The sequence below is a fragment of the Tachyglossus aculeatus genome, chromosome X1 (genome assembly GCF_015852505.1).
Source record: "Tachyglossus aculeatus isolate mTacAcu1 chromosome X1, mTacAcu1.pri, whole genome shotgun sequence".
Classification (NCBI taxonomy): Eukaryota; Metazoa; Chordata; class Mammalia; order Monotremata; family Tachyglossidae; genus Tachyglossus; species Tachyglossus aculeatus.
In genome coordinates this window covers 18,859,624-18,931,712 of record NC_052101.1, presented here as the reverse complement: position 1 = coordinate 18,931,712, position 72,089 = coordinate 18,859,624, and the positions used below count along the sequence as shown (strand labels likewise).

Genomic DNA, 72,089 nt, shown 5'->3' with positions numbered 1-72,089 from the left:
TTCTCTGGCTCGTTGTAGTAGTCGGTACCCCGGCCTCTCTCTGGGCCTCAACCCCGAGGGCCGGGCCTCCCTCCCTTTGAGTGACAGCAGGAAGAAGACGGAGGCGAAACCAGCTAAATCCCTCTGGAAGGCGGGGCGGCTCCGGACGAAGCCGGGGAGGAGCGGGTCTGGGGCAAAGCCGAGGCCGGACGTGAGTGATGTGGGAGGATAAAAACACCTCCTTCTCGCAAGGGACAGAGGGGTGGGGCTCTTACTGACACAGGAGGCTCCCCACCTGAGTTTCCAACTGGGAAGCCAGCCCGTCTGCCCGCACGCCTCTTTAAAAGGCTTCCTTGGTTTTGTTGGGGTTTTTTTAATGGCATTCCATGACTCATTCATTCAGTCGTATTTATTGAGCGCTTCCTGTGCGCAGAGCGCTGTGCTAAGCACTTGGAAAGTACGATTCGGCAACAGAGACCACCCCTACCCAACAACGGGCTCTCAGACAAGAAGGGGGAGACAGACGACAAAGCAAAACAAGTAGACAGGCATCAAAATAGACAAATAGAATTATAGATCTATACGCATCATTAATAAAGTAAGTAGAGTAATAAATATGTACAAATAGGCACAAATGCTCTGGGGAGGGGAGAGAGGTAGAGCAGAGGGAGGGAGTCAGGGTGATGGGGAAGGGAGGAGGAGCCAGGCACTGTCCTAAGAACCAGGGGTAGATACGCGCTCATTCACTCATTCATTCATTCAATCATATTTATTGAGCGCTTACTGTGTGCAGAGCACTGGACTAAGCGCTTGGGAAGTACAAGCCGGCAACCTACAGAGACGGTCCCTACCCAACAACGGGCTCACCGTTTAGAAGGGGGAGACAGACGACCAAACATGTAGACAGGTGTCAAAACTGTCAGAACAAATAGAATTATACCTGTATGCACATCATTACCAAAATAAATAGAATAGTAAATATGTACAAGTAAAATAAATAGAGTAATAAATCTGTACAAATATATACAAGTGCTGTAGGGAGGGGAAGGAGGTAGGGCAGAGGGGGGGATGAGGAGGAGGAGAGGAAAAAGGGGGCTCAGTGTGGGAAGGCCTCCTGGAGGAGGTGAGCTCTCAGTAGGGCTTTGAAGGGAGGAAGAGAGCCATCAGGTTGAATCCGGTCCATGTCCCACCTGGGGCTCTCGGGCTTAATCCCCATTTCACACATGAGGGAGCTGAGGCCCGGAGAAGTGAAGTGACTTGCTCAAGGTCACACAGCAAGCAAGTGGCAGAGCCGGGATTAGAACCCATGACTTTCTCACTCCCATGCCCGGGCTTTATCCGCTAGGCCACGTTGCTTCTCTGTCTCCTCTCAGAGGGAACTTGCGCCCATTCTGCAGGGCAGAAAGTCAGGGCAACCACCCGTGACAGCTGGGAGTGGGGAAGGGGAGGCACACCGGGCTGATGGTTCGGGTTCAGGTCAGCAGGGGATGGGCAGGTGAGTCCCGGTTGCAGATCTCCGGGCTCCCCCTTTGTTTTGACTCGGGGATCAGGCAGGGTCACCTGGAACGGGCTAGAAGTTAGAGAAACCGCGTGGCTTAGTGGAAAGAGCCCGGGCTTGGGAGTCAGAGATCATGGGTTCCAATCCTGGCTCCGCCACTTAGCTGTGTGACTTTGGGCAGTTCACTTAACATCTCTGCACCTGTTACCTCATCTGTAAAATGGAGATTAAGACTGTGAGCCCCATGTGGGGGAACCTAATTACCTTGTATCTACCCCAGCGCTTAGACCAGCTCTCGGCACATAGTAAGCACTTAACAAATACCATTATTATTATTACTATCTTGCTGCTGGAATGTGGCAAATAGCATCCTCTCAGTGAGCTCTCCCTCAGTCTCTTCTTCATTCTTCTATCCACTCTTTTCTCCCACTACACCCCAGCTCACACTCTCCACTCCTCTTAAGCCAATCCACTCACTGGGCTTCGTTCTCTTCTTCATTCTTTTATCCACTCTTTTCTCCCACTACACCCCAGCTCACACTCTCCACTCCTCTTAAGCCAATCCACTCACTGGGCTTCGTTCACATGTCTCTCAGCTCCAATCCCTTGCTCGAGTCCCTCCTTCCTGGAATTCCCTCCCCCTTCACACAGGACAGATCACTTCCCTCCCCATCTCCAAAGCTTTCTTGAAATCGCATCTCCTTCAGGAGCCCTTCCCTGATTGGGTCCTCATCTCTCTCCCTTATATTCCCCTAAGCACAGCCACCTCCGTACTTCTGTTTCATCTAAGTAAACCCCCTGCCTCTGGTAGATCATCACACTGTATTATTTCCACCTCTCTGTGCCCACTTCCACTACTAGATTATGAACTCCTTGACCGTGGAGCGCAAGATACCTAATTCTATTGTCCCTTCCCAAGGACCTGGGTTCTAGGGAAGCAGCGTGGCTCAATGGAAAGAGCCCGGGCTTTGGAGTTAGAGGTTGTGGGTTCAAATCTCGGATCCGCCACTTGTCTGCTGTGTGACCTTGGGCAAGTCACTTAACTTCTCTAGGCCTCAGTTCCCTCATCTGGAAAATGGGGATGAAGACTGTGAGCCCCACGTGGGACAACCTGATTATCTTGTATCTACCACAGTGCTTAGAACAGTGCTTGGCACATAGTAAGTGCTTAACAAATACCAACATTATTATTATTATTATTATTATCAATCCCAACTCCACCACTTATCTGCTGTGTGACTTTGGGCAAGTCACTTCACTTCTCTGGGCCTCAGTTCCCTCATCTATAAAATGGGGAATAAGACTATGAACCCCATATGGGACACAGGCTGTGTCTAACCTGATTAGCTTGCATCTACCCCAGGGGTTTAGTACGGCATTCTGTACCCGGTAGATACTTAATATATACTATAGATAGATAGACTGATTGATTAATTACCTAATTCCTCTCATCCAGTCTCCTTCTCGCCACCTGCAAAGTATATGCAATACCAATGAGGTACTTTGATTTTTAAGCTTTTGTTATTAGAAGACAGACTTTAAAAAGTGCTGAGTTCCTAGGGATCTCCAGGGGCTGAAATGCAGACTATATCTCCCTTTGTCAGCACTTTAATTGACAAATGTAAATAGTAATTTGATCGAGCCTGCCAGTATTCATTCAACTGTATTATTGAGCGCTTACAGTGTGTAGTAGAAGTACTAATAATAGTAGTAATACTAGTAAGCTAGTAATAGTAGTAATAGTAGAGGTGGTAGTTCATGGGTTCATATCCCGGCTCTGCCAATTGTCAGCTGTGTGACTTTGGGCAAGTCACTTCACTTCTCTGTGCCTCAGTTACCTCATCTGTAAAATGGGGGTTAAGACTGTGAGCCCCATGTGGGACAACCTGATCAGCTTGTAACCTCCCCAGCGCTTAGAACAGTGCTTTGCAAATAGTAAGCGCTTAATAAATGCCATCATTATTAGTGGCATTGATTGAGCATTTATCATCATTACAATAACGATGGTATTTGTTAAGCGCTTACTATATGGGCCAAGCACTGTTCTAAGCACTGGGGTCGATACAAGGTAATCAAGTTGTCCCACTTGGGGCTCACAATCTTAATCCCCATTTTACAGATGAGGTAAGTGGGGCACAGAGAAGTTAAGTGACTTGCCCAAGGTCACACAGCAGGCAAGTGGCAGAGTCGGGATTAGAACCCATGACCTTCTGATTCCCAGGACTGTGCTCTACTGCATCATAAGTACTTGGGAAATTCAGAATTGGGAAATTCGGAATAAGAAAGTGACCCATTCCCTGCCCGCATGGAGCTTACAGAAGCAGCGAAGCCTAGTGGATAGAGCACAGGCCTGGGCATCGGAAGGATCTTAGTTTTAATCCCCGCTCTGCCACCTGTCTCCTGCGTGACCTTGCCCAGGTCACTTCACTTCTCTCTGCCTCAGTTTCCTCATCTGTGAAATGGGGGTTAAGACTGTGAGCCCCCTGTGGGACAGGGACCGTGCCCAACCCGACTTGCTTCTATCCATCCCACAACGTGCCTGGCACGTAGTAAGCACTTAACAGACACCACTGTTACTATGATTACACTCTAACAGAGTATAAAAATTATTTACCCTCTCCCCCTCGTCCCCCTCTCCATCCCCCCCATCTTACCTCCTTCCCTTCCCCACAGCACCTGTATCTATGTATATATGTTTGTACATATTTATTACTCTATTTATTTATTTATTTTATTTGTACATATCTATTCTATTTATTTTATTTTGTTAGTATCCTTGGTTTTGTTCTCTGTCTCCCCCTCTCAGACTGTGAGCCCACTGTTGGGTAGGGACTGTCTCTATGTGTTGCCAACTTGTACTTCCCAAGCGCTTAGTACAGTGCTCTGCACATAGTACGCGCTCAATAAATACGATTGATGATGATGATGTTGATTTACAACTTGAGCAATCGAAACGAGAGTCCACAGATATTCATGTGGCAGAACCAGTTTCATCACGGAGTTACGTATGTCGGCAGGAGCAGAAGGCAGGTAAGAACATGGCAGTACAGTGGGGTTTTGGAGTCAATCAATCAATCAATCAATCGTATTTATTGAGCGCTTACTGTGTGCAGAGCACTGTACTAAGCGCTTGGGAAGTACAAGTTGGCAACATATAGAGACGGTCCCTACCTAATCCCAGGAGATGTCTAAAATTTGGGGGCCATAGAGAGAAAAGCATCTGGATCAGAGCCCGGGCAGACTCTCGTGTCCCAGAGCCCCGAGCTCCCTCACCATTGAGGCTCTGCGTCCATTCCATTCTTCCATTAATAATAATAATAATTGTATTTGTTAAGCACTTACTATGTGCCAGACACTAAACAAAGCGCTGAGGTGGCTTCAAGCAAATCGGTCTGGATCCAGTCTCTGTCCCATATGGGTCTCCCAGTCTCAATCCCCATTTTCCAGATGAGGTAACTGAAGCCCAGAGAAGTGAAGTGACTTGACCAAGGTCACATGGCAGACACGCGGTGGAGCTGGGACTGGAAGTCATGATCTTCCAAATCCCAGGTCCATGCTCTATCCATTACACCCTGCTGCTTCTATCCACTACGCCCTGCTGCTTCTATTCTCTGGGTCTCAGTTTCCTCATCTTTAAAATGGGGATAAACTACCTCTCCTCCCTCCCATTTAGACTGTGAGCCCTGTGTGGGACAGAAACTGTGTCCATCTGATTGTACCATATCTACTCAGTGCCTAACATAGTGCTTGGCAAAGAGTAAGTGCTTATTTATTACTCTATTTATTTGTACATATTTATTCTATTTATTTTATTTTGTTAATATGTTTTGTTTTGTTCTTTGTCTCCCTCTTCTAGACTGTGAGCCCGCTCTTGGGTAGGGACCTTCTCTATATGTTGCCAACTTGTACTTCCCAAGCGCTTAGTACAGTGCTCTGCACACAGTAAGCGCTCAATAAATACGATTGAATGAATGAATGAATGAACAAATACCACATTAATTATTATCATTATTACATTGTAATAATGTACATGGAGAGCAGCATGGTGTAGTGGCTAGAGCACGGGCCCGGGAATCAGAAGGTCATGCGTTCTAATCCAGCTCTGCCACTTGCCTGCTGAGTGACCTTGGGCAAGTCACTTCACTTCTCTGGGCCTCAGTTCCCTCGTCTGTAAAATGGGGATTGATACTGTGGGCCCAAAGTGGGACAGAGACTGTGTCCAACCCAGTTTGCTTGTATCCACCTCAGCGCCTATTACAGTGCCTGGCTCATAGTAAGTGTGAACACGTATTGTTATTATTGTTATTATTATTATTATTATTATTATTATTATTGTAGAGTCCCTTCCCCCCATGGACAGGAGTACAAAGTGGGCACAAGCTTCCTCTGCACCTTAAAACTGTGAGAAAATTTTTTGGTTTTTATAAATGGTATTTTTTAAGAGCTTACTATGTGTCAGGCACTGTACTAAGCTGGGGTACATAAAAGCTAATCGGGTTTGACACAGTCCATGTCCCACATGGGGCTCACTGTCTCAATCCCCATTTTAATAATGATAATGATGGTCTTTGTTAAACGCTTACTTTATGTCAGGCACTGTACTAAGCTGGGGTACATAAAAGCTAATCGGGTTTGACACAGTCCATGTCCCACATGGGGCTCACTGTCTCAATCCCCATTTTAATAATAATAATGATGGTCTTTGTTAAACGCTTACTATGTGTCAGGCACTGTACTGAGAACTGGGATGGATACAAACTAATCAGGTTGGACACATGTCCCACTTGAGGCTTACAGTCTTAATCCCCATTGAGGTAACTGAGGCACAGAGAAGTCAAATGACTTCCCCAAAGCCACAGAGCAGACAAGTGGGAGAGCCGGAGTTCGAACCCAGGTCCCCTGACTCCCAAGCTCGTGCTCTATGCGTTAACGCCACGCTGCTCAAACTTGTGGAGGTTGGGACAAGATGATCCACCTGAGAGCATCAACCTACCCACAGACTCTAGCTGATCCCATCGAAGCGGTAAGGAGCTCATATTTCTATTCTGGTCCCTGAATTTGGAAATACAGACTACTATTTTGTCCCTGAGACCTGCTCTCCCCCTTCCCTCTTCAATCGGGTTCCCACTGCGGTCCAGAAAGGATGTCGGACTCTCTGCCCAGTGCTTTGCATATTGTGGGCACTTAATAATGATATTATTAATAATAATAATGATGATGATGGCATTTGTTAAGCGCTTACTTAGCGGCGTGGCTCAGTGGAAAGAGCATGGGCTTTGGAGTCGGGGTCATGGGTTCGAATCCCAGCTCCGCCAATTGTCAGCTGTGTGACTTTGGGCAAGTCCCACTGTTGGGTAGGGACTGTCTCTATATTTTGCCAACTTGTACTTCCCAAGCGCTTAGTACAGTGCTCTGCACACAGTAAGCGCTCAATAAATACGATTGATTGATTGATTGATTAACTTTTCTGTGCCTCAGTTCCCTCATCTATAAAATGGGGATGAAGACTGTGATCCCCCCACGGGACAACTTGATCACCTTGTAACCTCCCCAGTGCTTTAAACGCTTAATAAATGCCATCATCATTATTATTATTATTACTATGCACCAAGCACTATTCTAAGTGCTGGGGTATACAAGGTAATCAGAATTTCCCACGTGGGGCTCACAGTCTTCATCCCCATTTTCCAGATGAGGTAACCGAGGCCCAGCGAAGTGACTTGCCCAGAGTCACAGAGCTGACAAGTGGCAGAGCCGGGATTAGAACCCACAACCTCCGACTCCCAAACCCAGGCTCTTTCCGCCGAGCTATGCTGCTTCTCTTCTCATTCTCATTATCGACATCGGTGCCTGCAGATCTCTTTGAGCTGCTTTGGTGGAGAAGTAGAGAAGTCTGGAGACTGTAAGCTCCTCGTGGGCAGGTAACGTATCTACCAGCTCTGCTCTACTGTGCTCTCCCAAGTGCTTAGTACAGTGCTCTACACACGGTTAGTGCTCAATAAATACCATTGACTGTTCGACTGATTGGTCTGGATGCGGCTGGAAACAAAGGATCTGAAGTATTTCATTTTTTTTCTTCTATTTTGCAGGGTACGGCCAGAGATCGGACTCTTACCTGTGTCACAGTAAACGCGGGACGTGCGCCTTTTCAAACTGTCCGCTCTTCAGAAAGCCTTACGGCACCTGTTACAATGGGAAGGCCATGTGCTGTCTACGTCAATGAGAGGACGTTGGCAAGCAGGCGGGACTGAGCGGATCAGAAGGGACGGACGTACTTGCGACTTGTTTGAATAAAAGTCCGACGATTTTTGAATTTTATTTGCTCGAGGGTGGCAAAAAAATGGCTTTGGGTGGTGAGGCAAGGTGGGTGGGTGTGGGTGTCGATTGGGGATGGATTTGGGGTGAGAGAATGTGTGTTTGGGTTGAGCATACGTGTGTGTGTTCCAGCAAAAGACAGCGTTTACATGGGTACGATGTCAAAAGATCCCGGGCCTGGGAGAAGAGGAGCTGAGTTCTCCGTCAGCTTGTCTGTTGGGTGACCTCACTTCAATCACTTCACGTCTCTGGGCCTCAGTTCCCTCATCTGTAAAATGGGGATTAAGTCTGTGAGCCCCATGTGGGACAGGGATTGTGTCCAACCTGATTATCTTGTATCTAGCCCAGTGCTTAGAACAGCGCCTGGCACGCAGTAAGCACTTAATAAGCTCATTGTGGTCAGGAGCTGTGTCTGTTTATTGTTATATTGTAATAATAATAATGATGATGGCACTTATTAAGCGCTTACTGTGTGCAAAGCACTGTTCTAAGCCCTGGGGAGGTTGCAAGATGATCAGGTTGTCCCACGGGGGACTCACAGTCTTAATCCCCATTTTCCAGGTGAGGTAACTGAGGCCCAGAGAAGTTAAGTGACTTGCCCAGAGTCACACAGCTGACAACTGGTGGAGCCGGGATTTGAACCCATGACCTCTGACTCCAAAGCCCGGGCTCTTTCCACTGAGCCACGCTGCTTCTCCAAACTCTCCCATGTGCTTAGTGCAGTGCTTGCCCACGGTAAGCTCTCAATAAATATGGTTGAATGAAATACCGTAAAAACAAAACAAGAAAATGAGATAAAAAACATACTCAGGCAAGACCACACTTAGTTATGTCGGACTCCGTGGTAATCCATCAATTAATCGATGGTATTTATTGAGCACTTATTGGGTGCAGAGCACTGTAGTAAGGACTTGGGAAAGTATAATACTATAGAGTCTATAAACATGATCCATGCCCCCCAAAAGGATGGCAAGGATGAGACAGCATGGCCTAATGACTCAGAGGACCTGGGTTCTGATCCTGATTCCACCATTTGCCTGCTCTGTGACCTTGGGCAGTCAATTAACTTGTCTGTCCCTCAGTTTCCTCATCCATGAAATGGGGATTCAATACTTGTTCTCCCTCCTGCTTTCACTGGGAGCCCCATGTGGGACAGGGACTGTTTTAATAATAATAATAATGATGATGATGATGGCATTTGTTAAGCATTTACTATGTGCAAAGCACTGTTCTAAGCTCTGGGGAGGGATCTTCTAGACTGTGAGCCCGCTGTTGGGTAGGGACCGTCTCTATATGTTGCCAACTTGTACTTCCCAAGCGCTTAGTACAGTGCTCTGCACACAGTAAGCGCTCAATAAATACGATTGAATGAATGAATGAATGAATACAAGGTGATCAGGTTGTCCCACGTGGGGCTCACAGGCTTCATCCTCATTTTACAGATGAGGGAACTGAGGCTCAGAGAAGTTAAGTGACTTGTCCAAGGTCACACAGCAGACATGCGGCGGAGCTGGGATTAGAACCCATGACCCCTGACTCCCAAGGCTGGGCTCTTGCCACTGAGCCACGCTGCTTCTCTAAGATAGTTTTCTAAGATAGCTTTCAAGTACTTCCCAAGCGCTTAGTACAGTGCTCTGCACATAGTAAGCGCTCAATAAATACGATTGAATGAATGAATGAACCTAACTGGTATCAACCCTAGGGCTTGACGCATAGTAAACACTTAAATTAAAAAAAACATAAAAACAAAAAGAAAAAGGAGCTTTGAGTTAGGAAGGAGACAGCTAGTAGTAGACGTCATCCCCCGGGCCTGGAATTCCCTCCCTCTGCCCATCTGCCAAGCTAGCTCTCATCCTTCCTTCAAGGCCCTACTGAGAGCTCACCTCCTCCAGGAGGCCTTCCCACACTGAGCCCCTTCCTTCCTCTCCCCCTCATCCCCTCTCCATCCCCCCATCTTACCTCCTTCCCTTCCCCACAGCACCTGTATATATGTATATATGTTTGTACATATTTATTACTCTATTTATTTATTTATTTATTTATTTATTTTACTTGTACATATCTATTCTATTTATTTTATTTTGTTAATATGTTTGGTTTTGTTCTCTGTCTCCCCCTTCTAGACTGTGAGCCCACTGTTGGGTAGGGACTGTCTCTATGTGTTGCCAACATGTACTTCCCAAGCACTTAGTACAGTGCTCTGCACACAGTAAGCACTCAATAAATATGATTGATTGATAGTAAAATGAATTACGGGTTGATGGATTGACGGATTAACGGGGGAAACAGTAGAATACAAGTGCTGTGGGGCTGGGGGAGTGTTTCTGGGGACCCCATTTCGGTGTTTTTCCTCCCATTCTCCCCATACAGCAGTACACATTTATCCCCACCCTTCTCCCCCACCCCATTTTGCAGTTAGTCATGGTCACAAGAAGTGCCAGGGTAGACCAGATTACTGGAGCAGACTCACCCACTGGAAACGTCAGATGGGCTCTCTCTGTTTCTGAGCAGATCATCAAAGCATGAAGACGAGAAGCAGCGAGGCTCGGATGAAAGAGCCCGGGCTTTGGAGTCAGAGGTCAGGGGTTCAAATTTTACAAGTACAATAAATAAGAGTAATAAATCTCTACCCTAGCACTTAGAACAGAGCTTGGCACATAGTAAGCGCTTAACAAATACTGTCGTTATTATTCTAAGCACATAACAAATAGGGCTGAAAAAAAAGGTATGGAATTCCCTTTTTACCCAAGAGGAAAGTGAGGTCCAGAGAAGTGAATCAATCAATCAATCGTATTTATTGAGCGCTTACTGTGTGCAGAGCACTGTACTAAGCGCTTGGGAAGTACAAGTTGGCAACATATAGAGGCAGTCCCTACCCAACAGTGGGCTCACAGTCTAAAAGTTGTCAGCTGTGAGATTTTGGGCAAGTCAATTAACTTCTGTGTGCCTCAGTTACCTCATCTGTGAAATGGAGATTAAGACTGTGAGCCCCCCCGTGGGACAACCTGATCACCTTGTAACCTCCCCAGCACTTAGAACAGTGCTTTGCACATAGTAAGCGCCAAATAAATGCCATCATTTATTATTATTACTACCTTGATCATCAAACGCTTAGCACACACTGAGCGCTCCATAAATACCAGTGATGGTGAAGGTGGGTTGGAGCTTTTTCCAACCCAATAGGGAAAGGATAAAACTTCCTGTTCCCCAAGAGACTGATTTCAGCATCAACTCCATTTCTCAAAGCGGTCCCTTCTCCATGAAAGGCTCCCTGAAATCCCTCAGAGGGATGGATTCGAGGGCCATTCTGGGAGCGTGGCAAGGATGGTAATGGAGCACATCGCTTGAAATGGCTCCGCGCTTTCAGCCCTGACCGTGACCTCGGCAGCTTTGCCATCTTCAGGGGCAAGGAAATGGTTTCCTGAGTGTCTTCAGGAGACTGTAAGCCCGTTGTGGGCGGGAATTGTCTCTCTTTTTTGCTGCATTGTACTTTCCAAGCACTTAGTACAGTGCTCTGCACACAGTTAACACTCAATAAATACAACTGATTTGAATGGAGTGTCACTGACATCCACCCAGCAGGAGCAGGAGCAGGGGTAATACCGCTTAGAACAGTGCTTGGCACATTGCAAGCGCTTAGCAAATGCCATAATTATTATTAATAGCGGGGGCGAGGGGGCAATTCCTCAAAAGCGCTGATTGAGAAATACTCCAAAATAGAGCCGGCAGGGTAGAAAGTTGGAGAGGGTTATTTAGAGCCCCTGGCTTTAACATTCCTTTCGGGAACCTCAAAGAGCAGGGCAGGTGAGAGTTGATGACCTGGAAATTCTTTGAAAATTTGTTCTGCTACAAGTCCGAGGTTGGTGTTTGGCCAGCATTCTTGCTTTTTTCAAGTTGCCTCGGCCTGCCAAGAGCCCTCCAGATCGTCTGAAGGGCAGGGAGGGGGAAGGAAAAGGGAGGAAGGTGAAAAAGGGAGAGAGGAAAAGAGGGAGGGATGGAGGGAGAGAGGAGAGAGAGGCTCCATGTGTGGATGTAGGGTATTGGGTTGGGGGGATAAGGACTGGGGTGGAGTGGGCGTGGGGAGGGTTGGGGGCTGATAATATAGGTCGATGTCTTGGGCTTCCCATTCAAATAAATTGTATTTATTGAGTGTTAACTGTATGCAGAGCACTGCACTAAGTGCTTGGAAAGTACAATGCAGCGATAAAGAGAGACAATTCCTGCCCACAACGGGCTTACAGTCTCCTGAAGACACTCAGGAAACCATTTCCTTGCCCCTGAAGACGGCAAAGCCACCAAGGTCACGGTCGGGGCTGAAAGCGTGGAGCCATTTCAAGCGATGTGCTCCACTACCACCCTTGCCACGCTCCCAGAATGGCCCTCGAATCCATCTCTCTGAGGGATTTCAGGGAGCCTTTCATGGGATTTACTGGAGAAGAGGCGTTCCAGGAGGGAGGAAGCTATTGAAATATAGTCCTGCCACGGGGGCCAAAAACATGCCTTTGCAATGTGAGCATGAATACGCCCACCTGACTTGAACACAGTTCAGGTTAAATACCATGTGGAGTTCTTACTTGTAATTTCACTCTATCAGTTGCGACGCCCAGGACAACTTAGAGAAGCAGCGTGGCTCAGTGGAAAGAGCACGGGCTTAGGAATCAGAGGTCGTGGGTTCTAATTCTGCTCCGCCACGTGTCAGCTGTGTCACTTTGGGCAGGTCACTTCACTTCTCTGTGCCTCAGTGACCTCATCTGTAAAATGGGGATTAAAGACTGTGAGCCCCACATGGGACAACCTGATTACCTGGTATCTCCCTCGTGGTTTAGAACAGTGCTTGACACATAGTAAGCGCTTAACAAATACCATCATTATTATTGTAATTATTAACTCCCCAGAACCCCTGTGAACCCAGGACCTGCCAACCACAGTGCAGTGTCACTGTGTGGTGTTTGGGCCTGGTCAATCACTCAATCGATCGTATTTATTGAGCACTTGCTGTGTGCAGAGCACTGTACTATGCGCTTGGGAGAGTACAATATAACGCTTTAACAGACACATTCCCAAGAGAAGCAGCATGGCTGAGTGGCTAGAAAATGGGCCTGAGAGTCAGAAGTTCAGGGGTTTTAATCCCAGCTCTGCCACTTGTCTGCTGTGTGACCTTGGGCAGGTCACTTCACTTCTCTGGGCCTCAGTTACCTCATCTGGAAAATGGGGACTGAGACTGTGAGCCCCATGTGGGACGGAGACTGTGTCTAACCTGATTTGCTTGTATCCACCCCAGCGTTTAGTACAGTGCCTGGCACATAGTAAGCCCTTAACAAATACCATTATTATTATTCCCTGCCCACAACGAGGTTTCAGTCTAGAGGGGAAGACAGACATTAATATATAATTAATATATATTACTCTATTTATTTATTTATTTACTTTACTTGTACATATCTATTCTATTTATTTTATTTTGTTAGTATGTTTGGTTTTGTTCTCCGTCTCCCCCTTTTAGACTGTGAGCCCACTGTTGGATAGGGACCGTCTCTATATGTTGCCAACTTGTACTTCCCAAGTGCTTAGTCCAGTGCTCTGCACACAGTAAGCGCTCAATAAATACGATTGATGATGATGATGATGATGATGATATTTATTACTCTATTTATTTATTTATTTAGTTTACTTGTACATATCTATTCTATTTATTTTATTTTGTTAGTATGTTTGGTTTTGTTCTCCGTCTTCCCCTTTTAGACTGTGAGCCCACTGTTGGGTAGGGACTGTCTCTATATGTTGCCAACTTGTACTTCCCAAGTGCTTAATACAGTGCTCTGCACACAGTAAGCACTCAATAAATACGATTGATTGATATAATTACAGATATGTACATGAGCGCTGTGGGGCAGCGAGGGGGATGAATAAAGGGAGCGAGTCAGGGTGACATAGAAGGGAGTGGGAGAAACGGAAAGGAGGGCTTAGTCAGGGAAAGCCTCTTGGAAGAGATGTGTCTTCAGTAAGACTGTGTCCAACCTGATTAGCTTGTTTCTACCCCAGCGCTTAGAACAGTGGCTGGCACATAGTAAGCGTTTAACAAGCGCTTTTTCAAGCAAAAACTCCTCACTCTTGGCTTCCAGGCTCTTCACCACCTTGCCCCCTCTTACCTCACCTCCCTTCTCTCCTTCTCCAGCCCAGCCTGCACTTTCCACTCCTCTGCTGCCGCTAACCTCCTCACTGGGCCTCGTTCTCGCCTGTCCCGCCATCGACCCCCGGCCCATGTCATCCCCCTGTCCTGGAATGCCCTCCCTCCACACATCCACCAAACTAGCTCTATTTCTCCCCTCAAAGCCCTACTGAGAGCTCACCTCCTCCAGGAGGCCTTCCCACATTGAGCCCCCTTTTTCCTCTCCTCCTCCCCTCTCCATCACCACTCCCCTCTGCCCTACAGCACTTGTATATATTTGTACATATTTACTACTCTATTTTATAAATGATTTGCCTTTAGCTATAATTCTATTTATTCTGATGGTTTTGACACCTGTCCACATGTTTAGTTTTGTTATCTTTCTCCCCCTTCTAGACTGTGAGCCTGTTGTTGGGTAGGGACCGTCTCTATATGTTGCCGACTTATACTTCCCAAATGCTTAGTCCAGTGCTCTGCACACAGTAAGCGCTCAATAAATACGATTGAATGAATGAATGAACAAATGCCATTATTATTATTATTATTAAGGCTTTGGAGGGTGGGAGAGTAATTGCCTGTTGGATATGAGGAAGGAGGGCGTTTCAGGCCAGAGGTAAGATGTGGACGAGGGGTCGGTGGTTAGATACAAGGTATGGTGAGAAGGCTGGCATTTGAGGAGCCAAATGTGATGATGATGATGGCATTTATTAAGCGCTTACTATGTGCAAAGCACTGTTCTAGGCACTGAGAGTAGAGAGGCCTGATCTCCGGGCCTGATCCCAGCTGCTAGTGGACTGAGTTAAGGCATTCCAGTTCAGGGAAAACCAGGCTTGTATATGTCTATGTCTGCTTTGGGATTTCTTAAACCTCCAGCCCCACATCAGTGGGAGGGACTTCTCCCCTCATTCTTTTGCAGCTGAATCCACCTGTAAATGACCCTGCTGAAAACCGGAGTGAGCAATGAACAGAATGGACAAATGATTCGGATGGCCGAGTTTTGGAAATCCAGCTCATCTGTGCCCCCCGCTCTAGAGTTCAGTGGTGGGGCGATGGGCACCAGAAACAACAGCGATGAGGCATGGAGCTAACTAGAGAAGCTAGCTCTCTTCCTCCCTTCAAGGCCCTACTGAGAGCTCACCTCCTCCAGGAGGCCTTCCCAGACTGAGCCCCCTCCTTCCTCTCCTCCTCGTCCCCCTCTCCATCCCCCCATCTTACCTCCTTCCCTTCCCCACAGCACCTGTATATATGTATATATGTTTGTACATATTTGTTACTCTATTTATTTATTTTACTTGCACATATCTATGCTATTTATTTTATTTTGTTAGTATGTTTGATTTTGTTCTCTGTCTCCCCCTTTTAGACTGTGAGCCCACTGTTGGGTAGGGACTGTCTCTATATGTTGCCAGCTTGTACTTCCCAAGCGCTTAGTACAGTGCTCTGCACACAGTAAGCGCTCAATAAATACGACTGATGATGATGGACCGCACCCTGCAAGAGAAGAGGCTCATTCATTCATTCAGTCGTATTTACTGAGCACTTACTGTGCGCAAATAATAAAAATAATAATAATGCTATTTGTTAAGTGCTTACTAGGTGTCAGGCACTGTAACAATAATAATAATGATGGTATTTGTTAGGCACTTACTATGTGCCAAACACTGTTCTAATAATAGTAATAATAATGATGATGATGGTATTTGTTAAGCGCTTATTATGTGCAAAGCACTGTTCTAAGCACTGGGGGGATACAAGGTGATCAGGTTGTCCCACGTGGGGCTCACAGTCTTAATCCCCAATTTACAGATGAGGTAACTGAGGCTCAGAGAAGTTAAGTGGCTATCCCAAGGTCACACAGCTGACCTTGTGTGGTCACAGTCTGTGAGCCCACTGTTGGGTAGGGACCATCTCTATATGTTGCCAACTTGTACTTCCCAAGCGCTTAGTACAGTGCTCTGCACACAGTAAGCGCTCAATAAATACAATTGAATGAATGAATGAAAGTGGCAGAGCCTGGATTCAAACCCATGACCTCTGACTTCCAAGCCCGTGCTCTTTCCACTGAGCCACGCTTCTAAGCACTGGGGTCGATACAAGGTAATCAGGTTGTCCCACGGGGAGCTCACAGTCTCAATCCCCATTTTATAGATGAGGTAACTGAGGCACAGAGAAGTTAAGTGATTGCCAAAAGTCCCACAGCTAAGGAGGTGGGATTAGGAGGCCTTCCCAGACTGAGCCCCTTCCTTCCTCTCCCCCTCGTCCCCCTCTCCATCCCCCCATCTTACCTCCTTCCCTTCCCCACAGCACCTGTATATATGTATATATGGTTGTACATATTTATTACTCTATTTATTTATTTATTTATTTATTTTACTTGTACATTTCTATCCTATTTATTTTATTGGTATGTTTGGTTCCGTTCTCTGTCTCCCCCTTTTAGACTGTGAGCCCACTGTTGGGTAGGGACTGTCTCTATGTGTTGCCAATTTGTACTTCCCAAGCGCTTAGTACAGTGCTCTGCACATAGTAAGCGCTCAATAAATACGATTGATTGATTGATTGATTGATTGATTAGAACTCACGACCTCTGATTCTCAGGCCCGGCCTCTTTCCACTAAGCCGAGTTGCTTCAGCATACTCACTGTACTAAGCGCTGGGGTGGATACAAGCAAATCGAGTTGGACCCAGTCACTATCCTGTGTGGGGCTCACAGTCTCAACCCCCATTTTACAGCTGAGGTAACTGAGGCACAGAGAAGTGAAGTGACTTGCCCAAGTCACACATGTGGCAGAGATGGGACATGCGGCCAACATGTGGCAAAGCACTGTACTAAGTGCTTAAGAGGTGAGAAGCAGCATGGCCTAGTGGGTAGAGCATTTCCATCTTCACCACTTGTCTGCTGTGTGACCTGGGACAACTCACTTAGCTTCTCTGTGCCTCAGTTTTCCCATCTGTAAAATGGGAATAAGATACCTGTCCTCACTTCCCCTTAGAGCGTGAGTCTATGTGGGACGGGGACTGTGTCTGGCCTGATTATCTTGTATCTGCGCTAATAATAATAATAATAATTTTGGTATTTGTTAAGCGCTTACTATGTGCAAAGCACTGTTCTAAGCGCTGGAATGCTTCGTAGAGAAGCAGCGTGGCTCAGTGGAAAGAGCCCCGGCTTGGGAGTCAGAGGTCATGGGTTCGAATTCAAGCTCCACCACTTGTCAGCTGGGTGACTTTGGGCAAGTCACTTCACTTCTCTGTGCCTCAGTTCCCTCAGCTGTAAAATGGGGATGAAGACTGTGAGCCCCACATGGGACAACCTTGATTACCTTGTGTGTCCCCCAGCGCTTAGAACAGTGCTTGACACATAGTAAGTGCTTAACAAATACCATTAGCCGGTGCTTAGAAAAGTGCTTTGCACGTAGTAAGCACTGAATAAATGACATTATTATCATTATTATTATTATTATTACAGTGTTTGGCACACAGTGAGCAGTTAACGAATACCACAATTATTATTACTGTATGATTGTCCCAAGTTTGGCAGTCCTCTAGACTGTAAGATACAGTCCTTTTTACTTGTTACAGTCCTCCAGACTGTAAACTTGTTGACGGCAGGGAATGTGTCTGCTTATTGTTGTAAGCAGCGTAGCTCAGTGGAAAGAGCGTGGGCTTAGGGGTCAGAGATCATGGGTTCAAATCCCGGCTCCGCCAAGAGTCAGCTGTGTGACTTTGGGCAAGTCACTTTACTTCTCTGTGCCTCAGTTACCTCATCTGTAAAATGGGGATGAAGACTGTGAGCCCCACATGGGACAACCTTGATTACCTTGTGTGTCCCCCAGCGCTTAGAACAGTGCTTGACACATAGTAAGTGCTTAACAAATACCATTAGCCGGTGCTTAGAAAAGTGCTTTGCACGTAGTAAGCACTGAATAAATGACATTATTATCATTATTATTATTATTATTACAGTGTTTGGCACACAGTGAGCAGTTAACGAATACCACAATTATTATTACTGTATGATTGTCCCAAGTTTGGCAGTCCTCTAGACTGTAAGATACAGTCCTTTTTACTTGTTACAGTCCTCCAGACTGTAAACTTGTTGACGGCAGGGAATGTGTCTGCTTATTGTTGTAAGCAGCGTAGCTCAGTGGAAAGAGCGTGGGCTTAGGGGTCAGAGATCATGGGTTCAAATCCCGGCTCCGCCAAGAGTCAGCTGTGTGACTTTGGGCAAGTCACTTTACTTCTCTGTGCCTCAGTTACCTCATCTGTCAAATGGGGATTAAAACTGTGAGCAGCCCGTGGGACAACCTGATCACCCTGTAACCTCCCCAGCGCTTAGAACAGTGCTTTGCACATAGTAAGCGCTTAACAAATGCCATTAGCACCAAAAGCGCTCGATAAATATGATTGAATGAATGAACGAATGAATGATGGGTAGTGTCCCTGAAAACATGACCATCCCTTCCAGTTGGGGACAAGTGGTCACCTCACTGTCCAGAGTTCATCATCATCATCAACAGAGAAGCAGCATGGCCTTGTGGACAGAGTTCAGCCCCGGGAGTCAGAAGGACCTGTGTTCTAATCCCCGCTCCACCCCTTGTCTGCTGTGTGACCTTGGGCAAGTCACTTAGCTTCTCTGACCCTCAGTTACCTTATGGAGATTCACGTTGAGCCCCATGTGGGGCATGGATTGTGTCCAACTGATTTGCTTTTATCTATCTTCTTTTTAGAGAAGCAGCGTGGCTCAGTGGAATGAGCCCGGGCTTTGGAGTCAGAGGTCATGGGTTCAAATCCCGGCTCTGCCACTTGTCAGAGGTGTGACTTTGGGCAAGTCATTTAGCTTCTCTGTGCCTCAATTCCCACATCTGTAAAATGGGGATGAAGACTGTGAGCCCCACGTGGGACAACCTGATCACCTTGTAACCTCCCTAGCGCTTAGAACAGTGCTTTGCATATAGTAAGTGTTTAATAAATGCCATTATTATTATTTATTATTACCCCAGTGCTTTGTACATTGCTGGGCACACAGTAAGTGTTCGACAAACACCAGATTTGCTTTTATCTATCCCAGTGCTTAGTACGGTGTCTGCCGCACCATTTTTAATCAATCAATCAATCAATCAATCAATCGTATTTATTGAATGCTTACTGTGTGCAGAGCACTGTACTAAGCACTTGGGAAGTACAAGTTGGCAACATATAGAGACAGTCCCTACCCAACAGTGGGCTCACAGTCTAAAAGGGGGAGACAGAGAACAAAACCAAACATACTAACAAAATAAAATGAATAGAATAGATATGCACAAATAAAATAAATAGAGTAATAAATATGTGCAGACATATATACATATATACAGGTGCTGTATGTATACATATAATGGTATCTGTGGAGCACTCACTGTGTGTAGAACACAGTACAAGAGAGTTGGCAGACATGTTCCCCGTCTGCAAGGAGCTTACAGTCTAGAGGGTTGGCAGACATTAATAAAAATAAAATATTTGTAAGAGTGGGGATGACCAAGACTTCAAAGACAGATCCAAGCTCCCCATCCCAGTCACCTGCCTTCATTAGCATCTTCTTCTCCAAGTTCTTCCCCAGCTGGTTTTTCTTCTTCAGCTGCCTGTCTCCCTGCCCTGGTAGTGAGTCACGGATCAGGCCGTGGGGACCGACAAGATTCCGGAGACCAAGCGGAGGAGATCTTCTGGGCCGCACGAACAATCAAGACTCTCTCAGTTGGTCTCCGGGCCACTTCCCAGGAGCTGATTTCCAAATGGCATTAGGCCCCTTCGCTCTCTGGGTCCTCAGAGAGGGAAGAACCAGTCAGACCGAGGCTGTGGGACTGGAGTTCTTTGTGGGCAGATGAAGCAGGGCCACTGTGATTGCCAACACCCTTATAAACATTATGATAATCATCATTATTATGCCTGGGTCTCGTGGGTCACTTGGATGACCTCCCATCACCTCAAGCTTAACATGTCAATCAATCAATCAATCGTATTTATTGAGCGCTTACTGTGTGCAGAGCACTGGACTAAGTGCTTGGGAAGTACAAGTTGGCAACATATAAAGACAGTCCCTACCCAACAGTGGGCTCACAGTCCAGAAGGGCTCACAGTCATGTCCAAAACAGAACTCCTTATCTTCCCACCCAAACTCTGTCCTTCCCTCCCTGATTTTCCGATCCCTATAGACGGCACCACCATCCTTCCTGTCTCACAAGCCCGCAACCTTGGCAATTTCTTTGCCTTCTCTCTCGTTCAACCCACATATTCAATCCGTCACTAAATCCTGCCAGTCCCACCTTCAGGACATCGCTAAAATCCCACACTTTCCTCTCCATCCAAACCGGTAGCATGTTAACACAATCACTCATCTTATCGCGCCCGGATCACTGCATCGGCCTCCTTGCTGACCTCCCAGCCTCCTGTCTCTCCCCACTCCAGTCCATACTTCACGCTGCTGCCCGGATCATTTTTCTACAGAAACGTGCAGGACACGTCTCCCCACTCCTCAAAAACCTCCCGTGGTTGCCTAGCCACCTCTGCATCAAACAAAAACTCCTCACCGTTGGTTTTAAAGCACTCAATCACTTTTCCCACTCCTACCTTACCTCGCTACTCTCTTACTACAACCCAACCCTCAAGCTTCGCTCCTCTAATGCTAATCTTCTCACTGGACCTCCATCTCCTCTAGCTCGCCGCCGACCTCTCGTCCACGTCCTGCTTCTGGCCTGAAACTCTTTCCCTCCTCATATCTGACAGATAACGACTCTCCCCCCTTCTAGACTGTGAGCCCACTGTTAGGTAGGGACTGTCTCTATATGTTGCCAGCTTGTACTTCCCAAGCGCTTAGTACAGTGCTCTGCACACAGTAAGCGCTCAATAAATACGATTGATTGATTGATTCAAAGCCTTATTGAAAGCACATCTCTTCCAAGAGGCCTTCCCTGACTAAGCTCCCTTGTCCTCTTCTCCCACTCCCTTCTGCGTCGCCTTTCCTTACTCCCTTTGTTCTTTCCCCCTCCCAGACCCACGGCGCTTACGTACATTTCTGTCACTTATTTACTTATATTAATGTCTGTCTTCCCGACTCTAGACTGTAAGCTTGTGGGCGGGGAATGTGTCTGTTTATTGTTGTATTGTACTCTCCCGAGCACTTAGTTCAGTGCTCTGCACCCAGTGAGCACTCAATAAAAATGATTGAATTAATGAATGGATGGATGGGGTCGGCCATCTTTTCCCAAGAGGGTGTTAATCTGAAATGGGTTCCCTGTTCTGGTTTCTTGTTCAGAACATCGGAGCACTTATTCTTCTAATGATAATTACGGACCTGTTACGTGCTTACTGACCCAGCCCCTCGGCTCCCTCTGACCCTAATTAGCAGGACCTCCCCTCTTAATAATGGGGAAGGTGGACACTGTTGAGGTCCCAAGGCTACTCTATTTATTTATTTATTTATTTATTTTACTTGTACATATCTATTCTATTTATTTTATTTTGTTAGTATGTTTGGTTTTGTTCTCCGTCTCCCTCTTTTAGACTGTGAGCCCACTGGTGGGTAGGGACTGTCTCTACATGTTGCCAACTTGTACTTCCCAAGCGCTTAGTACAGTGCTCTGCACACAGTAAGAGCTCAATAAATACGATTGATGATGATGATGATGATGATGACTTTGGGCTGCCCACCAGAGTCAACAACGGCCAGCCCAGCCGGCCTCCGAATGTTTCCTGCCGACCGATTCCAGCATCCTCTCTTCCCCCATTTGGAACACGAGAGGCCACGGATCTGTAGAGAAGCAGCGTGGCTCAGTGGAAAGAGCCCGGGCTTTGGAGTCAGAGGTCACGGGTTCAATTTCCGGCGCCGCCAATTGTCAGCTGTGTGACTTTGGGCAAGTCGCTTCACTTCTCTGTGCCTCAGTGACCTCATCTGTAAATGGGGATTAAGACTGTGAGCCCCGTGTGGGACAACCTGATCACCTTGTATCCCCCCAGCGCTTAGAACAGTGCTTTGCACATAGTAAGTGCTTAACAAATACCACCATTATTATTATTATCTATAATCCCAGAGCAGTCTCAGTCAATGTCAATTGCATTTATTGAGTGCTTAGTACAGTGCTCTGCACACAGTCAGCGCTCAATAAATACGATTGAATGAATGAGTGCTTCCTGTGTGCAGAGCACTGTACTAAGTGCTTGGGGGAGTATAATACAACAATAAACAGACACATTCCCTGCCCACAAAGAACTGACAGTCTAGAGGTGGAGACAAACGTTAGTATAAATAAATAAAATTACCGATGTGTATGTGACTGCTGTGGGGCTGGGAGGGGGGGATGAATAATAGAGAAGCAGCGTGGCTAGAGAAGCAGCGTGGCTCAGTGGAAAAGAGCATGGGCTTTGGAGTCAGAGGTCATGGGTTCAAATGCCGACTCCGCTAATTGTCAGCTGTGTGACTTTGGGCAAGTCACTTGACTTCTCTGTGCCTCAGTTTCCTCATCGGTAAAATGGGGATGAAGACTGTGAGCCCCCCGTGGGACAACCTGATGACTTTGTATCTATCCCAGCACTTAGAACAGTGCTTGGAACATAGTAAGTGCTTAACAAATGCCATCATTATTTATTTATTTATTTAAAGGGATCAAGTCAGGGTGATACAGAAGGGAATGGGAGAAGAGGAAAGGAGGGCTTAGTCAGGGAAGGCCTCTTGGAGGAGAGTGCCTTCCGTTAGGCTTGGAAGGGAGGGGAGAGTTATTGTCTGGGGGATATGAGGAGGGAGGGTATTCCAGGCTAGAGGCAGGACGGGGGCGAGAGGCCGGAGGCAAGCCCACTGTTGGGTAGGGACTGTCTCTATATGTTGCCAACTTGTACTTCCCAAGCGCTTAGTACAGTGCTCTGCACACAGTAAGCGCTCAATAAATACGATTAATGATGATGATGATGATAAACTGGTGGTAAAGTGGAAGGTTAGCATTAGAGGAGCCCCTTCTAGACTGTGAGCCCACTATTGGGTAGGGACCGTCTCTATATGTTGCCAATTTGTACTTCCCAAGCTCTTAGTACAGTGCTCTGCACACAGTAAGCGCTCAATAAATACAATTGAATGAATGAATGAAAGGAGCCAAGTGTGCGGGCTTGATTGTAGTAGAAGTGACGTGAGGTAGGAGGGGGCAAGGTGAATGAATGCTTTCAAGTGGATGACGAGAAGTTTCTGACTGTGATGCGGGGGCAGATGGGCAACCACTGGAGGTTCACCTTGTAATCTCCCCAGCGCTTAGAACAGTGCTTTGCGCATAGTAAGCGCTTAATAAATCATCATCATCATCAGTCGTATTTACTGAGCGCTTACTGTGTACAGAGCACTGTACTAAGCGCTTGGGAAGTACAAGTTGGCAACATATAGAGACAGTCCCTACCCAACAGTGGGCTCACAGTCTAAAAGGGGGAGACAGAGAACAAAACCAAACATACTAACAAAATACAATAAATCATCATCATCATCATCAATCGTATTTATTGAGTGCTTACTATGTGCAGAGCACTGTACTAAGCGCTTGGGAAGTACAAATTGGCAACATCTAGAGACAGTCCCTACCCAACAGTGGGCTCACAGTCTAAAAAGGGGAGACAGAGAACGAAACCAAACATACTAACAAAATAAAATAAATAGAATAGGCATGTACAAGTAAAATAAATAAATAAATAAATAGGGTAACAAATATGTACAAACATAATAAATGCCATCATCATCATCATCTTGAGGAGAGGGGAAACATGGACTGAACGTCTTTGTAGAAAAAAACTCCGGATTCTACTACCATAGTTAAATACAAGGATTTTCTCTTATCCCATAATTAACCATAATAAGTTGGCAACATATAGAGACAGTCCCTACCCAACAGTGGGCTCACAGTCTAATAGGGGGAGACAGAGAACAAAACCAAACATACTAACAAAATAAAATAAATAGAATAGATATGTACAAGTAAAATAAATAAATAAATAGGGTAACAAATATGTACAAACATAATAAACGCCATCATCATCACCATCTTGAGGAGAGGGGAAACATGGACTGAATGTCTTTGTAGAAACAAACTCCAGATTCTACTACCATAGTTAAATACAAGGATTTTCTCTTATCCCATAATTAACCATAATAAGTTGGCAACATATAGAGACAGTCCCTACCCAACAGTGGGCTCACAGTCTAAAAGGGGGAGACAGAGAACAAAACCAAACATACTAACAAAATAAAATAAATAGAATAGATATGTACAAGTAAAATAAATAAATAAATAGGGTAACAAATATGTACAAACATAATAAATGCCATCATCATCATCATCTTGAGGAGAGGGGAAACATGGACTGAACGTCTTTGTAGAAACAAACTCCGGATTCTACTACCATAGTTAAATACAAGGATTTTCTCTTATCCCATAATTAACCATAATAAGTTGGCAACATATATAGACAGTCCCTACCCAACAATGGGCTCACAGTCTAAAAGGGGGAGACAGAGAACAAAACCAAACATACTAACAAAATAAAATAAATAGAATAGATATGTACAAGTAAAATAAATAAATGAATAGGGTAACAAATATGTACAAACATAATAAATGCCATCATCATCATCATCTTGAGGAAAGGGGAAACATGGACTGAACGTCTTTGTAGAAACAAACTCCGGATTCTACTACCATAGTTAAATACAAGGATTTTCTCTTATCCCATAATTAACCATAATAAGTTGGCAACATATAGAAACAGTCCCTACCCAACAGTGGGCTCACAGTCTAAAAGGGGGAGACAGAGAACAAAACCAAACATACTAACAAAATAAAATAAATAGAATAGGTATGTACAAGTAAAATAAATAAATAAATAGGGTAACAAATATGTACAAATATAATAAATGCCATCATCATCATCATCTTGAGGAGAGGGGAAACATGGACTGAACGTCTTTGTAGAAACAAACTCCAGATTCTACTACCATAGTTAAATACAAGGATTTTCTCTTATCCCATAATTAACCATAATAAGTTGGCAACATATAGAGACAGTCCCTACCCAACAGTGGGCTCACAGTCTAAAAGGGGGAGACAGAGAACAAAACCAAACATACTAACAAAATAAAATAAATAGAATAGATATGTACAAGTAAAATAAATAAATAAATAGGGTAACAAATATGTACAAACATAATAAATGCCATCATCATCATCATCATCTTGAGGAGAGGGGAAACATGGACTGAACGTCTTTGTAGAAACAAACTCCGGATTCTACTACCATAGTTAAATACAAGGATTTTCTCTTATCCCATAATTAACCATAATAAGTTGGCAACATATAGAGACAGTCCCTACCCAACAGTGGGCTCACAGTCTAAAAGGGGGAGACAGAGAACAAAACCAAACATACTAACAAAATAAAATAAATAGAATAGATATGTACAAGTAAAATAAATAAATGAATAGGGTAACAAATATGTACAAACATAATAAATGCCATCATCATCATCATCTTGAGGAGAGGGGAAACATGGACTGAACGTCTTTGTAGAAAAAAACTCCGGATTCTACTACCATAGTTAAATACAAGGATTTTCTCTTATCCCATAATTAACCATAATAAGTTGGCAACATAGAGACAGTCCCTACCCAGCAGTGGGCTCACAGTCTAAAAGGGGGAGACAGAGAATGAAACCAAACATACTAACAAAATAAAATAAATAGAATAGATATGTACAAGTAAAACAAATAAATGAATAGGGTAACAAATATGTACAAACATAATAAATGCCATCATCATCATCATCTTGAGGAGAGGGGAAACATGGACTGAACGTCTTTGTAGAAACAAACTCCAGATTCTACTACCATAGTTAAATACAAGGATTTTCTCTTATCCCATAATTAACCATAATAAGTTGGCAACATATAGAGACAGTCCCTACCCAGCAGTGGGCTCACAGTCTAAAAGGAGGAGACAGAGAACAAAACCAAACATACTAACAAAATAAAATGAATAGATATGTACAAGTAAAACAAATAAATGAATAGGGTAACAAATATGTACAAACATAATAAATGCCATCATCATCATCATCTTGAGGAGAGGGGAAACATGGACTGAACGTCTTTGTAGAAACAAACTCCAGATTCTACTACCATAGTTAAATACAAGGATTTTCTCTTATCCCATAATTAACCATAATATTACCGCTAGGCTGGAGCAGAGGCTGGGATGTGAGGGGGGCTAGAAAGCGGTCATGACCCGGAAGCATTCCTGGAATTAGAGAGAGGGAAGGGACTGTAAGAGGTCACTTGGGCCATTCTTCTGCCTCTAACTCCTTTCGGCCATACGACAACTGCTACCTCTTTCTTAGAAGTCTTTTCCTTCTCCAGTGGGGAAGGATCCAGATGAAGGTCATTGTCATTTAAAGCCGTTGGCTTCCACTCGCTAGGCTCTGGCCAAGCTAGGAATGGAATGGGTATTCCTCTGCTTGACTCCCTCCCGTAATAATGATAATAATAATAATAATAATGGCATTTGTTAAGTGCTTACTATTCATTCAATCATATTTATTGAGTGTTTACTGTGTGCAGAGCACTGTACTAAGCGCTTGGGAAGTACAAGTTGGCAACATATAGAGATGGTCCCTACCCAACAACGGGCTCACAGTCTAGCACGGTACATTGCTTGGCACATATTAGGTGTTTGGCAAATACCACGACTAGCATTATTAATATTTTGCAGGATCTTCCTGAGAGCTGGAATCTTCCTGAATTGTAGAGGGCAGATGCCCCAAATGCAGTCAGTCATGTGATGAGGTGCCATCTAACAGCCCCCTCCACCAGGGTACCCACCATGATTCCTCCAGACCGTGTGCTTGCTCTAATAATAATAATAATGGCATTTATTAGGCACTTACTATGTGCAAAGCACTGTTCTAAGCGCTGGGGAGGTCACAACGTGATCAGGTTGTCCCACGGGGGGCTCACAGTCTTCATCCCCATTTTACAGATGAGGTAACTGAGGCCCAGAGAAGTTAAGTGACTTGCCCAAAGTCAAAGTCAGGCCTTCCCTGACTAAGCCCTCCTTTCCTCTTCTCCCATTCCCTTCTGTATCACCCTGACTTGATCCCTTTAAATAATAAATAAATAAATAATGATGGCATTTGTTAACCACTTACTATGTTCCAAGCACTGTTCTAAGCGCTGGGATAGATACAAGGTCATCAGGTTGTCCCATGGGGGGCTCACAGTCTTCATCCCCATTTTACCATTGAGGAAACTGAGGCACAGAGAAGTCAAGCTGATAACTGGCGGAGCCGGGATTTGAACCCATGACCTCTGACTCCAAAGCGCTGGCTCTTTCCACCGAGCCACAGACCGGAAGCCTCTTGTGGGCAGGGAATGTGACCAGAAATCCTGCTCATTCATTCATTCATTCAATCGTATTTATTGAGCACTTGCTGTGTGCAGAGCACTGTACTAAGCGCTTGGGAAGTCCAAGTTGGCAACATATAGAGACGGCCCCTAACCAACAGCAGGCTCACAGTCTAGAAGGGGGAGACAGACAACAAAACATATTAACAAAATAAAATAAATAGAATAAATATGTACAAGTAAAATAAATAAATATCGTCCCCTCCCAAGCGCTTAGTACGGTATTGTGCACAAGGTAAGTGCTCAATAAATACCATTAATTGAGTGATGTCATCTCCCCCGCTAGCCTGTATGCTCCTTGTGGGCAGAGAATATGCCTACCAACTCTGCTATACTGTAGTAATAATGATGTATTTGTTAAGTGCTTATTATGTGCCAAGTGCTGTTCTAAGCGCTGGTAAGTGCATACTTTGTGCCAGGCACTGTAATAATATTAATAATAATGATGGTATTTGTTAAGCGCTTACTATGTGCAAAGCACTGTTCTAAGCACTGGGGGGGGATACAAGTTGATCAGGTTGTCCCACGGGGGGCTCACAGCCTTCATCCCCATTTTGCAGATGAGGTAACAAGCCCAGCGTGGCTCAGTGGAAAAAAGCATGGGCTTGGGAGTCAGAGGTCATGGGTTCGAATCCCGGCTCTGCCAGTTGTCAGCTGTGTGACTTTGGGCAATTCACTTTACTTCTCTGGGCCTCAGTGGCCTCATCTGTAAAATGGGGATTACGACTGTGAGCCCCACGTGGAACAACCTGATCACCTTGTATCCCCCCAGTGCTTAGAAAAATGCTTTGCATGTAGTTAGCGCTTAACAAATACCATCATTATTACCCACTGTTGGGTAGGGACTGTCTCTATATGTTGCCAATTTGTACTTCCCAAGCGCTTAGTACAGTGCTCTGCACATAGTAAGCGCTCAATAAATACAATTGATGATGATGATGATTATTATTATTATGTCTGCTGTGTGATCTTGGGCAAGTCACTTCACTGAGCCTCAGTTATCTCATCTGTAAAATGGGGATTACGACTGTGAGCCCCATGTGGGACAACCTGATCACCTTGTATCCCCCCCAGCGCTTAGAACAGCCTCAGTTCCCTCATCTGTAAAATGGGGATTATGACTGTGAGCCCCACTTGGGACAACCAGATCACCTTGTATCCCCCCCAGGGCTTAGAACAGCCTCAGTTCCCTCATCTGTAAAATGGGGATTATGACTGTGAGCCCCACGTGGGACAACCTGATCACCTTGTATCCCCCCCAGCGCTTAGAACAGCCTCAGTTCCCTCATCTGTAAAATGGGGATTACGACTGTGAGCCCCACGTGGGACAACCTGATCACCTTGTAGCCCCCCCCAGGGCTTAGAACATCCTCAGTTCCTTCATCTGTAAAATGGGGATTACGACTGTGAGCCCCACGTGGGACAACCTGATCACCTTGTAGCCCTCCCCAGCGCTTAGAACAGTGTTTTGTACATAGTAAGTGCTTAACAAATGTTGTTATTATTATTATTATTATTATTATTACCCCCTCCTCCCCCAGCCCCAAGGAGATGCCCTGCCTATGTGGCACAGCTGACCAGGGGTGCCCCCTTCTGGACTTTTGCGGTGACGTACTCACTGAAAGATGCCTGGGCCACAAGGAGGCAATAAATAATAATAATAATATAATAATAATAATAATAATAATAATAATATTTGTTTAGCGCTTATTATGTTCCAGACACTGTACTGAGCCCTGGGTGGATACAAGCAAATCAGATTGGACACAATCCCTGTCCCACGTGGGGCTCACAGTCTCAATCCCCCTTTTACAGATGAGGGAACCGAGGCCCAGAGAATAATAGTAATAATAACGATGACATTTGTTAAGCGCTTACTATGTGCAAAGCACTGTTCTAAGCGCTGGGGGGGATACAATGTGATCAAGTTGTCCCACGTGGGGCTCACAGTCTTAATCCCCATTTTTACAGATGAGGTAACTGAGACTCAGAGAAGTTGCCCAAGGTCACACAGCAGACTTGTGGTGGAGGCGGGATTCGAACCCATGACCTCTGACTCCAAAGCCCTTGCTCTTTCCACTGAGCCATGCTGCTGAAAGTGAAGTGATTTGCCCAAAGTCACACAGCAGGCAAGTGGTGGAGTCAGGATTAGACCCCATGACCTTCTGATTCCCAGATCTGTGCTCTATCCATTCAATTCATTCATTCAATCGTATTTATTGAGCGCTTACTGTGTGCAGAGCTCTATATTAAGCGCTTGGGAAGTACAAGTTGGTAACATATAGAGACGGTCCCTACCCAACAACGGGCTCACAGTCTAGAGTCTAGTCTATCCACTACGCCATGCTTCTTCTCTGGGAGGTAGGCGGAAGATAGCTTGACCATTTTTACTTTTACCCAAAATGAAATAGCTGGGTGGTCCCAAGTGGGCATCTAGGGCTGAAGATCAATCAGCCATATTTATTGAGCGCTTACTGTGTGCAGAGCACTGTACTAAGCGCTTATGAGATACACCCACCCTCACTCTTCTCCCTCTCAGTCCTGCAGCTCTGTAAAACTTTCCCCACCTCCTTCTAGGGTTGCCAACCATCCAGGCTCATCTCTATTTTGTTTTTTTTTAAATGTATTTGTTAAGCGCTTACTATGCACTAGGCACTGGGGCAGATACAATAATAATAATAATAATAATAATGATGGCATTTGTTAAGCACTTACTATGTGTCAAGCACTGTTCTAAGCTCTGGGGTAGATACAACGTATCAGGTTGTCCCACATGGGGCTCACAGTCTTCATCCCCATTTTACAGACGAGGTACTGAGGCCCAGAGAAGTTAAGTGACTTGCCCAAGGTCACACAGCTGGCAAGTGGCGGAGCCGGGATTAGAACCCATGACCTCCGACTTCCAAGCCCGGGCTCTTGCCACTGAGAAACACTACTTCTCTGAGATATCCGGTGGGACACAGTCCATTTCAATCAATCAATCAATCGTATTTATTGAGCGCTTACTGTGTGCAGAGCACTATACTAAGCACTTGGGAAGTACAAGTTGGCAACATCTAGAGACAGTCCCTACCCAACAGTGGGCTCACAGTCTAAAAGGGGGAGACAGAGAATGAAACCAAACATACTAACAAAATAAAATAAATAGAATAGATATGTACAAGTAAAATAAATAGAGTAATAAATTTGCATAAACATATATACATATATACAGGTGCTGTGGGGAAGGGAAGGAGGTAAGATGGGGGGATGGAGAGGGGGATGAGGGGGAGAGGAAGGAAAGGGCTCAGTCTGGGAAGGCCTCCTGGAGGAGGTGAGAGGGTTCACAGTCTTAATCCCCATTTTACAGATAAGGTAACTGAGGCATAGAGAAGTCAGTGAGTCAATAGTATTTACTGAGCACTATGTGCACAGCACTGTACTGACCCCATATAACACTGTAACAGATACATTTCCTGCCCGTAAAGAGCTTCGTTCACTCATTCAATTGCATTTATTTACAGTCTAGAGGGGGAGACAGACATTAATACAAATTAATAAAATATGGATATGTACCTAAGTGCTGTGGGGCTGATTGGGGGGATGAATAAAGGGAGCAAGTCAAGGTGGTGCAGAAGGGAATGGGAGAATTAATAAAATATGGATATGTACATATAATCCATATAAAATATGGATTTGTACATATTTTTTACTCTATTTATTTATTGATTTATTTTGCTTGTACATATCTATTCTATTTATCTTATTTTGTTAGTATGTTTGGTTTTGTCTCCCCCTTTTAGACTGTGAGCCCACTGTTGGGTAGGGACTGTCTCTATATGTTGCCAATTTGTATTTCCCAAGTGCTTAGTACAGTGCTCTGCACACAGTAAGCGCTCAATAAATACGATTGATGATGATGATGATGATGATGTACCTAAGTGCTGTGGGGCTGTCTCGGGGGGGGATGAATAAAGGGAGCAAGTCAAGGTGGTGCAGAAGGGAATGGGAAAAGAGGAACGGAGAGCTTGACTTGTCCAAGGTCACAGCAGACAAGTGGAGAAGACAGGATTAGAACTCAGGTCTTCTGACTCCCAAGCCCGTGCTCTTTCCACTACGTTACGCTGCTTCCTGGGATGACACTAGAGCAGACTTGTGACAATACACAACACAGCGTGGCTCCGCAAGATATGGAAGTGTAAGGTTTCCAGAAAGAGGTCCACTTTATCAAAGGGATCCCACGTATCATATTTAATGTCCTGAATAAATAAGCGCCTTGGTCAATCAATCAATCAAATTTATTGAGTGCTTACTGTGTGCAGGGCACTGTGCTAAGCACTTGGATGAGTACAACACAACATTAGAACAGTCAGTCGGTCCAAGTAGCAGGGAGGACAGGCGATCGATCGCACCTTCAATAAAATCAGTGGTATTTATTGAGCACGTAATCATCATCATCATCAATCATATTTATTGAGCGCTTACTATGTGCAGAGCACTGTACTAAGCGCTTGGGAAGTACAAATTGGCAACATATAGAGACAGTCTCTACCCAACAGTGGGCTCACGGTCTAAAAGTCATAGTCTGCACACGTAATGTGTGCAGAGCGCTGAACAAGGCACTTGGATCTGTAGGAGGTAAAAACTCATAAAAATAAGTTAAATTAAAAGTTGTCGTTTTGATTGTAATACAATTTTATCGAAATTGAGTAGTGTATAAAACACCTGATTACCCACAAATTCTATTTTTAGGAAATGAAATTACATTTCAAGCAGGAGAGCGTTGGCTGGAACTATAAAAATAATAATAATAAAACAATAATAATAATAATAATTAGCATTTGTTAAGCGCTTACTATGTGCCAGGCACTGTACTAAGCACTGGGCATTGTCCTTTTTTGGGCTGCCAAGCAGATGAAGCATTGAAATGAGTCCGCAGGGAGGCCAAGCTTTTAGTACAGTGCTCTGCACAAAGTAAGTGCTCAATCAATACTGTTGATTTATTGATGGGGGGGGGCAGCAGGAGGAGGAGGAGTAGAGCAGGATTAGAAGAGGAGGGGGAGAATTGCAGGAGTCACTATACAATCTCTACCCTCACCAGCTCTGAAATCCTTCTATACGACCACTACCCATTTCACTTCCAACAAATCTGTCATGTTCCCCCACAGAGATCTCCCATCTTTTGACCCCATCCAATTTTCTCAAGGCATAATAATAATAATAATAATAATGGTATTTGTTAAGCACTATGTGCATAGCACTGTTCTAAGCGCTCGGGGGATACAAGATGATCAGGTTGTCCCATGCAGGGCTCACAGTCTTTGTCCCCATTTTAAAGATGAGGGAACTGAGGCCCAGAGAAGTGAAGTGACTTGCCCAAAATCACACAGCTGACAACTGGAGGAGCCGGAATTTGAACCCATGATCTCTGACTCCAAAGCCCGGGCTCTTTCCACTGAGCCACGCTGCTTCTCTACCTCCATACCCAAACTGCTTTTTCTTTATGCACAAACAGACACTCTCACCACCACCGTCTCTACTGAATTCAACTCCTTCTTTCCCCTAGCCCTCTGTGGATTTCGTAGCACTAACCCACGGCCCTCAATCGCATCCAGAGTCCTCTTTCTCCGCTCCCGTGTACGAGCCACGGAGCTCTGCTGGGAGAAATCCAGATATCAGGTTGACTATGTCCATCTCAACCTCATCTTCTTCCCCCAACCCTGGCAACATTATTTCTCCATCTTTATTGATTTCCACGCCCATTGCCCTCATCGGCTGTTCCAGACATTTAACTCCCTCATCAAACCACGACCCCTCACCTCCCCCATCTCTCGCCCCTAATGACTTGGCCACATATTTCACTAAGAAAATCGAAACCATCAGGTGTGATCATCCTTAAATCTCCCCCGCTCTTCTCCAGTCCCTCCCTCCTCCTGCCGCTTCTTGGACTCTCCCATCTTTCTCAACAGTATCTCAAGAGATCTTCTGCTTTTTCTCAAAATCCACCCCCGCCACCTGCATATCCGACCCCATCCCTTCGCACCTTTATCAAAATGCTTCTTCCCTCCTTAATCGCCACCTTCAACTCTATTTACTCTCCAATGGCTTCTTTCCCACTGTTTTCAGAGGTGCTCATGTCTTCCCTCTCCTAAAAATAAAAACCTCCCTCAACTCCACGGTTCCCTCCAGTTACCGTCCCATCTCCCTCCTCCCATTCCTCTCCAAACTTCCTGCAAGAGTTGTCTATACCCACTGCCTCCATTTCCCCTCCTCCAATTCGCTCCTTGACCCCCCTCCAATCTGGCTTCCGTCCCCTTCACTCCACAGAAACTACCTTCTCTAAGGTCACTACTGACCTCCTTCTTGCCCAATCATTCATTCATTCAATCGTATTTATTGAGCGCTTTCTGTGTGCAGAGCATTATACTAAGCGCTTGGGAAGTACAAGTTGGGCAACATATAGAGACGGTCCCTACCCAACAGTGGGCTCACAGTCTAGAAAGTGCTTACTTTATTAAGTGCTTACTACTATGTGCAAAGCACTGTTCTAAGCATTGGAGAGGTTACAAGGTGATCAGGTTGTCCCACAGGGGGCTCACAGTCTTAATCCCCATTTTCCAGATGAGGTAACTGAGGCCCAGAGAAGTGAAGTGACTTGCCCAGAGTCACACAGTTGACAATTGGTGGAGCCGGAATTTGAACCCATGACCTCTGATTCCAAAGCCCAGGCTCTTTCCACTGAGCCACGCTGCTTCTCTGTGTTGGATTCTCTGCCACTGGCTTCCACTCCATCCTAATCCTCCTCCACCTCTCAGGTGCCTTCAAACACTGTACATACATACATATTTATTACTCTATTTATTCATTTATTTATTTATTCTGCTTGTACATTTCTATCCTATTTATTTTATTTTGTTGGTATGTTTGGTTCTGTTCTCTGTCTCCCCCTTTTAGACTGTGAGCCCACTGTTGGGTAGGGACTGTCTCTATGTGTTGCCAATTTGTACTTCCTAAGCGCTTAGTACAGTGCTCTGCACATAGTAAGCACTCAATAAATACGATTGATTGATTGATTGTTAGACGACCTCCTTCAACTGGAAATATTAACCAACCTTAGTTTTACTGATCCTGTCCTTTCCTGGTTCCCCTCCTATCTCTTTGATTCTGATTCCTATGACTGCTCCTTCTGGCTCCTTCTCTGCCTCCCACTGCCTAGGTGCCAAGGCTGTGTTGTGGGTCTACTTCTATTCTCCATTTACACCCACTCCCTGGGAGAACTCATTCATTCTCTTGCCTTCAACTACCACCTGTTTGAGGATGATTCCCAAATCTACAAGTCATCTTCTCTGCAGTCTCGTATTTCCGTCTGCCTTCAGGACACCTGCGCTTGGATGTCCCACTGACACCACAGATACGTCTAAAACAGAACTCCTCTTTCCATCTAAACCTTGACCTTCCCGTGCCTTTCCCGTCACTGTAGACAGCACCACCATTCTCCCTGTCTCACCAGCTTGTAACCTTGGCATTATCCTCAACTCATCTCTCATTCAACCCACACACTCAGTGTTAGCAAATCCTGTCGGTTGAATGTTCCCAGCATTTCTAAGACTCATCCTTTCCTAGTCACCCAAATTGCTACCATGTTGATCCAAGCACTTATCTTTGATTATTGAATCAGTCTGTTTGATGACTTTCCTGGCTCTGTTTGCGCTGTTGCCCCAATCATTTTTCTACAAAACCTTTCAGCCCATGTTTCTCCATTCTTCAAGAACCTCCAGTGGGCAACCACCCACACTTCCGCATCAGACAGAAACTCCTTACCCTTGGTTTGAAATCACTCAATCACCTTTGGGCAAGTCACTTCACTTCTCTGTGCCCCAGTTACCTCATCTGGAAAATGGGAATTAAGACTGTGAGCCCCCCGTGGGAAAACCTGATCACCTTGTAACCTCCCCAGCGCTTAGAACAGTGCTTTGCACATAGTAAGCGCTTAATAAATGCCATCATTATTATTTTACTTCACTGATTTCCTACTCCAACCCAGCACCTTTAACCACTCCTCTAATGCCATCTTACTCATTGTGCCTCAGTCTCATCTGTCGTGTTGCCTACCCCTTATAATAATAATAATAATGATGGCATTTGTTAAGCGCTTACTATGTGCAAAGCACTGTTCTAAGCGCTAGAGGGGATACAAGGTGAGCGGGTTGTCCCACGTGGGGCTCACAGTCATCATCTCCATTTTACAGATGAGGTAACTGAGGCTCAGAGAATTTAAGTGACTTGCCCAAGGTCACACAGCAGACATGTGGCGGAGCTGGGATTCAAACCCATGACCTCTGACTCCAAAGCCCAGGCTCTTTCCACTGAACCACACTGCTTCTCTATCTCCTGCCTCTGGCCTTCAGAGGTCATGGGTTCAAATCCCAGCTCTACCAATTGTCAGCTGTGTGACTTTGGGCAAGTCACTTCACTTCTCTGTACCTCAGTTCCTCATCTGCAAAATGGGGATTAAGATTGTGAGTCCCCCGTGGGACAACCTGATCACCTGGTAACCTCCCCAGCGCTTAGAACAGTGCTTGGCACATAGTAAGCGCTTAATAAATGCTGGCATTATTATTATTATTATACCTCAGTCTCATCTGTCGTGTTGCCTACCCCTTATCCATCTCCTGCCTCTGGCCTTCAGAGATCATGGGGTCAAATCCCGGCTCCGCCAATTGTCAGCTGTGTGACTTTGGGCAAGTCACTTCTCTGTGCCAGTTACCTCAACTGTAAAATGGGGATTAAGACTGTGAACCTCCTGTGGGACAACCTGATCACCTTGTAACCTCCCCAGCACTTAGAACAGTGCTTTGCACATATTAAGTGCTTAATAAATGCCATTATTATTATTATAATCACTGTCCTCACCTTCAAAGTCTTTTTAAAAGCACATTTCAGGTCTTCCCAACCTAAACCCTCATTTCTCCTACTCCCACTACCTTCTGCATCACCCTTGCAGGTGGATTTTGATTTAATTGACCATCCTCAGCCCCACAGCCCTTTTGTACATATCAGTAATTTATTTTCTTAAATGTCCATCTCCCCTTCTAGGCTCTTTTGTGGGCAGGGAAAGTGTCGACCAACTCTGCTATATTGTGCTCTCCCAAGCACTTAATACAGTGCTCTGCACAGAGTAAGTGCCACCAGGAGGAACAGGAGTTGGAGGCGAGCACCAGGAGAGGGAAGAGGAGGAGGAGGAGCAAGAACTGGAGGAGAGCATGAAGAGCAGCAGGAGAGGGAGAAGGAGAAGGAGGGAACCAGGAGGAGCAGGATAGGAAGGAGGAGGAGAGCATCGAGGAGATTAGGAGAGGGTGGAGGGGGGGAGCAACAGGAGGAGCAAGAGAGGGAGGAGGAGAGCAACTGGAGGAAGAGGAGGAGGAAGAACAGGAGAGGGAGGAGGAGGAGAGCACCAGGAGGAGCAGAATAGGAAGTAACAGGAGGCGAAGAGCAACAGGAGGAGCAAGAGAGGGAGGAGGAGAGCACCAGAATGAGGAAGAGCAGGAGGAGGAGAAGAGCACCAGGAGGAGCAGGAGAGGGAGGAGCAGGAGGAAGAGGAGGAGAGCACCAAGAGGAGGGGCAGAAGAGGGAAGAACAGGAGGAGAAGAGCACCGGGAGAAGCAAGAGAAGGAGGAGAGCACTAGGAGCAGAAGGAAGAACAGAGGGTGAAGAGCACAAGGAGGAGCAAGAGAGGGAGGAGGAGAAGGAGAGCACCAGGAGGAGCAGAAAAGAAGAAGAGCATGGGGAGGAGGAGCAGGAGAGGGAGGAGCAGGAGGAGGACAGCACCAGGAGGAGGAGGAGGAAGAGCAGGAGCATAAGAAGAGCACCAGGAGGAGCAGGAAGAGGAGCAGAAGAGGGAAGGTACAGGAGGCAAAGAGCACCAGGAGGGGCAAGAGAGGGAGGAGGAGGAGAGCACCAGGAGGAGGGGAGGAGGAGCAAGAGGAGGAGAGCACCAGGAGGATCAGGAGAAGGAGCAGAAGAGGGAAGAACAGGAGGTGAAGAGCACCAGGAGGAGGAGGAGCAGGAGAGGGAGGAGCAGGAGAAGAGGGAAGAACAGGAGAAGAGCACTAGGAGGAAGAAGAGCAGGGGAGGGAGGAGGGGAAAGAGAGCACAGGGAGGAGGAGAAGGGGGAGGAGGAGGAGAAGAGAAGGAGGAGAGCACCAGGAGGAGCAGGAGAGGGAGGAAGAGGGGGAGAGAATCAGTAGGAAGAGGAGGAGGAGCAGGACAGCACGGGGAGGAGGAGAGCACCAGGAGGAGGAGCAGAAGAGGGAAGAACAGGAGGAGAAGAGCACAAGGAGGAACAAGAGAGGGAGGAGGAGAGCATCAGGAGGGGCAAGAGAGGGAGGAGGAGGGGGAAGAGCAGAAGAGGGAAGAACAGGAGAAGAGCACCAGTAGCAAGAGAGGGAGGAGGAGAGCACCAGGAAGAGCACGAGGAAGAACAGAAGAGGGAAAAACAGGAGAACACGGGGAAGAGGAGGAGAGCACCAGGAACAGCACGAGGAAGAACAGAAGAGGGAAAAACAGGAGAACACGGGGAAGAGGAGGAGACCATGGGGAGGAGGAGGAAGAGGAGAGCATCAGGAAGAGGAGGGGATCACGAGGAGGAGGAGAGCATGAGGAGGAGGAAAAGAGCACGAGGAAGAGGAGAAGATCACGAGGACGAGAGCACGGGGAGGAGGAAGAGGAGAGCATCAGGAAGGGGAGGAGATCACGAGGAGGAGGAGGAGGAGAGCACGAGGAGGAGGAGAGAGCACGAGGAGGAGGAGGAGAGCATGAGGAGGAGGAGAGAGCACGAGGAGGAGGAGAGAGCATGAGGAGGAGGAGAGCACGAGGAGGAGGAGAGCATCAGGAGGAGGAGGAGAGCATGGGGAGGAGTTGGAGAGCATGGGGAGGAGTTGGAGAGCACGGGGAGGAGTTGGAGAGCACGGGGAGGAGTTGGAGAGCACGGGGAGGAGGAGTTGGAGAGCACGAGGAGGAGGAGTTGGAGAGCACGAGGAGGAGGAGTTGGAGAGCACGGGGAGGAGGAGGAGTTGGAGAGCACGGGGAGGAGGAGGAGTTGGAGAGCACGGGGAGGAGGAGGAGTTGGAGAGCACGGGGAGGAGGAGGAGTTGGAGAGCACGGGGAGGAGGAGAGCACGGGGAGGAGAGATATGGGGAGGAGGAGGAGAGCATCGGGAGGAAGAGCAGAGCATCGGGAGGAGGAGGAGAAGCAGAGCACGGGGGGAGGAGGAAGATATCGGAGGAGGAGGAGGAGAGCATCAGGAGGAGAACACGGGGAGGAGGAGGAGGAGAGCACGGGGAAGAGGAGAGCAGGAAGAGAACGAGGAGGAGGAGGAGGAGGAGAGCATCAGAAGAGCACGGGGAGGGGGAGGAAGATATCGGAGTTGGAGGAGAGCATGAGGAAGGCGAGGAGAGGAGGAGGAGAGCATGAGGAAGGCGAGGAAAGCAGGAGGAGGAGGAGAGCACGGGGAAGGGAAAGAGGAGGAGGAGGAGGAGGAGTGAGAGGAAGTAGAGGACGAAGGGGAGGAGCCGGAGGAGGAGGAGAAAGGCAGCGGGCGTGGCCTGTCTGGGCGGGCGGCTGCAGCTGCGGAGGGGAGAAGCGGGATCGGGATGGCCGGAGCGGGATCGTGGGATCGGGATCGGAGGATGGTCGCGGGCTTCCCGACCGGGGCGGCCCTGCCACTGCTGCTGCTGCTGCTGGCGGCGGAGCAGACCGCACGTGAGCCACGACCCCACCCCGCCCGCCGCCGGCTTCTTTCCCGCGCTCCCGATAGCCCCGCCCCCCGGGCGCTGCCGGCCAATCCCCGCCCGCGCTCCCCCTCAGCCCCGCCCCTCGGGCGCTGCGAGCCAATCCCCAGCCGCGCTCCCGCTCTCCCCGCTACTCGGACGCTGCGAGCCAATCCCCAGCCGCGCTCCCGCTCCCCCCGCCCCCTGGACGCTGGCAGCCAATCCCCGCCCGCGCTCCCGCATAGCCCCGCCCCTCGGACGCTGCGAGCCAATCCCCAGCCAGGCTCCCTCTCTCCCCGTCCCCAGGACGCTGGCAGCCAATCCCCGCCCGCGCTCCCGATCTCCCCGCCCCCGGACGCCGGGAGCCAATCCCCGACCGTGCTCCTTCATAGCCCCGCCCCTCAATGCATAGCGCACATTCATTCATTCATTCATTCATTCATTCATTCATTCATTCATTCATTCATTCATTCATTCATTCATTCATTCATTCATTCATTCAGTCGTAGTTATTGAGCACTTGCTGTGTGCAGAGCACTGTACTAAGCGGTTGGGAAGTACAAGTTGGCAACATATAGAGACGGTCCCTCCCCAACCATGGGCTCACAGTCTAGAAGTCCTCTCCTCTTCTCCCACTCCCTTCTGCATGGCTCTGATTTGCGCCCTTCATTCCTCCTCCCTTCCAGCCTCTCAGCACAGAAATATATATATACACGTATATATATACATATATATGTATATATGTAATTTATTTATTCATGTATATTAATGTCTCCCCTTCTAGACTGTGAGCGTGTTGTGGGCAGGAAATGTGTCTGTTATATTGCTCCCTCCCAAGCGCTTATTACAGTGCTTTGTACACAGTGAGCGCTCAGTAAGTACAACTGAATGAACGAAGTGGGTATAGGCAATATTGTGGACGAACACAGTAAGTGCTCAGTAAATACAATTGAATGAACGAAGGGGGTATAGGCCATATTGTGGACGAACACAGTAAGTGCTCAGTAAATACAATTGAATGAACGATGTGGGTAAATCAATCAATCAATCAATCGTATTTATTGAGCGCTTACTATGTGCAGAGCACTGTACTAAGCACTTGGGAAGTACAAATTGGCAACATGTAGAGACAGTCCCTACCCAACAGTGGGCTCACAGTCTAAAAAGGCAATATTGTGGATGAGCACAGTGAGTGCTCAGTAAATACAATTGAATGAACGAAGTCGGTATAGGCCATATTGCAGACGAACACAGTAAGTGCTCGGTAAATACAATTGAATGAACGAAGGGGGTATAGGCCATATTGTTGACGAACACAGTAAGTGCTCGGTAAATACAATTGAGTGAACGAAGTGGGTATAGGCAATATTGTGGACGAACACAGTAAGTGCTCGGTAAATACAACTGAATGAACGAAGTGGGTATAGGCAATATTGTGGACGAACACAGTAAGTGCTCAGTAAATACAATTGAACAAAGTGGGTATAGGCAATATTATGGATGAACGCAGTAAGTGCTCGGTAAATACAATTGAATGAACGAAGGGGGTATAGGCCATATTGTGGACGAACACAGTAAGTGCTCGGTAAATACAATTGAATGAACGAAGTGGGTATAGGCAATATTGTGGACGAACACAGTAAGTGCTCGGTAAATACAACTGAATGAACAATGTGGGTATAGGCAATATTGTGGACGAACACAGTAAGTGCTCAGTAAATACAATTGAACAAAGTGGGTATAGGCAATATTATGGATGAACACAGTAAGTGCTCGGTAAATACAATTGAATGAACGAAGGGGGTATAGGCCATAGGCCATATTGTGGACGAACACAGTAAGTGCTCGGTAAATACAATTGAATGAACGAAAAGTGGGTATAGGCAATATTGTGGACGAACACAGTAAGTGCTCGGTAAATACAACTGAATGAACAAAGTGGGTATAGGCAATATTGTGGACGAACACAGTAAGTGCTCGGTAAATACAACTGAATGAACGAAGTGGGTATAGGCAATATTGTGGACGAACACAGTAAGTGCTCGGTAAATACAATTGAACAAAGTGGGTATAGGCAATATTATGGATGAACACAGTAAGTGCTCAGTAAATACTACTGAATGAACAAAGTGGGTATAGGCAATATTGTGGACGAACACAGTAAGTGCTCAATAAATACAATTGAATGAACAAAGTGGGTATAGGCAATATTGTGGACGAAAAACTGGCAGGATTCAGAATCAGAGTGTATTTTGCAGGTCAAAAACAAAGGTGTCAAAGATGACATCCAATTTAGGACAAGCAGCATGGCTTAGTGGAAAGAGCACGGGCTTGGAAGCCAGAAGATGTGGGTTCTAATCCCAGCTCTGCCGCTTGTCTGCTGTGTGACCTTGGGCAAGCCACTTAACCTCTCTGTGCCTCAGTACCTCATCTGTAAAATGGGGATTAAGATTGTGAGCCCCACGTGGGACAACCTGATCACCTTGACTCTACCCCGGTGCTTAGAGCAGTGTTTGGCATATAGTAAGCGCTTAACGAATGCTATTATTGTTATTATTTGAGGTTCTAGGACGAGGAATGAGGGTGCCCGGAAAGTATTTGTAGAATTCTTAAATCTAATGGGGTTACCCCTCCAAACTCGCGAGAAGTAGCCTGTTTGTACCGCATCTGTCCGCCGCGGGTGAGCTCCGTCTTGACCCTCCTTTCCGCCTGTGATCCTCCCAGGACTCTACACCGTGGTTCATTACTTTCTCATCGGCCATCCCGCCCGGGCCTGGATGACCCTGTCTCTGTTCTTGCCTGGTGGTCCAGTCCAGTGCCTCAGCTACTTTTGGTTCCGGGCAGACGGGGTCCGAGGCTGTCCCCTGATGATGGTGCATCTTCTGCAGCTGGGAATATGGAAGCGGTAAGGTCGCTCAGCCCTGAGGAACTTTGCCTTCAAATCAATCAATCAATCAATCGTATTTATTGAGCGCTTACTGCGTGCACAGCACTGTGCTAAGCGCTTGGGAAGTACAAGTTGGCAACATATAGAGACAGTCCCTACCCAACCCAATCCTACTTGTACATATCTATTCTATTTATTTTATTTTGTTAGTATGTTTGGTTTTGTTCTCTGTCTCCCCCTTTTAGACTGTGAGCCCACTGTTGGGTAGGGACTGTCTCTATAGGTTGCGAATTTGTACTTCCCAAGCGCTTAGTACAGTGCTCTGCACACAGTAAGCGCTCAATAAATACGATTGATGATGATATAGAGACAGTCCCTACCCAACAGTGGGCTCACAGTCTAGAAGAAGGCCCAATCAATCAATCAATCATATTTATTGGGCGCTTATTGTGTGCAGAAGACTGTGCTGAGCGCTTGAGGGAGTACAGCAGAACAGAGTTGGTAGACGTATCGTACCTCCCAAGCGCTTAGCACAGTGCTCTGCACACAGTAAGCGCTCAATAAATACGATTGAGTGAATGAATGAATTCCCTGCCCACAGTGAGCTTACAGATTAGAGGAGGAGACACATTATTATAAGTAAGTTATGGATATAAAATTTTATTTGCATGTGGGTGATTTCAAAGTTTGAATGATGACCGTTGAAAAACATCCCCACGTAAAACCGTAGGTGAGATGATTGTTTGGTCCGTGGGCCGGCAGTCTAAAGAACTTTAGAGGTGAAGCTAATGTTTCTGGCTCCCCTCCCTGCCCCAGATCCATGGGGGCTAAACTTGTAATTTTGGTACTTGTTAAGCACTCAGTATGTGCCAAGCACTGTACTAAGCAGTTGAGACAGATACAAGATAAGCAGATTCATTCATTGGCCCTACTGAGAGCTCACCTCCTCCAGGATGCCTTCCCAGACTGAGCCCCTTCCTTCCTCTCCCCCTCGTCCCCCTCTCCATCCCCCCCATCTTACCTCCTTCCCTTCCCCACAGCACCTGTATCTATGTATATATGTTTGTACATATTTATTACTCTATTTATTTTACTTGTACATATCTATTCTATTTATTTTATTTTGTTAGTATGTTTGGTTTTGTTCTCTGTCTCCCCCTTTTAGACTGTGAGCCCACTGTTGGGTAGGGACTGTCTCTAGATGTTGCCAACTTGAACTTCCCAAGCGCTTAGTACAGTGCTCTGCGCACAGTAAGCGCTCAATAAATACGATCAATTGATTGATTCAATCATATTTATTGAGTGCTTACTGTGTGCAGAGCACTGGACTAAGCGCTTGGAAAGTACAATTCGGCAACAGATAGAGACAGTTCCTACCCAACAACGAGCTCACATCAGGCATAGTACCTAACCCATATGGAGCTCGTAACCTAAGGGAAAGAAAGAGCAGTTATTGAACTCCCGTTTTACTGGGGCACAGAGAAGTTAAGCGACTTGCCCCAAGTCACACAGCCGACAAGTGGTAGAGCCAAGATATCAACACAGGTCACCTGATGCCCAGGTTTGTGATCTTTCCACTAGGCCAGGGTACCCCTGTCTCTACTCAAGACACATCTCCTGTCCTCTTAAATGACCGTACATTTAAGATATAAAGTAGATAGTACGTCCTATTTTGTTTGCTTTTCTTTTTCTAAAAGGCAAATGTGTTAAACGTCTACTGAAGACTCATAATAATAACGGTATCAAGCACTTACTATGTTCAAGTCACTGTGTGAAGGACCGGGGTGGATCCAAGCAAATCAGGTTGGACACAGCGAGCTTACAGATTAGAGGAGGAGACATATTATTATAAGTTATGGATATAAAATTTTATTTGCATGTGGGTGATTTCAAAGTTTTAATGATGACCGTTGAAAAACATCCCCACGTAAAACCGTAGGTGAGATGATCGTCTGGGCCGTGGGCCGGCAGTCTAAAGAACTGTAGAGGTGAGAGTTGGCAGATGAGGTAACTGAGGCACAAGAGAAGTTAAGCGACTTGCCCAGGGTCGCAGAGAAGACAAGTGGCAGAGTCAGGATTAGAACCCAGATCCTTCTGACTCCGCTAGGCCGTGCTGACTCGTGTCATCATCGGGATTAGAACCCAGATCCTTCTGACTCCGCTAGGCCGTGCTGACTCGTGTCATCATCGGGATTAGAACCCAGATCCTTCTGACTCCACTAGGCCGTGCTGACTCGTGTCATCATCGGGATTAGAACCCAGATCCTTCTGACTCCACTAGGCCGTGCTGACTCGTGTCATCATCGGGATTAGAACCCAGATCCTTCTGACTCCACTAGGCCGTGCTGACTCGTGTCATCATCGGGATTAGAGCCCAGATCCTTCTGACTCCACTAGGCCGTGCTGCCTCGTGTCATCATCGGGATTAGAACCCAGATCCTTCTGACTCCACTAGGCCGTGCTGACTCGTGTCATCATCGGGATTAGAACCCAGATCCTTCTGACTCCACTAGTCCGTGCTGACTCGTGTCATCATCGGGATTAGAACCCAGATCCTTCTGACTCCATTAGGCCGTGCTGACTCGTGTCATCAAAGACTGGGTAGGGTATCAGAACGCAGCTGCAGGCATCAAAAGCACCTGGATGGTGTTTGGGTCAATAGAAATAAATCAGTATATATGGTTGTACATATTTATTACCCTGTTTATTTATTTATTTATTTATTTTACTTGTACATTTCTATCCTATTTATTTTATTTTGTTGGTATGTTTGGTTCTGTTCTCTGTCTCCCCCTTTTAGACTGTGAGCCCACTGTTGGGTAGGGACTGTCTCTATGTGTTGCCAATTTGTACTTCCCAAGCGCTTAGTACAGTGCTCTGCACATAGTAAGCGCTCAATAAATACGATTGATTGATTGATTGATTGATTGATTGTTCCAAATAAAACCTATTCCCGGGTGGGCCAGCCTAATCTGGAGGCATCTGGGGAATTTGCCGGACTTGCCTCGGTTTGGCCGGGACCACTTCTGGGGTTCAAAAGAGGCAGTATGGCCGAGTGGATAGAGCAGGGGCCTTGGAGCCAGAAGGGTATGGGTTCTAATCCCGGCTCTGCCACTTCATCATCAATCGTATTTATTGAGCACTTACTGTGTGCAGAGCACTGGACTAAGCGCTTGGGAAGTCCAAGTTGGCAACACATAGAGACGGTCCCTACCCAACAGCGGGCTCACAGTCTAGAAGGGGGAGACAGAGAACAAAACCAAACATACTAACAAAACAAAATAAATAGACTAGATAGGTACAAGTAAAATAAATAAATAAATTGTGGTATTATTAGTGTCCAGCACATAGTAAGCGCCTTACAAACACCATTGTCACCATCATTAGTAGTATTATTAGTGTCCAGCACATAGTCAGTGCTTCCCCAAATACCATCATCACCATCATTAGCATCATTATTATTATCATTATTATCATCATCATTATTATTATTATTATTATTATTATTATTATTATTATTATTATTATTATTATAATGCCACTTGTCTGCTGTGTGACTTGGGGCAAGTCTCTTCACTTCCCTGGGCCTCAGTTACCTCATTTGTAAAATGGGAATTAAGACTGTGAGCCCCACCTGAGACAGGGACTGTCTCTGCCACTTGAATGCTCTGTGACCTGTGGCAGGTCTCTTCACTTCCCTGGGCCTCAGTTACCTCATCTGGAAAATGGGGGTGAAGACTGTGAGCTCCTCAGTTCAGAGAAGTGAAGTGACTTGCCCAAAGTCACACAGCTGACAAGTGGCAGAGTCAGGATTTGAACCCATGACCTCCGACTCCAAAACCCGGGCTCTTTCCATGTTAAGCGCTCCCTATGTGCCAAGCACTGTTCTATGCACTGGGGAAGATACAAGGTCAGCAGGTTGTCCCACGTGGGGCTCACAGTTTTAATCATCATCATCAATCGTATTTATTGAGCGCTTACTGTGTGCAGAGCACTGTACTAAGCGCTTGGGAAGTACAAGTTGGCAACATATAGTGACAGCCCCTACCCAACAGTGCGCTCACAGTCTAATCCCCGTTTTACAGAGGAGGTAACTGAGGCCCGGAGAAGTGAAGTGACTTGCCCAGGTCACACAGCGGGCAAGTGGCAGAACTGGGATTCGAACCCACGACCTCCAAGCCCAGGCTCTTGCCACTAAGCCACGCTGTCTCTCTATGTTGCCAACTTGTACTTCCCAAGAGCTTAGTCCAGTGCTCTGCACACAGTAAGCGCTCAATAAATACGATTGATGATTGATTGGTTGGTAGAGAAGACCCGTGTGCGTGTATGTGCGAGTGCTCATATATGTGTGTCTGTTACATTCATTCAGTCGTATTTATTGAGCGCTTCCTGTGTGCAGAGCACTGGACTAAGCGCTTGGGAAGTACAATGGGTGTAGTAATGGTACTACACCATAATAGTAATAGTACCAGTAATAGTAATGTACTATTACTACTATTACTATTACTACTACTATTATCACCACCAGTAATAGTAATGTAGTAATGTAGTAATGTGTGCACAATGTTTTTTTTTTTTTACTCTATTTATTTATTTATTTATTTTATTTGTACATATCTATTCTATTTATTTTATTTTGTTAGTATGTTTGGTTTTGTTCTCCGTCTCCCCCTTTTAGACTGTGAGCCCACTGTTGGGTAGGGACTGTCTCTATATGTTGCCAATTTGTACTTCCCAAGCGCTTAGTCCAGTGCTCTGCACATAGTAAGCGCTCAATAAATACGATTGATGATGATGATGATGATGATGAGAAGTCCTGCCGATAGTGGGACTGTGAGCCCACTGTTGGGTAGGGACTGTCTCTATATGTTGCCAATTTGTACTTACCAAGCGCTTAGTCCAGTGCTCTGCACATAGTAAGCGCTCAATAAATATGATTGATGATGATGATGATGATGATGATGAGAAGTTCTGCCGATAGTGAGACTGTGAGCCCACTGTTGGGTAGGGACTGTCTCTCTATGTTGCCAATTTGTACTTCCCAAGCGCTTAGTCCAGTGCTCTGCACATAGTAAGCGCTCAATAAATACGATTGATGATGATGGGCCTGTTTTGTTTTTCCCCAGGCACTGGGACTCCGTAAGGGCAGCGGTGTCTCACGAAAGGGGGTCTTCCCGACTGGGACAGTTGTGGCTGCAGGAAGGAGATCTGTCCGGTCTGCGCCTCCTGGAAGCCCTGCTTCAGACGGGGCCTCACCTGGTGCTGCAAACATACGTGTTTCTCGGAGGGGGACTAAAGGACGCGGTCCCAGGTAAAACCGCAGGAGCATGGGAACCAGAATGGAGGGGACAGAAATCAATCAATCAATCAATCGTATTTATTGAGCGCCTACTGTGTGCAGAGCACTGTACTAAGCCCTTAAGCATCAGGGGTGCTTATGCAATCAAGCATCAGGGAGGTTTGTTGAACGCTTCTTAGGTGCTGAGCGCTTGGGAGAGTAAAAAAAAAATGATGGTGTTTGATGATGATGATGATGATCATCATCATCATCATCATCAATCGTATTTATTGAGCGCTTACTGTGTGCAGAGCACTGTACTAAGCACTTGGGAAGTACAAATTGGCAACATATAGAGACGGTCCCTGCCCAACAGTGGGCTCACAGTCTAAAAGGGGGATGATGATGATGATGATCATCATCATCATCATCATCAATCGTATTTATTGAGCGCTTACTGTGTGCAGAGCACTGTACTAAGCGCTTGGGAAGTACAAATTGGCAACATATAGAGACGGTCCCTGCCCAACAGTGGGCTCACAGTCTAAAAGGGGGATGATGATGATGATGATGATCATCATCATCATCAATCGTATTTATTGAGCGCTTACTGTGTGCAGAGCACTAAGCGCTTGGGAAGTACAAATTGGCAACATATAGAGACGGTCCCTGCCCAACAGTGGGCTCACAGTCTAAAAGGGGGATGATGATGATGATGGCATTTATTAAGCGCTTACTATGTGCAAAGCACTGTTCTAAGCACCGGGGAGTTTACGAGGTGATATAATTAAGTGCTTACTCTGCACAAAGCACTGTTCTAAGCGCCGGGGAGGATACAAGGTGATCAGGTTGTCCCACGGGGGGCTCACAGTCTTAACCCCCATTTTACAGATGATGGAACTGAGGCCCAGAGAAGTGAAGTGACCTGCCCAAAGTCACACAGCTGACAATTGGCGGAGCTGGGATTTGAACCCATGACCTCTGACTCCAAAGCCCATGCTCTTCCACTGAGCCACGTTGCTTCTCTACGTAATAAGCGCTTAACAAGTACCACAGTTATTATTATGGTGAATCCAGGAAGGGGTCAAGGACATGTTCATTCATTCAATCAATCATATTTATTGAGCACTTACAGTGTGCAGAGCACTGTACTAAGCGCTTGGGAAGTCCAAGTTGGCAACATATAGAGACGGTCCCTACCCAACAGCGGGCTCACAGTCTAGAAGGGGGAGACAGGCCACGAAACAAAACATATTAATAAAATAAATAGAATAAATATGTACAAGTAAAACAGAGTAATAAATCTGTGCAAACATATATACAGGTGCTGTGTGGAGGGGATGGAGGTAGGGCGGGGGGGATGGGGAGGAGGAGAGGAAAAAAGGGGCTCGGTGTGGGAAGGCCTCCTGGTGGAGGTGAGCTCTCAGTAGGGCTTCGAAGGGAGGAAGAGAGCTAGCTTGGAGGATGTGCCTTCAATCAATCATATTTATTTAGTGCTTCTTGTGTGCAGAGCACTGTGTTAAGCGCTTGGTTGAGCACACTACAATAATGAGCACACACAGGGGAGCGACAGTTATCAGAAGCAGCATCGTCATCGACGATCCCCGGGCCTGGAATGGCCTCCCTCTGCCCACCCGCCAAGCTAGCTCTCTTCCTCCCTTCAAGGCCCTACTGAGAGCTCACCTCCTCCAGGAGGCCTTCCCACACTCAGCCCCTTCCTTCCTCTCCCCCTCGTCCCCCTCTCCATCCCCCCCATCTTACCTCCTTCCCTTCCCCACAGCACCTGTATATATGTATATATGTTTGTACATATTTATTACTCTATTTATTTATTTAACTTGTACATATCTATTCTATTTATTTTATTTTGTTAGTATGTTTGGTTTTGTTCTCTGTCTCCCCCTTTTAGACTGTGAGCCCACTGTTGGGTAGGGACTGTCTCTATATGTTGCCAATTTGTACTTCCCAAGCGCTTAGTACAGTGCTCTGCACATAGTAAGTGCTCAATAAATACGATTGATGATGATGATGACTGTCTCTATGTGTTGCCAACTTGTACTTCCCAAGCGCTTAGTCCAGTGCTCTGCACACAGTAAGCGCTCAATAAATACGATTGATGATGATGATGATGATTTATTTATTTATTTTACCTGTACATATCTATTCTATTTATTTTGTTTTGTCAATACGTTTGGTTTTGTTCTCTGTCTCCCCCTTTTAGACTGTGAACCCACTGTTGGGTAGGGACTGTCTCTATGTGTTGCCAACTTGTACTTCCCAAGCGCTTAGTCCAGTGCTCTGCACATAGTAAGCGCTCAATAAATACGATTGATGATGATGATTTATTTATTTATTTTGCTTGTACATATCTATTCTATTTATTTTATTTTGTCAATACGTTTGGTTTTGTTCCCTGTCTCCCCCTTTTAGACTGTGAGCCCACTGTTGGGTAGGGACTGTCTCTATGTGTTGCCAACTTGTACTTCCCAAGCGCTTAGTCCAGTGCTCTGCACACAGTAAGCGCTCAATAAATACGATTGATGATGATGATTTATTTATTTATTTTACTTGTACATATCTATTCTATTTATTTTATTTTGTCAATACGTTTGGTTTTGTTCTCTTGTCTCCCCCTTTTAGACTGTGAGCCCACTGTTGGGTAGGGACTGTCTCTATGTGTTGCCAACTTGTACTTCCCAAGCGCTTAGTCCAGTGCTCTGCATACAGTAAGCGCTCAATAAATACGATTGATGATGATGATGACTGTCGGGATGAGTTTCTCCCAATCCTCTCTTCCCCTTAGCCCCGCTTGATTGCCATTTCTTCGGCAGTCGCGGAGGGGTAACCTTTTCTTCCCTTTTCATTCCTAGGGGTGAGTGCTCTGCTCTCCTGGTTGTCGCTGTCCTGGGCTCTAGTTTCTTATGCCCGTTTCACCTACCTGCTGAAGCCGGGTCATCTGGCCATGCCGTGGGCGGCCTTTTTGTGCCAGCTGTTGTGGAGGATGGGCATGCTGGCCACTCGGGTCACCACTCTGGTTCTTTTTACCCAAGTCTACCATTTTTGGGTCTTGCTGGTTGCAGGTAAGCCTAGTTGGCCTGCCCCTCTCCGAATCTCCGCCTGTGATCATGCACCGCAAGGGATTCATTCATTCATTCGTATTTATTGAGCGCTTACTGTGTGCAGAGCACTGGACTGAGCGCTTGGGCAGTACAGGTTGGCAACATATAGAGACGGATGGTGTTTTCATCTCGCTGGTAGATATAGCGTGCATGGGGAAAGCGCCTAGCCCGCCCAGAGCCATGGGCGCAGACCGTGGCCTAGTGACGGAGAAGCATCTTAAGCCTAGAGGCCGAGCCCGGATTTGGGAGTCGGAGGTCGCGGGCTCTAATCCCAGCTCCGCCACTCTCCTGCTGTGTGACCTTGGGCAAGCCGCTTCACTTCTCTGTGCCTCAGTTGCCTCACCTGTAAAAAATGGGGATTGAGACTGTGAGCCCCAGGTGGGACAACCTGATTACCTTGTATCCTCCCCAGCACTGAGTTCAGTGCTTGGCACATAGTAAGTGCTTAACAAGTGCCCTGATTATTACTATTATCATATTCGAATCCTGACTCCGGTACATATCTATTCTATTTATTTTATTTTGTTAATATGTTTGGTTTTGTTCTCTGTCTCCCCCTTCTAGACTGTGAGCCTACTGTTGGGTAGGGACTGTCTCTGTATGTTGCCAACTTGTACTTCCGAAGCGCTTAGTACAGTGCTCTGCACACAGTAAGCACTCAATAAATACGATTGATTGATTGATTGATGTCTGCTGTGTGACCTTGGGCAAGTCACTTAACTTCTCTGAGCCTCAGTTACGTCATCTGTAAAATGGGGATTATGACTGTGAGTCCCCTGGGGGGACAACCTGATCACCTTGTAACCTCCCCAGTGCTTAGAACAGTGCTTTGCATGTAGTAAGAGCTTAATAAATGTCATTATTATTATTATTATGGGGATACAATCCCTGTTCTCCCTCCTACTTAGACTGTGAGCCTCTGAGCGGGTGATCTATCTTACCCTCGCACTTTTAGCACAGTGCTTGGCACCTAGCAAGCCCTTAACAAACACTACAGTTATTTCTATTATGGGAGGGGAGAAAACATATCAAACCGATGTTGTGAGGAAGGTCAGTTTCAAATCCGATTTCTGGTTGCCCTCCTGTGTCCACCCACCCCGCACTACCTCCCGAAAGGGGGTTGTGACCTCTTTGCCGTCTTTACCAACCAGGTGGCCACTGGTTGGGGATGACCGTCTGGCTCGTGGCCCAGCAGAGCGACATCATCACCAGCATTTGGCCCTGGAGGCTATTCAACCTGCTGGCGGGAGCCCTGTATGTCTTCTGCTACATGAATTTCTGGGACAGCCCCTCCAGAAACAGACTCATCATGTTCTACACGGCAAGTGGTCCTTTCCCCTCTCCTCTGCCTTCGGGGTGCCCAGGCAGGGATGCGTGGGGGGTTTGGGGATGCTTGGGTAACTCTGAGGGGGGAGGTCTTCATGACCTCCGGTGGCTACCAATCAATGTGCGCATCAGGCAGAAACTCCTCACCCTGGGCTTCCAGGCTGTCCATCCCCTCGCCCCCTCCTACCTCACCTCCCTTCTGTCCTTCTCCAGCCCAGCCCGCACCCTCCGCTCCTCTGCCGCTAATCTCCTCACCGTGCCTCGTTCTCGCCTGTCCCACCATCAACCCCCGGCCCACGTCCTCCCCTGGCCCGGAATGCCCTCCCTCCACACATCCATCAAACCAGCTCTCTTCCTCCCTTCAAGGCCCTACTGAGAGCTCACCTCCTCCAGGAGGCCTTCCCAGACTGAGCCCCCTCCTTCCTCTCCCCCTCCCCTCCCCATCCCCTTGCCTTACCTCCTTCCCCTCCCCACAGCGCCTGTATAGATGTTGGTACAGATTTATTACTCTATTTATTTTACTTGTACCTATTTACATATTCTATTTCTTTTATTTTGTTAATATGTTTTGTTTTGTTGTCTGTCTCCCCCTTCTAGACTGTGAGCCCGCTGTTGGGTAGGGACCGTCTCTATGTGTTGCCAACTTGTACTTCCCAAGCACGTAGTACAGTGCTCTGCACACAGTAAGCGCTCAGTAAATACAACTGAATGAATGAATGAATGAATGAATTTATTACTCTATTTTATTTGTACATATTTATTCTATTTATTTTATTTTGTTAATATGTTTTGTTTTGTTGTCTGTCTCCCCCTTCTAGACTGGGAGCCCACTGTTGGGTAGGGACCGTCTCTATGTGTTGCCGACTTGTACTTCCCAAGCGCTTAGTACAGTGCTCTGCACACAGTAAGCGCTCAGTAAATACAATTGAATGAATGAATGAATGAATGAATTTATTACTCTATTTTATTTGTACATATTTATTCTATTTCTTTTATTTTGTTAATATGTTTTGCTTTGTTGTCTGTCTCCCCCTTCTAGACTGGGAGCCCGCTGTTGGGTAGGGACCGTCTCTATATGTTGCCAACTTGGACTTCCCAAGAGCTTAGTACAGTGCTCTGCACACAGTATGCACTCAGTAAATATGATCGAATGAATGAATGAATTTATTACTCTATTTATTTATTTTATTTGTACATATTTATTCTATTTCTTTTATTTTGTTAATATGTTTTGTTTTGTTCTCTGTCTCCCCCTTCTAGACAGGGAGCCCACTGTTGGGTAGGGACTGTCTCTATGTGTTGCCAACTTGTACTTCCCAAGCACTTAGTACAGTGCTCTGCACACAGTAAGTGCTCAATAAATACGATTGAATGAATGAATGAATGCGTAGCAGGCATTCAGCCAGGTTCATTCATTCATACCTCCCCATATATACAGGTTGGGCAGATCCCCCAGACACGTGGTTATGTAGTGGCCACAGGCCTGCTTGCACCTGACTAGAAAAGCAGAGCTCACTTACCCTTACCTACCCTCACTCGCTGTGAGCGGGGAATGTGTCGGTTATATTGTTTTTTTATGATGGCGTTTATTAAGCACTTACTATGTGCAGAACACTGTTCTAAGCGCTGGGGAGGTTACAAGGTGATCAGATGTCCCACGTGGGGCTCACAGTCTTAATCCCCAATCTTGTTCTATTGTATCCTCTGAAGCCCCTCTCGGAGTCGCACCTGGAGAGTTTCCAGTCCTCTTCCAGTCCCAGCTACAGGAGGGAACGTCAAGCAGAGGTATTCCCATTCCCAATCCTAGCTTGGGCAGTGGCTAGCGAGTGGAAAGCCATCTGCTACGAGTCAAAACTCACCCGTGCTGGGCAGCAGTGTAACGGGAGAGAGTCGAGGGCGGAGACTCGAGTTTACCGCGTGGAAGGAGACAATGGTAAACCGCTTCCATATTTGCACCGAGAAAACTCGGTGGATCCACCACCAGAACGATTGCAGATGGGGAGCGGGGCGTTCTGGGAGAGATGCGTCTGTGGTGATGATGATGATGGCATTTATTAAGCACTTTCTATGTGCAGAGCACTGTTCTGAGCGCTGGGGAGGTTACAAGGTGATCAGGGGTCCCACGTGGGGCTCACAGTCTTCATCCCCATTTTACAGATGAGGTAACTGAGGCCCAGAGAAGTGAAGCGACTTGCCCAAAGTCACGCAGCTGACAATTGGCGGAGCCGGGATTTGAACCCATGAACTCTGACTCCAAAGCCCGGGCTCTTTTCCACTGAGCCACGCTGCCGCTGCGTCCGTGGCATTGCTACAGGTCAGAGACAACTTGACTGCATAAGACAAGACTCTCCCAAGCATTTAGTACAGTGCTCTGCACCCCAAAACAGCTCTCGATAAATGCGATCGACTGACTGACGTCTTACTCATCAATGAATGAGTCAATCAGTGGTATTTATTGAGTGCTTACTTTGTTCAAAGTACCATACTAAGTGCTTGGGAGAGTACTTATACCAGATTTGGTGGACGTCTCCCCCTTCTAGACTGTGAGCCCGCTGTTGGGTAGGGACCGTCTCTATATGTTGCCATCTTGTGCTTCCCAAGCGCTTAGTACAGTGCTCTGCACACATTAAGTGCTCAATAAATACGATTGAATGAATGTTCCCTGCCCACAAGGAGCTTACAGTATAGTGGAGGAGACAGGCATTAAAATAAAAACGGTACGTAAATGCTGTGGGGTGAATAATAAAAATAATAATGACGGTATTTGTTAAGTGCTTACTATGTGCAAAGCACTGTTCTAAGTGCTGGGGGGATGCAAGATGATCAGGTTGTCCCACGTGGGGCTCACGGTCTTAATCCCCATTGGACAGATGAGGGAACTGAGGCCCAGAGAAGTGAAGTGACTTGCCCAAAGTCACACAGCTGACAATTGGCGGAGCCGGGATTTGAACCCATGACCTCTGACTCCAAAGCCCGGGCTCTTTCCACTGAGCCATGCTGCTTCTCTAATAAAGGATAGAAATCCAAGCACGGGGCTGACGCAGAAGGGAGAGGGAATAGGGGACATGAGGGCGTAATCAGAGAAGGCCTTTTGGAGGAGATGTGATTTTAATATGGATTTGAAGGTGGGGAGAGTGTTGGATTTGAAGGAGGAGGGAGTTTCAGCACTTAGAACAGTGCTTTGCACATAGTAAGCTCTTAACAAATGCCATTATTATTATTATTATTATTATTTCAGGCCAGAGGCAGGATGTGGGTGACGGGTCAGCTGTGAGATAGATGAGATCGAGGTACAGTGAGCAGTGTGGTGTTAGAGGAGCAAAGTGAGCCTGCTGACTTGAAGTAGGAAATCGGCATCATTAGCCTTTTTCCTTTTTTAATGGTATTTTTCATTCATTCATTCAATCGTATTTATTGAGCACTTACTGTGTGCAGAGCACTGGGCTAAGCTCTTGGGAAGTACAAGTTGGCAACATATGGAGACGGTCCCTACCCAACAGTGGGCTCAGAGTCTGGAAGGGGGAGACAGAACAAAACACAACATATTAACAAAATAAAATAAATAGAATAAATATGTACAAATAAAATAAACAGAGTAATAAATACATACAAATATATATATACATATATACAGGTGCTGTGGGGAGGGGAAGGAGGTAAGGTGGGGGTATGGGGAGGGGGAGGAGGGGGAGAAGAAGGAGGGGGCTATTCGTTAAGCGCTTACTATAAGCCAGACACTGTACTAAGTGTTGGGGTAGAGACAAGTTAATAGGGTTGGACACAGTCCATGTCCCACATTCATTCAATCGTATTTATTGAGCACTTACTGTGTGCAGAGCACTGTACTAAGCGCTTGGGAAGTACAAGTTGGCAACATATAGAGACGGTCCCTACCCAACAGTGGGCTCACAGTCTAGAAGGAGCTCAGGCTGGCCCTGGTGAGATTCAAACTCACGACCCCTTGTTTACGAGACCAGTGCTCTTACCCCTGAGCTATAGCTCACGATTAAGCTCACGATTAAGACTGTGAGCCCCACGTGGGACAACGTGATCACCTTGTATCCCCCCAGCACTTTGAACTGTGATTTGCACATAGTAAGTGCTTAACAAATGCCATCATTATTATTGTTATTATTATTATCTATGGATGTCAGTGTGGGGAGGGCGGGGAGCACCGAAAGCAGACACATCGGAAACCCTGAAATATTAAAGGGACAAGGACGTGCAGAACATGCTGGGGGCAGGCAGAGTTCCTCAGCCACGGTGGGAGGGCCGAGTTGATGATGATGATGGCATTTATTAAGCGCTTACTATGTGCAAAGCGCTGTTCTAAGCGCTGGAGAGGTTACAAGGTGATCAGGCTGTCCCACGTGGGGCTCACAGTCTTCATCCCCATTTTACAGATGAGGTCACTGAGGCACAGAAGAGTGAAGTGACTTGCCCAAAGTCACACAGCTGACAATTGGCGGAGCCGGGGGTTTGAACCCATGATCTCTGACTCCAATGCCCGGGCTCATTCCACTGAGCCATGCTGCTTCACCGGGCCAAGCGCTTAGTACAGTGCTCTGCACACAGTAAGCGCTCAATAAATACGATTGAATGAATGAATGAATGAATTTCTCTCAGCTACGGTGGAAGAGAGAGGCTGAGAGCATGTGAGTGAGTAGAAGGACGCCAGGCCATTATCCAGCTTATGACCCGTCAGGTTCCAGCGCTTAGTGCAGTGCCTCAGCGTTTAGTACGATGCGTAGCACCTAATAAGTGCATAGCAAACACCATTATTATTATTATTATTATTATTATTATTATTATTATTCAGCTGTGGGATTTTCTGTAAAATCAGTTTCTATTCCACAGCCATTGGAGGCGGTGGGATTGGGGTGAGGGACTGTTGGGGCAAGCCTAGCTGAGAAGCAGCATGGCCTAGTGGAAAGAGCCCGGGCTTGGGAGCCCAGCTCCGCCACTTGAGTGCATCAGCATCATCATCAATCGTATTTATTGAGCGCTTACTGTGTGCAGAGCACTGTACTAAGCGCTTGGGAAGTACAAGTTGGGTGCAGTATGACCTTGGTCTAGTCATTTAACTTCTCTGGGCCTCAGTTACCTCATCTAATAATAATAATGATGATAGTACTTGTTAAGTGCTTACTATGTGCAAAGCACTGTTCTAAGCTCTGGGGTAGATACAGCCTAATCAGGGTGGAGCAGTCCCTGACCCACACGGGGCTCACAGTCTTCATCCCCATTCTACAGATGAGGTAGCTGAGGCCCAGAAAAGTTAAGTGACTTGCCTAAGGTCACACACAGCAGACACGTGGAGGAGCCAGGATTAGAACCCAGGTCCTTCCGGCTCCCAGGCCCGGGCTCTTTCCACTAAACACTAGTTTCCACTAGTGAAGCAGCGTGGCTCAGTGGAAAGAGCAGGGGTTTTGGGGGTCAGAGGTCATGGGTTCTAATCCCGGCTCCGCCACTTGTCAGCTGTGTGACTTTGGGCAAGTCACTTGACTTCTCTCTGCCTCAGTTCCCTCATCTGTAAAATGGGAATTAAGGCTGTGAGCCCCACGTGGGACAACCTGATTACCTTGTATCCCCCCAGCACTTAGAACAGTGCTTGGCACATTGTAGGTGCCTAACAATGCCATTATTATTATTATCATTATTATTATTATTATTATTATTAATAAACCACACTGTTTATCTGTAAAGTGGAAATTCAGTCCTACTTAAACTGTGAGCCCCATGTGGAACAGAGACCGTGTCCAACCTCATTACCTCATCATCTTGTATTGACCCCAGTGCTTAGTACAGTGCTTGGCACTTAGCGCTCAACAAATATCAAAACAACAACAAAACTAAACATCGAACCGAATGGTCTGATGGGCACGTGGAGTTAAGACTGCCTCTTTCTGACTGGGAAAATAGAAAATCTTGATTCCCACAGCGATTCAGCCAACAGGTCCCCAAAAGAATAAAGCTCATCTCTGAATAGTCTCTGTAAGTGGACGAGGTGCCCAAGGGAGGGGGAAGCCGGCACAATCAAAACGGATGTGTCTCACCTCCTTTTTTATCTGCTCTCGTAAGGGAAATCTTGAAAGAGGACTCGGTTGGGGTATAATCCCATTCCTGGGTGAAACACTAAATTCTGAGAACCAGAATCCCGTCCTCTAGGCCTACAGACTGAGCTAATGGAAAAGGATACTCAGCCAGGGCGGGCGAATACACATTAAAGCGTGTAAATGATCTGTCTCCTTAATGAAGAATCTGTCTCTTGCTGGATTTTTATTCAACAAGAGCCACTGTATCCCCATTTATCTCTCTTTTTTTTTTAATCTTTCCCCCAACTCTGCCAATTTTTTTTTCCACTCTCCAAAGGGCATCCCCTTCACAACAGAGGCTGATTCTGTTACCAGCGTATGAGCCATCACCTTTTTTATGGAAAACGCAAGCCCTTCACCTATTGCAGCCTAGAAACTGCACGGCCTAGGGGAAAGAGCCCAGGTCTAGAAGCCAGAGGATCTGGGTTCTAATCCCGTCTCCACCGTGTGTCTTTAGGGTGACTGTGGGCAAGTTGCTTAGCTTTTCCGTGCCTCAGTTCCCTCATCTGCAAAATGGGATTCAATACCTGTCCTCTCTCCTACTTGGACTGTGGGCCCGTTGCGGGACCTGATGATCCTGTACCTACCCCAGCGCTTAGTACAGTGCTTGGTGCATAGTACTTGTACTTCCCAAGCGCTTAGTGCAGTGCTCTGCACACAGTACGCGCTCAATAAATACGGTTGAATGAATGAATGGACAAATACAGTTATTATTAGGATTATTATCATTGCGGGACATAAATGCCTTGGAACGGCTCCAAGATATTTAGGTACAAGTCCGTGATAGAAAGTTTTTCCCCCTTGGATGCAAGATCCAAAGGTTGAGCAGGGTAAATGTTAGCTTTTCCCTTCCAGACGGGCGTGTAGACCTAGCCATGTTTTCATTGGCCCGTCCGTGTGTTCTTTAGGATTTCTGCAGCCATAAATTGTACTCCCTGTTGCTACAGTGGTTTCTGAGACAGTTTCCTAACAGCCGGCTTCTCCCCGTTACAAATCGCGGGCTGAATTTTCTTAAAGGCTCCGTCATCCTGGGGTGAATTCAGAGCATTTACCCAGACTTAAAGGCTAACGGAAAGAGGCATCAATCCCCCGCCTCTAACATTCCCGGTGTGTCCCTAATGGAAACTCAACCGTTTGCTTGTGTTATTGTGCGCTGGGTCGGTTTCCTCCAACGAACAGGGAAGAGATGGCGCTGGGGTTTGAACTTTCAGTTGGAATTCGTCCATCTTGAAAGGCGCGGGGTAGTTTGAACTCGGCAATCTCTTACGGAAAATGTAGGAACCCCCTTTTCGGTGAGTTAAGTGGGGCTCTCAGGTGTTACTGGTTCCGCTGTCTTAAAAAGTTAGTTTGGGAGGGGGCAATTCCTGGATTTCTCGGGGACTTGTCATCCAGATGTGGTATTCTGAGAATTCCCGCCCCTGCAGCCCTACTGGAAAATCCAGCTGGCAAGAATGCATTCCTGAACCTAGAGGAAGTCTGGCCCCTTTCCTCCCCAGACCACCAGTGTCCAGATTGCACATAGTAAGCACTTAATAAATGCCATTATTATTATTATTATTATTATTATTATTATTATTATTATTACATGGGGGTTCTGGCCTGATGCTCTGTTCAGACTGGGCCGGGATGTATGTAGCCGACTTGTACTTCCCAAGTGCTCAGTACAGTGCTCTGCACACAGTAAGCACTCAATAAATACGATTGAATGAATGAATAAATGAATGAAAGTAGATTTTAGACCATAGGAGAATCTAGCCTCTGCTACCTAGGGCCCTCCTTTTTGCTGGGTGACCTTAGGCAAGTTACTTCATTTCTCTGTGCCTCAGTTTTCTCATCTGAGGAAACGGTGAATTAAATACCTGACTTTTTAATCTCTCTCCCTTAGACTGTAAGCCTCAAGTGGGACAGGGACTGTCTAATCTGATTATCTTGTGTCTACCCCAGTTCTTAGGACAGTGCTTGGCAATAATACTAATTATTACGATGGTATTTGTTAAGCGCTTACTGTGCGTCAGGCACTGTACTGAGCGCTGAAGTGGATACAAGCAAATCAGGTTGGTCACGGTCCCTGTCCCACGTGGGGCTTGCAGTCTTATTCCCCATTTTACAGATGAGGTAACCGAGGCAATCGATCGGTTGTATTTATTGAGCACTTATCTTGTGCTGAGCAATATACGAATTGCTTGGGAGAGTATAATATAGCAGAGGTGGTAGACAAGCTCCCTACCCATAGTAAAAGCACTTAGGAAAAACCATCATCAAGGCTAAAAGAGAACTGGAGCAGTAGTAGCTACTATAACTAGTCTGTATCCACCCCAGTACTTAGAACAGTGCTTAATAATAATAATGATGGCATTTATTAAGTGCTTACTATGTGCAAAGCACGGTTCTAAGCGCTGGGGAGTTTACAAGATGATCAGCTTGTCCCACATGGGGCTCACAGTCTTAATCCCCATTTTACAGATGAGGTAACTGAGGCCCAGAGAAGTTAAGTGACTTGCCCAAAGTCACACAGCTGACAAGTGGCAGAGCCAGGATTTGAACTGATGGCCTCTGACTCCAAAGCCTGTGCTCTTTCCACTGAGCCACGCTGCTTCCCAGTGCTTGGCACATAGTAAGCGCTTAAAAACTACCATTAATAATAATAATAATAATAATAATGATGGTATTTAGGCACTTACTATGTGTAGAGCACTGTTCTAAGCGCTGGGGAGGTTACAAGGTGATACGGTTGTCCCACGGGGGGGTTTACAGTTTTAATCCCCATTTTACAGATGAGGGAACTGAGGCAAAGAGAAGTGAAGTGACTTACCCAAAGTCACACAGCTGACAAGCGGCGGAGCCGGGATTAGAACCCATGACCTCTGACTTCAAAGCCCGTGCTCTTTACACTGAGCCCCGCTGCTTCTCAAATTATTATTTAATGATAATATATTATTACTATTATTATTACTGCTACCACTACAACTACTACCACTAGTTATATTGCATAAGTACTCAAAATGAGACAAACGTCCAGGGGAAGAAAAAGTGGTAAGAGGCAAATGTTCTCTACTCACAAGCTCTCAGAGAGCATCAGCAGATGGAAGCCGTGCGTGAACTGGAAAGGGAAGAATTGCCTGTGTGTGTTATGTATCGTTATTCATTTTAAAGCCCGTCTCCTCCACTAGACTGTATGCTCCTCGTGGGCAGGGAACATAGCTACCAAATCTGGTATGCGTACTCTCCCAAGCACTTAGTATGGTATTTCGAACAAAGTAAGCACTCAATAAATACCATTAATTAATTGATTCATGGATGGATAAGACGTCAGTCAGTCGATCGCATTTACCGAGCGCTCTTTTGGGGTGCAGAGCACTGTACTAAATGTGTGGGAGGGTCTTGTCTTATGCCAGCGAGTGGTTTCCGACCTGTAGTGGCATCACGGACACATCTCTCCCAGAATTTCCCCGCTCTCCATCCGCAATCGTTCTGGTAGAGGATCTGCAGGGTTTTCTTGGTAAAAATCTGGAAGTGGTTTACCATGGCCGCCTTCCACGCAGTAAACAAGTCTTCGCCCTCTACTCTCTCTCCTGCCGCTGCTGCCCTGCATGGGTGAGTTTTGACTTGTAGCAGATGGCCTTCCACGCGCTAGCCACTGCCCAAACTAGGAATTTGGAATGAATAATCAATCAATCAATCAATCGTATTTATTGAGCGCTTACTGTGTGCACAGCACTGTACTAAGCGCTTGGGAAGTACAAGTTGGCAACATATAGAGACAGTCCCTACCCAACAGTGGGCTCACAGTCTAAAAGGGGGAGACAGAGAACAAAACCAAACATACTAACAAAATAAAATAAATAGAATAGATATGGACAAGTAAAATAAATTAATAAATAGAGTAATAAATATGTACTAACATATATACATATATACAGGTGCTGTGGGGAAGGGAAGGAGGTAAGATGGGGGGATGGAGAGGAAGGAAGGGGCTCAGTCTGGGAAGGCCTCCTGGAGGAGGCCTCTGCTTGACTCTCCCTCCTGTAGTCATGACTGGTAGAGTACTGGAAACTCTCCACGTTTGACCCTGAGAGGCTGCTACTATATATACACCTGTAAATATGTATATATGTTTGTCCATATTTATTACTCTATTTTATTTGTACATATTTATTCTATTTATTTTATTTTGTTAATATGTTTTGCTTTGTTCCCTGTCTCCCCCTTCTAGACTGTGAGCCCACTGTTGGGTAGGGACCGTCTCTATGTGTTGCTGACTTGTACTTCCCTAGCGCTTAGTACAGTGATCTGCACACAGTAAACGCTCAATAAATACGATTGAATGAATGAATGCTACTACTACTACCACTAGTTATATTGCCTAAATACACAGAATTAGACAAACCTCCAGGGAGAAAAGAAAGTGGGAAAGGGTGAAGGTTCTCTACTTACAAGCTCTCAGAGAGCTCCAGCAGGGAAAGCAGTGTGTGAGCTGGAAAGGGAGGAGTTGCCTGTGTTTGTGTCCTTGTCTTGTTTTGTGCCGTCGAGTCGTGTCTGACCCATAGCAACACTATGGATGTAGCTCTCCCAGAACGGCCCGCTCTCCATCTGCAATCGTTCTGGTAGCGGATCCGTGGAGTTTTCTTGGTAAAATTACGGAAGTGGTTTACCGTTGCCTTCCTTCCGAGCAGTAAACTTGTCTTCGCCTTTGAATCTCTCCCGTGCTGCTGCTGCCCATTACGGGGGAGTTTTGACTTGTAGCAGATTGCCGTCCACTCGCTAGCCACTGTCCAAGCTAGGAATGGAATAGGTTGGCCTTTGCTTGACTGGAAGAGGACTGGAAACTCTCCAGGTGCGACCCTGAGAGGGGTGTTTGTGTTTACAGGGGCTAATTACCATTTACCAGTCAGAAGGAATGCACTCCGATAGAAAGCAAGCGTGATAATTAATGGTGACTCTTCCCATTGATGCCACAGGTAATGCTAATAGAGAACGGAGTCCTTTTGCTACTGGCCACAGACTTTCCCCAGGGGGCTTCTTGGCGCAGTGCATGGATAATTGCGGCGGTCCTGTCCGGATTTGTCATAGGTAAGATCCATCCAAAGGTCCGAGAGTGGTATCCATTCATTCATTTATTCAGTCGTATTTATGGCGAAATGAATGGTATCCATTCATTCATTTATAGCAATGATGATGGTATTTGTTAAGTGTTTACTATGTGCCAACCGCTGTTCTAAGCACTGGGGGAGATACAAGGTGATCGGGTTGTCCCACGCGAGGCTCGCAGTCTTAATCCCCATTTTACAGATGAGGGAACTGAGGCCCAGAGAAGTGAAGCGACTTGCCCAAAGTCACACAGCTGACAAGTGGCGGAGCAGGGATTAAAACCCACAACTTCTGACTCCCAAGCCTGTGATCTTGATGCTAAGCCATGCTGCTTCTTGAGCACTTTACTAAGTGTGCAAAGCACCGTACTAAGCCCGTGGGAGAATACAGTTTAACAGAGTTGGTAGACACGTTCCCTGTCCGCAGTGAGCTCACAGCCTGGAAGGGGAGACCGATAGTAATATAAATAAAAGATGTCCACATATTCATTAATTCATTCATTCAATCGTATTTATTGAGCGCTTACTGTGTGCAGAACAGTGTACTAAGCTCTTGGAAAGTACAATTCAGCAACAGATAGATACAATCCCTACCCAACAACAGGTTCACAGAAGTGGGGAGATACAACAAAATAAAACAAGTAGACAGGCATCAGTAGCCTCAAATATAAATGAATAGAATTATAGATATATGCATATCATTAATAAAATAAATAGAATAATAAATATGTATATATATGCACAAGTACTTTGGGATGGGGAGGGGGATAGAGCAGAGGGAGAGAGTCGGGATTAATAAAAAAATAGAATAATAAGTATCTACACATATACACAAGTACTGCAGGATGGGGAGGAGGATAGAGCAGAGGGAGGGAGTCGGGGTGATGGGGAGGGGAGGAGGAGCAGAGGAAAAGGGGGGCTCAGTCTGGGAATATGTACATAAGTGTTGAGGCTGTCATCATCAATCGTATTTATTGAGCGCTTACTATGTGCAGAGCACTGTACTAAGCGCTTGGGAAGTACAAATTGGCAACATATAGAGACAGTCCCTACCCAACAGTGGGCTCACAGTCTAAAAGGGGGAGACAGAGAACAAAACCAAACATACTAACAAAATAAAATAAATAGAATAGATATGTACAAGTAGAATAAATAAATAAATAAATAAATAGAGTAATAAATATGTACAAACAAATATACATATATACAGGTCCTAAAGATGAGGTGAATACGTAGTGCTCAAGTGTTCTTTGCCCTTCCCATCCACCAACTTGGGTTTTCTTGGGATGCCAGTGAACCTGGGGAGTTTCCCCTAGGCAGCAACTGAAAGAAGCAACATGGTGTAGTGTTAGAGGGGAGGCCTGGGAATCAGAAGGTCTTGAGTTCTAATCCTGCATCCTCCACTTGTCCTCTGTGTAACCTTGGGCACTTGGTTTCTCTGGGCCTCAGTTACCTCATCTGTAGAACGGGGATTGAGACCGTGATCCCGATATGGGACAGGGACTGTGTCCAACTCGATCTGCTTGTATCATCATCATCAATCGCATTTATTGAGCGCTTACTGTGTGCAGAGCACTATACTAAGCGCTTGGGAAGTACAAATTGACAACATATAGAGACAGTCCCTACCCAACAGTGGGCTCACAGTCTAAAAGTATCCACCCCAGCGCTTAGTATGGTTCCTGGCACATAGTAAGCGCATAATAAATGCCATTATTATTATAATTATTATTATAATAAACGTTGGCTTGGACAGAGGGCAAGGAATTAGACGAGGCTGCCTTCCCTCTCCAGTATCAAAGAGTCCTCGTGTTAATTGTCCATTCACCAGGAGATGTAAAATGTACATCTGTACATTTACGTTGGCTGTAAAAAGGGGATGGAGACTGTGAGCCCCATGTGGGACTTTGTCCAACTCGATTTACTTTCACCCACCCCAGCGCTTAGTACAGTGCCTGGCACATAATAAGCACTTAACAAATAAAGCGCTTAGGACAGTGCACAGTAAGCGCTCAATGAATACGACTGAATGAATGGGAGAGGGCGGGAGTTGAGAAAAGGCGACACAACCGTGAAATATCAGTGAAGAAGCAGCATTCCTGAGTGGGATCAGGTTCGCTCACTTTAAACCTGCCTGCCGTGACTGGAATTTAGCCCTCCATCACAGACAGCATAAAACTTTTGCCTGTGGTCGCTTTCACGTCTGGGGATGGTGAGAGTGAGGGCTACTATAGGAAGATTCCCACTTTACTTCAGACAAGATATGTAGACAGTAAACAGCAGCAAGCTCAACTCCATCTCCGGATGTGGAGGGTGAAGTGGCTACCGCTTTCCTTGGGGAAGTCCATCTTTTGAATAGCTAGTTAGTTATTTCTGCTATTTTTTAGGCGCTTACAATGTGGTTCTGCCAAATTCCTGACCTGTGTGCACTTCTCTCCTGAGGCAGACCCCTCGGGTCAGGGGGAGGAAGCGCTGTGCTCTTCTGTTCCAAATTTCACCCTCAGGAAAATCAGGGTTTTTCGTTATCCCAGATAGATCAGAACGATGAGTAGCTCTCGGAGCTGGTCCGCTTGTTTCACCGATGACAATCAGAGGGAGAAACAATGCTTAAGAGGGGAAAGGAGAGGAGTTAGGGAAGGAGGAAAAACAAGAAGCATCCATGGAATGCCTTAAGGGGAATGACTACACCCCCTATAAAATGTAAAACCATAAGCCATCTTAGCAGCAAACTTTACTGTACCATTTCACCAACTGAAATAAAGTGCCCAGAACAATAATAATAATAATAATGATAATGATAATAATAATAATAATAATAGCATTTATTAAGCGCTTACCATGTGCAATGCACTGTTCTAAGCGCTGAATAATAATAATAATAATAACAATGGCATTTATTAAGCACTTACTATGTGCAAAGCACTATTCTAAGCGCTGAGGAGGTTACAAGGAGATCAGGTTGTCCCACGTGGGGCTCACAGTCTTAATCCCCATTTTACAGATGAGGTAACTGAGGCCCAGAGAAGGGAAGTGACTTGCCCAAAGTCACACAGCTGACAAGTGGCAGAGCTGTGATTCGAACCCATGACCCCTGACTCCAAAGCTCGGGCTCTTTCCACTGAGCCACGCAGCTTCTCTTGTAATAATAATAATAATAAAAATAATAATAATGGTGGTATTTGTTAAGCGCTTACTGTCTGCGAAGCGCTAGAGAGAGTACAAGGTGATCAGGTTGTCCCACGTGGGGCTCACTGTCTTGATCCCCATTTTACAGATGAGGTAACTGAGGCCCAGAGATGTGAAGGGACTTGCCCAAGGTCACACAGCTAAGTGGCTGAGCCAGGATTTGAACCCACAACTGCTATTTCCACTGAGCCACGCTGCTTCTCTACTTCTCTGCTTCTTGTACTATTACTATTGTACTCAGTACTATTAGAAATGTTAACTTTTGATTTGATTTTTACAAATATTAATAGAGGCTCCTTTGATTTCCAACGCTAGCTCACCGTAGCCCAGAAGCCACAGTAGCCACATGCAGCATCTAAGCATGGATTATTGTTGGGCCAAAAGTTCTCCATATTTTAGCAATTAATTGAGTGGTGTCCAGTGGGCACCCTTCAATCAATCCAAGGTATTTATTGAGCACTTATTATGTGCAGAGCACTGTACCGAGCACTTGGGAGAATAGACTACAACAGGATTAACAGACGTGTTCCCTGCCCATAACAAACTTACACTGTGTGGGGTGAACTTTGGTCCTTGGAATCTCCAAACTTTGCTTCAATCAATCAATCAATCAATCAATCGTATTTATTGAGCGCTTACTGTGTGCAGAGCACTGTACTAAGCACTTGGGAAGTACAAGTTGGCAACATATAGAGACAGTCCCTACCCAACAGTGGGCTCACAGTCTAGAAGGGGGAGACAGAGAACAAAACCAAACATGCTAACAAAATAAAATAAATAGAATAGATATGTACAAGTAAAATAGATAAATAAATAGAGTAATAAATATGTACAAACATATATACATATATACAGGTCCTGTGGGGAAGGGAAGGTGGTAAGATGTGGGGGATGGAGAGGGGGAATTCAATAGTCAGAATAGTCAAGATGAGCCTTTAATAGGAGAAGCATGGTGTGGTGGAGAGAGCACGGGCTTGGGAATCTGAAGGTCATGGGTTCTAATCCTGACTCTGCCCCTTGGGTGCTGTGTGACCTTGGGCAAGTCACTTCACTCCTCTGGGCCCCAGTTACCTCATCTGTAAAATGGGGATTGAGACAGTGAGCCCCATGTGGGACAGGGACTATGTCCATCCTGATTAACTTGTATCTACTCCAGTGCTTGGAACAGTGCTTGACACATAGTAAGCAAGTCATGGGCTCAAATCCAGGCTCCACCAATTGTCAGCTGTGTGACTTTGGGCAAGTCACTTCACTTCTCTGGGCCTCAGTTACCTCATCTGTAAAATGGGGATTAATCAATCAACCAATCAATCGTATTTATTGAGCGCTTACTGTGTGCAGAGCACTGTACTCAGTGCTTGGGAAGTACAAGTTGGCAACATATAGAGACGGTCCCTACCCAACAGTGGGCTCACAGTCTAGAAGATTAAGGATTAAGGCTGTGAGCCCCCCGTGGGACAACCTGATCAATTTGTAACCTCCCCAGCTCTTAGAATAGTGCTTTGCACATAGTAAGCGCTTAATAAATGCCATTATAAATTAAAAAAAATACTATTGTTGTTATTATTCATTCATTCATTCAATCATTTATTGAGCGCTTACTGCATGCAGAGCACTGTATTTGGGAAGTACATTTGGGACACATTTAGGAAGTACAAATCGGCAACAATTTGCTACATAATACAATAACACTACCATAATAGTATTATTATTGCTATTACAACAGAATGTGGTATTGAAAGGAGAACTCTGTCCTGTCCTGTCATGCTTCTGGTTCTGGACATCTCACACAGTAAGCGCTCAATAAATGCCACTAATTGATTGTTTCTAACTTCTGTTCACAAAGTGAACTCTACCCTCCAATGGAAATAGATGCATTCATCTGTCCCACACTCAGCTGCCCTTTGACCTAAATCCTCTTTGAAGGTCGATGATTTAATAATAATAATAATGGTATAATAATAATTATGTTGATGGTATTTGTTAAGCATTTACTATGTGCCAAGCACTGTTCTAAGTACTGGGGTACAAGGTAATCAGGTTGACGCACGTGGGGCTCACAGTCTTCATCCCCATTTTACAGATGAGGTAACTGAGGTCCAGAGAAGTGGAGTGACTCACCCAAAGTCACACAGCTTCATTTCCCTGGCTTCCTCAGTTTGTTCCTTGCCAATTTTTATTTAAAAATTCTATGAAATGACTAATAAACTCACCCAAATCACACAGTAATGGTGATAATAACAATAATACCTTGAATTTGTATCACTTTTCGTGGCCTAGTGGATAAAGCACGGGCTTGGGAGTCAGAAGGACCTAGGTTCTAGTCCCAGCTCAACCAACTGTCTGCTCTGTGACCTTGGGCAAGCCACTTCACTTCTTTGGGCTTCAGTGACCTCATCTGTAAAATGGGGATTGAGACTGTGAGCCCCATGTGGGACAGGGACTGTGTCCAATCTGACTTGCTTGTAACCACCGCAGCGCTTAGTACAGTGCCTGGACCATAGTAAGCGCTTAACAAATACCACAGTTATTACTATTATTATTACTTTAAAAGATCCCCTGCCAGACTTCCTACGGAGCATGCAATCTCTGCATTTTTAATAGGGTTTCATCTCCCAAAATCCATTAACAAGTGTTTTGGTAGGTGACTTCTGAGTGGAGGCCGTTGCCCCGAGTGAGGAGACTTGTACATATTTATTCTATTTATTTTATTTTGTTAATATGTTTTGTTTTGTTGTCTATCTCCCCCTTCTAGACTGTGAGCCCGCTGTTGGGTAGGGATGGTCTCTATATGTTGCCAACTTGTACTTCCCAAGCGCTTAGTACAGTGCTCTGCACACAGTAAGCGCTCAATAAATACGATTGAATGAATGAATGAATGAACTTGCCAACTGTAAACACACTTTTCCTGGCAGTTATCTCCCCGAGGTCATCCTCAAAGGCTGCGGGTGAGCAGCCCCTCTACATTTTGTTGTTTCTAAATAAATTTGGAAAGAATGCCGGGCTGCTGCGGAGCCTTCCTCGGGAGAAATCGAAAGAACAAGTTGCTTAAATGACGGAACTGATGCTTGCTAACCAAGCAGGCCACTTTTGCTCCTAGATATCTGACAAATAGTAATGGAATTTGTGAAGCGCTTACTGTGTGTCAAGCACCGTTCTAAGTTCTGAGGTAGATAATAATAATAATAATAATAATAATAATAATAATGGCATTTGTTAAGTGCTTACTATGTGCAAAGCACTGTTCTAAGTGCTGGGGGGATACAAGGTGATCAGGTTGTCCCACGTGGGGCTCACAGTTTTATCCCCATTTTCCAGATGAGGGAACTGAGAAGTTAAGTGACTTGCCCAAGGTCACACAGCAGACATGTAGCGGAGCAGGGATTAGAACCCATGACCTCTGGCTCCCAAATCCAGGCTCTTTCCACTGAGCCACGCTGCTTCTCTGTAATTAGATACCAGGTAATCAGGTTGGACACAGTCCGTGTCCCGCATGGGGCTCCGTCTTAATCTGCATTTTACAGATGAAGTAACGGAGGCACAGAGGAATGAAGTGATTTGCTTAAGGTCACACAGCAGAGAAGTAGCGGAGGCGGGATTAGAACCCAGGTCCTTCTGACTCCCAGGGCCGCGCTCTCCACTAGGCCACGTAGCTTCTAGTGACTCATCCCCTGTCCTAAACAGTGTTCTTGGGACTATTTTGTCCTGCATCCCAAAGGGACTAGGTGGAAATTGGAAAAACACACACTTATACTCTCTTTTCTATTTTAGGCTGTGCCTCCCTGATAATTTATTACAGCCTGCTACACCCCAAATCCACCGAAATCTGGCAGGGTTTCCGAGGGAAGTCCCGGGGCGCTTCCGGGAAAGGGCTTTCTTTCCCGTCGGCCGGTCTGTCCGAGGAAAGCTTAGAGACTCCGGCCTTCGCAGAGCGCGGCCACGCAACGTCCCCGAGGAACTGCTCCATCTCTCCCTGGGGCGCGTCAGTTGAAGAGTCACGGAGTCTCCCTTCGGGGAAGGAGGGTCTCGGAACCCACCACCACTGGCTCTTAGTGAGGTTGGCCTTGAAGACGGGAGACGTGTCCAAAATCAATGCAGCCTTTGGAGAGGGTGACATCGGCAATGTTTTTCTAGCCACCCGGGGAGTAAATCAAGATTGGGACCCGCGCCTGTCGGATTCAGAGAGGGGCTTTTCTGGCCTTCGGAGAAATGGACCGGTAGCCCAGGGGACTCCAGGGAAAGCTTCAGAAGCCCAGGACAGCCCAGAAACCAAAGGAGAACGGTTGGACGCTTCAAGTTACCTCACCCTTCCGAGCAGCCAGTATGACAACATGACAATCCCAGACGCACGGCTATCTGATCGTGAACGTCCCGTGAAGGAGAGGGGCACCCAGGGGTTGGCAGGGGGCTTCTTGGTGAGCGAGAGGAATCAGGAGGGAGGAGAGACAGGCCGAAACCCACCCCAGCCGTCTGGGAGGAGTGATGATGCGGAAAGATGTGGTGAACGAGCAGGAGCCGAGAAGAGGCAGGAGAGCACCACGTTTTACTACACCGCCCCGACGGAAGGGAGTGGGTCTCTCTACTGGGGTGGCAAACCGTCATTGGGGCCTACCACAACCACACTGGGCCCCAAAAAGGATAGCCAGACAGGATCGAGGGCAGACACCGGGACGTCTCCAGTCTCCCTGTCCGGCCTGAGCCCAATACTGGGCCGGGCCTCGGTCGGCAGCCGGAGACGCAGTATGGATCTGGGGGAGGGCGGCGGGTGCGCCTTGCCCACAGCGTCCGCGGACGCTTCGCAAGAAGGGCATTGGACGGTTGAGGGGCACCATCTTGGATCAGTGGGGGCTTGGGAGTCTTCAGAGAATAGCGCGCTGGAGACCGCGGAGGAGCCGTGCTTCACGTCTACCCCGAAATCTCAATCTTCCAAGCAGGGCTGCGATTGGAGGGAGAGACTGAAACGAGAAAACAGCGTGCTCTTCTGAAAGCCAAACGTGGCGTGATCTTCTCTGTTAATGCGGCAAGGATGTTGGTTGGTGGTGAGAAATTCCTGCCCACCTTAGAGTCTTGGATCCCTTCACATCCATTCCACCCCTCCTCCTGGAAATGAAAGGCAGATCAGACAATCCCATCTCCTCTAATGGAGAGGGTCTGTACTCAAGGAATACGTGTCTCCCTCTCTCTTCCCAGCTCTATTTATGTAGATAAGTAACTATATCACTATAACTATAGTTATACGAACAGGCTAATATGCACACATTCATATGAGCTCATTTTTCTATTAGTGGTATTTATTGAACACTCAGCATGTGCAGAACCATATACTTTTCATTCACTTTTCATTCATTCATTCAATCATTTTTATTGAGTGCTTACTGTATGCAGAGCACTATACTAAGCGCTTGGGAAGTACAAATCGGCAACATATAGAGACGGTCCCTACCCAACAACAGGCTCACAGTCTAAAAGGGGGAAAGAGTACAGGCTTGGGAGTCAGAAGTCATGGGTTCTAATCCCGGCTCCGCCACTTGTCATCTGTGTGACTTTAGGCAAGTCACTTAACTTCTCTTGTTTGTTTTTTGTTTGTTTGTTTGTCAGTTTGTTTTTATTGAGAAGCAGTGTGGCTCAGTGGAAAGAGCCCGGGCTTTGGAGTCAGGGGTCATGGGTTCGAATTCCGCCTCTGCCAATTGCCAGCTGTGTGACTTTGGGCAAGTCACTTAACTTCTCTGTGCCTCAGTTACCTCATCTGTAAAATGAGGATTAAGACTGTGATCCCCCCATGGGACAACCTGATCACCTTGTAACCTCCCCAGCACTTAGAACAGTGCTTTGCACATAGTAAGCGCTTAATAAATGCCATCATTAATATTATTATTATTATTCTCTGTGCCTCAGATACCTCATCTGTAAAATGGGGATTAAGACTGTGAACCCCATTTGGGACAA

At 46.2% G+C, this 72,089-nt stretch overlaps 2 protein-coding genes across 2 annotated transcripts in view; both read left to right on the top strand.

The window, feature by feature from the left end:
- The window catches only part of DEFB1 (defensin beta 1), a 9,178-nt gene extending 1,392 nt beyond the window's left edge, over nt 1–7,786 (top strand). Inside the window, exon 2 of the mRNA XM_038740312.1 lies at nt 7,567–7,786. Within this exon, the coding sequence (XP_038596240.1) occupies nt 7,567–7,700 (134 nt within the window). The 3' untranslated portion in view covers nt 7,701–7,786. The remainder of the gene's footprint in view (nt 1–7,566) is intronic.
- A 31,262-nt stretch (nt 7,787–39,048) lies between these two features.
- Nucleotides 39,049–71,324, top strand: XKR5 (XK related 5). The gene is made up of 7 exons (XM_038771670.1): nt 39,049–39,157; nt 41,890–42,070; nt 47,179–47,363; nt 50,201–50,410; nt 51,601–51,770; nt 62,829–62,940; nt 69,915–71,324. The coding sequence occupies exons 1-7, from the start codon at nt 39,049–39,051 to the stop codon at nt 71,126–71,128; spliced, it is 2,181 nt and encodes a 726-aa protein (XP_038627598.1). The 3' UTR covers nt 71,129–71,324.
- The last annotated feature ends 765 nt before the right edge of the window (nt 71,325–72,089 follow it).

Coding starts and splice junctions, on each gene's coding strand:
- XKR5 (XM_038771670.1), top strand. CDS start 39,049: ATGGCCGGAGCGGGATCGTGGGATCGGGATCGGAGGATGGTCGCGGGC. Junction 42,071..47,178: donor CAGCTGGGAATATGGAAGCG/GTAAGGTCGCTC, acceptor GTTTTTCCCCAG/GCACTGGGACTCCGTAAGGG. Junction 50,411..51,600: donor TTGGGTCTTGCTGGTTGCAG/GTAAGCCTAGTT, acceptor TTTACCAACCAG/GTGGCCACTGGTTGGGGATG.